Below are 72,089 nucleotides of genomic sequence, written 5' to 3' on the forward strand. Positions count from 1 at the left end.
GTCATTTCGCTGCTGGCAGACGCCATCTTCTCTCAGTTCCGATGAAATCAAATCTAGGCATTTGCTCATTAATTTTCCCAAACCGGTTGCATCAAACATTAGCCTTTCCAGGGGAGATTTGCCAAATCGGACTTAAAGTGCAGATATAATAACAAATTAAGAGCTCATCTCCCCCTATGACTATTTATCTCTGCAGCTTGGTCTTATCCCATAATGGCGGATCTCATTTAAATAATGCACCTCATCACCCTTCTCATAATCCGTCCAAAGTTTTTTTAAGTCTCTCCAGCGGCTAACAAGATCCTGCTTCTTTCTAATATCAATATTTGGAGGGTCTTTTATCTTCTTCCAAGCAATTCAACAAACAAAAGCTTTAATTATATAGTATTGTTATTTCCACACAGTTTATATTTTCCAATCTCACTTGCTGTAAATAATGTAAACAGTTCTTGGGGGGGAGGGGATTTGTCAGGTATTGTAATAAATCATAGTAAAAAAGGCTTTACCCCCCCTCCTTTTCCATTCCGTTCCAACATACCAACTTAGATGTTATTCTTAGATGTTATTCTTTCTTCCTCTCCATCACTCTTGGCTCCTCAGTGGCTGGCTTAATTGGCAGATTAATTTCCCCCTCCTCACTTGAAGCATGTCCAAAATTTAAATCCAATTTTTCATCTTAAGAAATGGAACTTGGTGCGCTCGCGGGGACAGCATCCAGGAGATCCGAAAACTTAAATCCAATTTTTCATCTTAAGAAATGGAACTTGGTGCGCTCGCACCGAACTCCCTTGGGGGCTTTCCATCCAGTGCCCCCACCCCCTCCTTCTTTCCGAACTTGGGGGTAGTTTATTGGGCATCCGCGGATGAGACTGCATCTTCCCTTACACCAGGAAGAATTTGGGGGGCTGATTACTCCCATCTCAGCCTCTAATTACCTCGTGGGAGCTGGAGCGATGGTATTGTCAGCCATCTTCCGTGGCGCCTCAAGCGGAAGTGTCACTGACTAATTCTTGCATCTCCTTGCCATTCCGCTCCCACCATACCGTTTCCCCCAACTAAGATTTCAATTCAGGCATCTGGCAGAGTGAGCTGGAGTCGCAGCAATAAATTTCTTGGCCTTTAAGGTTCCCTTGGAAGGAAGGCAAGAAAGACCACGGAGAAGATTTACAAAAAGAACTATTTCCGGAACCAAAAGACCGTTCGAAAGAAGGGATACCACCAACGGATGAGGAACAGGCACTAGGTGCAGTAGGAGGAGAACTAAAACAATAACATCATGGCCCTGCAACTTTTAACATGGAACTGTCGGGGTTTGAATTCCCCTCAGAAAAGGAAGTCAGTATTTCATATATTAAAAAAGGAACAATTGGACCTAATTTGTCTACAAGAAACACATATAACAAGATTACACAGGAAATTGTTGATAAATAAAAGACTTGGTCAGGAGTTTATTTCGTCGGACAAAGTTAAAAAGAGAGGGGTTGTGATTTATGCAAAAGACAATTTATCACCGAAATTTGTTTTTAAAGATGACCAAGGAAGATTTGTGGCAATTGAAATTCAAACACAAGGAGAACAATTTCTGATTGTAGGAGTCTACGCACCAAATGATGGGAAATCTGATTTTTTTAAGAAGTTGCACGAGACCCTGATGGACCATATGGATTATAACACGATTCTGATGGGAGATATGAATGGAGTGGTATCTACTTATATGGACAAGGCACAAAGACAGGTAGTCACCAAGGATGGTAGACTACCGAAAACCTTTTTTGACATGACAGACAACTTGGATTTAGTGGACATTTGGAGAATAAGAAATCCCACGGCTAAAGAGGGAACTTTCTTTTCTGAAGCCAAAATGACATGGACAAGAATTGACCAAATTTGGATAACTAGAGGAATGGCACCAAAGACAAGAAAGGTGGAAATCTGCCCGAAAATTTGCTCCGACCATAACGCTGTTAAGATGGAAATGAGACTAACACCAACTGGCTCCTTCAGATGGAAGATGAATGACACCCTATTTAGAGATGAAGAATTTCTTAAGAAGGCCCAAAAAACTCTGAGAGACTACTTTGAGATAAACCTCAGTACCAACGTGGAGAAAAGAGTAATCTGGGATGCAAGTAAAGCGGTTATGAGAGGGTTCTTAATACAACAGAATGCGATAAAGAAAAGAACTCAAAATGAGAAGAAGGATAAAATAATGGACAAAATAAATGAATGTGAAAAAAGACTGAGAGTAAATCCCAAATCTCAAGAGATTTTGAGAGAGTTAAAGCTATATCAAGTACAATATATGAAAATGATGAATCAGGAAATAGAATGGAAAATTAAACAAATGAGACAAAAGACATTTGAGTCGGCCAATAAATGTGGCAAATTGTTGGCATGGCAAATGAAAAAGAGACAAAAATTAAATACAATTACGAACTTAGAAGTGGAAGGAAGAAATATACAGAACCCAGCAGAGATCAGAAGTTGTTTCCAGAGGTACTTTAAACGATTATATACTCAAGGGCCATTGAAAGAAACAGATTTAGACCAATTTTTGAAGACAAATGGATTACAAAAAATATCTCAAGAAAATAGACTAATTTTGAATGACAGAATAACTGAACAGGAAATAGAAGGTGCCATTCAAAACATGCAACTGGGTAAATCTCCAGGACCAGATGGCTTGACCTCTAGATACTACAGATCTTTAAAAGAATGGTTAATTCAACCATTGAAAGAGGTCTGCAACGAAATAATGGAGGGGAAGAGAGCACCAGAGTCGTGGAAAGAAGCATATATTACACTTGTACCAAAAACAGAGACTGAAAAGACACAACTTAAGAACTACCACCCTATATCATTACTTAATGTGGATTACAAAATTTTTGCAGATATTTTGGCGAAGAGATTTAAAAAAGTGTTGATGGAAGAGATTCACAAAGACCAAGCGGGCTTTCTCCCAGGAAGACATTTGTCTGACAATTTGAGGAATATAATTGATATCTTGGAAAAATTAGAAGTGAATATAAACACTAAAGCAGTGTTGATATTTGTAGATGTGGAGAAAGCCTTTGACAACATTTCTTGGAATTTTATGAAGAAGAATCTACGGGGTATGGGGGTAGGCCAAGGTTTTGAGAATGGTATAAGTGCAATTTATTCAGAACAAAAGGCTAAACTAATTGTAAATAATGTTGTGACGGAAGAACTTAAAATTGAAAAAGGGACACGACAAGGTTGCCCAATTTCCCCACTTCTTTTTATTTCGGTCCTGGAGGTTTTGCTGAATATGATTAGAAGGGACCAGTTGGTCAAAGGTATACAGGTCGGAACTAAACAGTACAAATTGACAGCATTTGCAGATGACTTAGTATTGACGTTACAGGAGCCAGAATCTAGTACTAAATGGGTTTTAGAACTGATTCAAGAATTTGGTCAAGTGGCAGGATTTAAATTGAATAAGTCAAAAACCAAGGTCTTAGAGAAAAATTTAACACCGTTTGAAAGAGAGAGGTTTCAGAATGAGACAGGTTTAACAGTGGTTAAGAAAGTTAAATATTTGGGGATTAACATGACAGCAAAAAATGGGAACTTATTTAAAGATAACTATGAAAAATGTTGGTCTGAAGTGAAAAAAGATTTAGAAATTTGGTCAAATTTGAAGCTCTCACTGCTGGGCAGTATTGCTGCGATAAAAATGAATGTATTGCCTAGAATGTTGTTTTTGTTCCAAACTTTGCAGATTGTGGACAAAATGGATTGTTTCAAGAGGTGGCAGAAAGATATTTCTAAATTTGTCTGGCAGGGCAAGAAGCCTAGAATAAAATTTAAAATACTAACAGATGCAAAGGAAAGAGGTGGATTTGCCCTGCCAGACCTCAAACTTTACTATGAATCAGCAGCTTTTTGCTGGTTGAAAGAATGGCTACTTCTTGAAAACACTGACATTTTGGACTTGGAAGGTTTTAATAATGTATTTGGATGGCATGCATATCTATGGTATGATAAGGTCAAAGCACATAAAGCATTTAGAAACCACATTGTCAGGAAAGCGTTATTTAATGTTTGGTTAAGATATAAGGATTTGTTAGAAAACAAAACCCCAAGGTGGCTGTCACCAATGGAAGCGAAAGCCTTGAAAAAGGTCAATATGGAGGTCAAATGGCCAAAATATTGGGAAATTTTGGAACAAGACGGAGATAGACTGAAATTGCAGAGTTTTGAAAAACTAAAAAACAAAGTGCGAGACTGGCTTCATTATTATCAGATAATGGAGGCATTTAAATTGGACAGGAAAATTGGCTTCCAGGTGGAAAGATCCAAATTAGAAACAGAATTGTTAGAACCCAAAACTAAGAATTTGTCAAGAATGTATAACTTGCTGCTGAAATGGAATACTCAAGATGAAACGGTAAAATCGGCTATGATTAAATGGGCACAGGACGTTGGTCATAACATTATGTTTGCTGACTGGGAACAGTTGTGGACCACAGGTATGAAATTTACGGCATGTAATGCCTTAAGAGAGAATATTATGAAAATGATATACAGGTGGTACATAACCCCAGTCAAGCTTGTAAAAATCTATCACTTGCCCGATAACAAATGTTGGAAATGTAAAGAAACTGAAGGTACATTTTTTCACCTTTGGTGGACGTGCCCAAAGATTAAGGCTTTCTGGGAAATGATATATAATGAATTAAAAAAGGTATTTAAGTATACCTTCCCTAAGAAACCAGAGGCCTTTCTCCTGGGCATAGTCGGCCAGATGGTGTTAAAAAAGGATAGAACTTTCTTTATGTATGCAACAACAGCAGCAAGAATACTCATCGCAAAGTATTGGAAGACACAAGAACTTCCCACGCTGGAGGAATGGCAGATGAAATTTATGGACTATATGGAATTGGCGGAAATGACTGGTAGAATCCGAGACCAGGGAGAAGAGTCGATGGAGGAAGATTGGAAGAAATTTAAAGACTATCTTCAGAAACATTGCAAAATTAAAGAATGTTAGAATGATGTTGGACTGAAAATAAGCGGTTTCCAGCTGTACAGGTTAAAGTTAATGATAGATTAAGATTAAAGATTAGGATTAAAGTTGTTTAAAGAAATGGAAATTTGACATTAAGAGGGAAAATCTTAACGTTATATGATACTAAGATCAAAGATCAGGTTTAAAGAAGTTGAAGTTATATATTTCAATACTTTATTAAAGTTAAAGATTGGGATTTAAAAAGTGGAAAAGAAATTGCTGAATAAACAATTTGGATTGGAATACAAAAGAGGGAGGTATGAGTCCAGAAAACAAGTAACTAAAAAAATGGAAAAGGAAAAGAGATATTGTTTTTAATTGTTTTTTGTTATTTTATTGTTGAATCTTGTTTTTTTGTGTGTGTTTTTGTTATATGTATTGTGTATGTTTTTCTTTTCTTTCTTTGTTGTTTAAAATTTGAATAAAAATTATTTTTTTTTAAAAAAAAAAGGAAGGAAGGCAAGAAAGAAGAAGGGAAGTGCAATGAATTGTTTCGGCCTCCCTACCTCCTCCTCGAGCTCCAGGGACAGTTTGTGGGGGTAGCTCAGCAAGGCTGGCTTTGGAGACCCCACCACCCAGCTGCAAAGCAAACGCAGCCCACAGCGGGAGAGCAACAATGGCTGCTTGGCTCATCTGCACTCTTATCTGAGTCCCTTCCTGGGCCAAGCATCTCGCCCAGTTCTCAACACAGTGTCTTGCTGGGCACATCCCCCGTCCAACATCCCTGAGGGAGGGAGGGAAAATCACCCCGTTGTTTGCACACAAAAAGGCCAGCGTCTCTCAGGAGGCTGCTGTCGATACATTTTGCCCTCCAAGACACAGTACGTGCACCTCCAGCAGCCGTGGCTCTCCAGGGTCTCAGGAAGGGGGTGACCCCAGCCCTACCTCAAGATGAGGCCATTGGGGATTGAACCAGAGAACTTCTGCATGCAAAGCAGGTGCTCTACCCCCGGAGCTGTGGCCCTTCCTCTGTCAAGACTTGCAAGATGTGCTTTGAATACATGAAACTCCCCAAAAAACACTTTGGGGCCTCTCCAAACCAGGGACACACACACACACACACACACACACACACACAGTCAGGTGTCTTCTGCAATAGTAATAGCTCATTAGTGGTGGATTTGTTCTGGACAAAGTTCTCCCAAAGTTCCCATATTTTTGACACCTGGAGGGGCATCTCTTGTGTTATAGCTCAACAAAAGTGGGACAAAACAAACAAATAAGCAAATAGGAACATTTGTGGTATGCAATGTTGCAGGATTTCAGCAGGAAGTTATGGGACAGGCACTGATTGGAAAGGAAGCAGTTTGTACCTGCAAACGTTTCAGTGAGGACATAACGCACCAAGTATAGCAAGATTGCCCATAAGTACCCAGATGCCTCCACGAGGAGGACAGGTCATCACAAACACGCCCTCAAATGCAAAGCAAATCCTGGCATCCCCGCTGCCCAAGGCGGCTGCCAGCACAGCCAAGCCAGGGGTTCAGCTTCTCCAGGGACACCACCCGCAGAGAACAGTCTTCAGTCTAGGAGGCAGAAGTGAAACTGAGGATGGACGGGTGAGTGTCAGGGGGCACCCCCCCCCCCACAAAAAAGGAACAGTTCAGTAAGCAGGGCAGTTTATTATTAGTTTAGTGTACGTACTTAGATAACTGTGAATTGTCCCATTGTATAGTTCTCTGGGCAAAGCAGAATAAAAAGTTTATTCCAACCCCCCGAAAGGGTTCAGCTGAGTGGAAGGAGAATATTACCATATGTGGTGGACGTGTGATAAAGTGAAGCCATTTTGGGAGTCGATTTATAATGAACTTAAGAAGATAGTAAAATATACCTTCCCCAAAAAGCCAGAGGCTTTTCTACTTGGCTTGATGGGAAAGGAGATTACCTGTAAGATAAAAGATCAAAGATTATTCATGTATGCCACAGCTGCTGCAAGGACTTTGTTGGCCTAAAATTGGAAATCACAAGAAGTTCCTACCATTGCGGAGTGGCAGGCGAAGATGACAGACTATGCGGAGTTAGCCAAACTGACCGGAATGATTCGGGATCAGGACGATCAGAGATTCCAGGAAAATTGGAGTAAATTTATTGTATATTTAAAGGACAGCTGTATAAATCTAAAGACACTAGCAGGACTGAAGTAACTCCTACAATGTAGATGATAGAAGATGTGAAAAGATAAAATACGTGAATGGATTTGATAAGGGATACCAACTGAAGGGAGGGAGGGAAGTCACAAGCTCGGCAGAGCAAAAATGTTTATATGTTGATTAATGTATTGAAAGAAAGAATGTGTAAAGAAAATAATAAAAATTTATTGGGGGGGAAGGGTTCAGCTGAAACACAGAACAGTCAAAAATACCACAGCAAAATCCAAAATCCAGCAGAGAAAGTAAAACTGACTCCCAATCAAGCTTGTCATAGTCCCAAAAGCTCTGGGCAGTGTCAGTTTGGACAAAGTTACATTATGCCATTCCCTCATTTCTCCCTCTGCCCCACAAAAGAGTGCTACTTGCTACCTTGACCCTCTTTCAAGCTCCCCTCAGTCCACCTGCTTCCTCAAAATGTTGCTACTCTCCTGCAACAGACACCTTGACAGTGTTGGGATTTTTATATCTCACCAGCTGCGAGGAGCAGCACAATGGTTGTTGACATCATGTGATGTCTGTGAGCGTGAGACAGGAAGTCTCTGCTTGTTCTCATGTAACTGGAGAGTTACTTTCGCTTCTGAGTGAAGCGGGTGTTGAGTCGTACTTCTGTGCTTGCTGCTCAGGAGAGCAGACATGTTGGATGAGAGCTGTGTGTACAGTCTGTAAATAAAGTAGTGTGTAGACTGCTGACTGTTTCTTTCTTCTGTGATGGGATACCAGAAGACGAGTGTGCTACTCTCAGGATGGAGGGGTCGCTTATTACCCGTCTCTCTGGACTGAGGGCAATTTCCAGCCAGAGAGTGGCACCCTTCCTGGGGGCGTTTTTCCAACAGACAGTGTTGTGGAAATTACGGGGGGGGGGGGCACATCTTTCAAGTTGTTAAATGTTACAAATATTATGCATAAATATATCCTTTCGACTTGACAGCTCAGGGAAGTTACCTAGCTTTAACAATAATCTAAAATCAACTCCTTTGCCAGTTTCCTCCATTTCAATTCCGTAACAACAGTGTTGGCAAAAGTGAGCAGAGCATTTCATGGACTGTGAAGATGCACACACACACACACACACACACACACAGCCCTACGCTTCCTCCCGAGAGCTCTGGCTTCTGCACCCATTGTGCAAGGCACTTATAATAGAAAAAAGATGGGTGTGGAACTAGGGAAGCAGAGGACACTGGGATTCCCCAGCAGAGAGTGGCAATAAAGCAGGAGCCAGGAGAAACATTACTCAGGGAATGGGAGGTGGAGTTGCAGGAGACTTCCAAGACTCAACATTCCTGCCTCAGCCAATGCATAATCCCAGGAGCTGCCCCACTCAAGCAGTTCCTGTTGCTAGCAGAGGGCCAGTGTGGTGTAGTGGTTAAGAGCAGTATGTGTTTGGGGGCTGGATGTGGGTCCTAAAGATAATGTGTATTTCAAATGATTAAATATATTGAAATACAGAACTGGCTCTAAGTTCATTCACAAAACTTTTTGGTTTTTTGGCATTCTCAATATAGGGGGTTCCTTTGCTTTCTAAGTTCACATTTCCTGAGGCATGCTTTAGAAATGCCTGCAGGTGAGAGATCCAAAATGATAAAATACATCCTTTAATAAAATGCAGTCAGGATGCAAAGAAAGAAAGGGGGGGGGAAAAGAGCGGTGGACTGGTAATCTGATGAACGGGGTTTGTGTCTCCGCTCCTCCACATGCAGCTGCTGGGTGACCTTGGGCTACTCACACTTCTCTGAAGTCTCTCAGCCTCACTCACCTCACAGAGTGTTTGTTGTGGGGGAGGGAGGGAAAAGAGAATGTTAGCCGCTTTGAGACTCCTTCGGGTAGTGATAAAGCGGGATATCAAACCCAAACTCCTCGTCCTCTTCTTCTTCTTCTTCGTGCTCCTTATTTGCAAAGACGTTAATTACGCCTGCCCACCTAACAAACCTAGAGGGGAAATAGGCCCCCATTGTTGCCATTTTGCAGATGAGCAACTGAGCACGAGTCTAGGCAGACGGGCCCCAAGGACAGCGGTTGAATCTGCAGCCAGCCAACCCAGACCTCAGAGACTACCACTTTCTCTTTCAACCTTGCCAGGAGTCTCCTCTTCCCTCCCTGTCCTACAAGGGTGTAAGCAAAGCACTATCTCTTCCAGCCCACAGAGTGCAAACAAAGTAATACCTGTTTCAAAGTGTGTGCATGGTGCAAACAAGGAAGAAATGAACATGAACAAAGTGCAATTCCCACAGTCTCTTTTTGTCATGAGATCACCTCTTTGCACACGCAGACTGAGAGTTTGCTTTAAGGACCTTGATGCTAATTGCCAAGGCACAGATCTCATCCAGGAGACCTAAGCAGAGACAGCTCACACCAGTCAAAACATGATGCTACTGGAGACCGCTGCTTGATGGTGTTAGGCAATGAACCTCGGTTCACAGCCAAAAAGAGGTATAATCCGTGGGGGGGGGGAGGGGGCTAGTGGAGAAAGGAGAAGGGCTTTTAATTGTCTTTGGAAACCTTCATAACAGCAGGATGCAATGTGGGCTAGAACTCCACTGCTTGAAGCTGACGATTAACTCCTTGGTAGTTACAGAAAGTATCTTTTCTGGCATCAAAGCTTTCCAAGAGGAATTAGGCTGGGGGGTGAGAGACACCTACAAGCCCATGTCACTCTGACCGATGACCTTTGGTGCACAACACTCCAACACAAAGAGCACTGGTCCCAAGTAGCTTGTTATGTACTGAGTTGAATAGGATCCAAACTGTAGCAGTCTGATTGGTCCTAGAACAATAGGATCCAAAAGGCAGCAGTCTGATTGGTCCTAGAACAATAGGATTCAGAATGCAGCAGTCTGATTGGTCCTAGAACAATGCAGCAGTATGATTGGTTGGCAGGAACCACCCAATCCTGCTCCAGATAGAAGTGAATCCACAACCTGATTGGCTTACAGTAGAATTCCAGAATTAGCCAATCATGTGCAGCCCATTGTGTAAATAATGTATATAAAGCAGATACTGTGAGGGGACATTCATTCATTCCTCCTCACCACTATGAGCTGAATAAAGAGCATGAAATCACTTTGCGACTCTGAGTATATTTCACTGGCGACGAGGGTGGGATCCCGCTGAGCTGACTGCCACACACAGCACCGCAGCACCGCCAACTGCCGCACCGCTGCCTCGCACCGTGTATCCAGGCTTCAGCTCCGGGGCACAAGGAACTCAGAATGGCAGCCAACAGCAGCTTCTCGCCATTCAACCCAGCATCTGGAGACTGGGAAGCGTACGCCTCCCGTTTCACCTTCCTCCTAGAAGCCAAAGGGGTCACCGACGAAGAAGACGCCAAGAAGAGGGCGATATTCTTCAGCGTCTGCGGAGAGGAGACGTTTGAAATCGCCCGGGCTCTCCTTGCGCCTGAAGACGTCGCTACTGTTCCATACAAAACAATAATGGAACAGCTGAAGGGGCACTTTTCGCCACAGCCCTCAGTGGTGGCTCGTCGAAATGCCTTCTACGCAAAGCGGCAAGCCCCTGGGGAAACCATAACTGGGTTTGTGACCTCTCTCCGCCAAGCCGCCCGGTTCTGCAACTTCTCAGAGCTGGAGAACATGCTTCGTGACCGCCTCGTCGGTGGCCTGAAGGATGAGAAGCTGCAACGACGCCTCTACGCTAAGAAGGACCTAACGTTCCAGGTCGCTCTGGAGGAGGCCCTGGCAACAGAAGCTGCCGAGAGGTCGACCCAAGAGGCACGGCCGAGCCTGCCGTCCCAACCGAGGGTCCACCATGAAGACCTCACCGACGACTCAGGATCCGACAGGGAGGAGGTGCACCGAGTACAGCAGCGCACTCAAGCAGCGCACAGACCACAGCTGCCTCGACGAGAAGGAGGGAACTGCGCAAGCTGCGGGGAGAGTCACGAGAGGAGGACCTGCCGTTTCCGCAACGCAGAGTGCAGGCAGTGCAGAAAATCGGGACACATCGCCCGGGTGTGTCGGGCTCGGCCCACCCGACACCAGGCATCAGATGACCAATCCAAGAGCCCCAGGTCCCGGGGCCCAACGCACCAAGGCAACTCGACGGAGCTCACGGACTTCCAGGTATACCAGTTGCCCCACCCCAACGTAGAGAAAATTTATGTAGAGGTACAGATAGAGGGGGCCCCATGCCGCATGGAGCTTGACACGGGTTCAACTCTATCCATAATCTCGGCAAGGACCTTAAGGAAACTGTGTCCCACTGGGGGTCCCAAACTCAGGCCGGCCCCATTCACCCTCCGGGACTTCCAGAAACGTAAGGTCCCCACAATGGGGGTGGGGACCTTCAGGGTGCAATACCGAGGGCGGACGCGGCAACTGGACTTGCTTGTGGTCAAGGGCCCCTACATTAGCTTACTGGGATTGGCATGGTTTGGACCACTGGGGCTAGCTGTCACCGGGGTGAACCACACTAGCTTACAAGTGGACGTGGACGCCATATGCAAGGAATTTCCAGGGGTTTTCGATGGGAAATTGGGACAGTATACGGGCCCCCCCATTGCGCTACAGCTTGACCCCGCAGTACGACCGGTCAGGCTCAAGGCCCGCCGGGTCCCGTTCGCCTTGAAACCCCGTATAGACGAGGAATTGGACCGACTCGTAGAGCAAGGAGTGCTGGAGCCGGTGCCTAATGCTCCCTGGGAAACCCCAATCGTCACACCCGTCAAGCCTAATGGTTCGGTCCGCATCTGCGCAGACTACAAATGTACCATAAACAAGGCCCTCACGGCCCACGCATACCCAGTGCCAGTGGTCAGCCATGTCCTTGCCACCCTGGCTGGGTCGAAAATTTTTGGCAAGCTGGACTTGGCCCAAGCATATCAACAGCTGCCAGTAGATGAGGCCACAGCAGAGGCACAGACGATTGTGACGCACAGAGGAGCGTTCAGGGTAAAGCGGCTGCAATTCGGTGTCAGCGTGGCACCAGGCATATTCCAGAATATAATGGACTCTCTCCTTAAAGGGATTCCTGGCGTCACCCCCTTCTTCGATGATGTGTTGATTGCCGGCCCCACACCAGAGGAGTTTGAGGACCGCCTCCGCACCGTTCTGCACCGTTTCCAGACGGCGGGTCTCAAGGTGAAGCGGGAAAAATGTCTACTAGGAGTGCCTCAGGTGGACTTTCTGGGATTTATGGTGGACGCAGAAGGGGTCCACCCGACTGGGGACAAGGTACGGGCCATTTGTGATGCCCCAGCGCCCAAGAGCAAGACTGAACTTCAGGCCTTCTTGGGACTATTGAACTTTTACCATTCCTTCCTTCCCCACAAGGCGGCGGTAGCGGAGCCCCTACACAGACTCCTGGACAAGCGGGCCCCTTGGGTGTGGGGCCAGCGCCAGGAGGCCGCATTCCAGGCAGTCAAGGACTTGCTTGTCTCAAACTCGGTCTTGGCACACTTCGACGAGAGGCTGCCGGTGGTGCTAGCATGCGACGCCTCACCCTATGGCATTGGAGCTGTCCTGGGGCACCAACTCCCGGATGGAAGAGAGGTACCGGTGGCGTACTTTTCCCAGACACTCAACACAACCGAGCGGAACTACTCGCAAATCGACAAGGAGGGTCTGGCAATCGTAAAGGGAGTAAAAAAATTCCATGATTTCTTGTACGGGCGGCCCTTCACCGTGGTGACTGACCACAAGCCGTTGCTTGGCTTGTTTGCCCCCGAAAAGCAGACCCCCCAAGTGCTGTCTCCTCGCGTCCTCAGGTGGTCAATTTTCCTTGCCAGCTACCAGTATGCACTGATTCACCGACCTGGGAAGGCGATGGGCCATGCGGACGCCCTCAGCAGGCTACCACTACCGGAAACAGGCCCTGACCCAGCACCTGCACAAGAGGTTATGAGCCTGGAGCTGCTTCCCGACCGCCCCATTCAGGCACAAGAAGTTGCACACCATTCCAAGAAAGATAGGGTCATCTCCCGGGTCCTGGACTGGGTGTGGAGGGGATGGCCCAGCAGCAGCCCCGGGCCAGAATTCGCCGGCTACACAACCCGCAAACATGAACTGTCGGCCCACAAGGGGTGCCTGTTATGGGGAAGCAGAGTCGTTGTTCCCCAGCCCCTCTGCAAAAGGGTCCTCACAGCCCTACACGAGACACATCCAGGGGTAGTAAGAATGAAGGCCCTTGCCAGGAGTTATGTGTGGTGGCCGGGGATCGATGGAGAGATAGAGGCCTGGGTCAAACACTGCCAGGCCTGCCAAGAATCCCGCCCAGATCCCCCAAGGGCCCCAGTCCAGTCCTGGGAGTCCGCCCGAGCACCATGGTCACGCCTGCATGTGGATTTCGCTGGCCCCTTTCAGGGGAAAACATTCTTCATAGTGGTGGACTCCTACACCAAATGGCTGGAAGTCGCACTGGTACCGTCCACTTCCACGTCCGCAGCCATCCGGGTACTACGCAGGCTGTTTGCAACCCACGGGCTCCCTGACACTCTCGTCTCAGACAACGGGACTGCATTTACGTCAGGAGAATTCCAAACCTTCACAGCGCAGAACGCCATCCGCCACATCCGTTCGGCGCCGTTCCACCCTGCCACCAATGGCCAAGCAGAACGCATGGTGCGGACCACCAAGGACACCCTTCGCCGCATGACGCAAGGGGACTGGGAGTACCGCCTTGCCACATTCCTTCTAGCACAGCACAGCACCCCCAGCTCAACGACTGGCCGGAGCCCCGCTGAACTACTAATGGGTCGGCGCCTTGCAATCAGATTGGACCGCCTTCACCCCGATAGAGCTCAGGATGAGGTAGTGGTGGGGGAAGGCAGGAACCCCCGGACCTTCGAGGCCCAGGACCCAGTGTACGCAAAGAATTTTGGGGCAGGCCCAGCATGGGTACCCGCCACAATCACCAGGGTCACTGGCCCCGTGTCGTACGAGGTGCTAACGGATGGGGGGCAATGCTGGCGCCGCCACTGCGACCAGATACGGCGACGATTCCCGGGAGAAAACCAGGAGGAGGACAGGTCAGAGGAGTCCCAAGGGAACAGCGGGGCAGTGAGGCCCATAGAGCAGGAGGGGCCAGCAGGAGAGGCAGAATCAGTAAATACAGAGAGGACCCGTGAGGCCGAAAGGACACCGGAACCAGAACCACGACTGAGCGAGCCGGTTGCACCAGACCAAACAGCCGCATCACAGCCAGCATCCTTGGAACACGAGCCAGAACCCGGAGCCCGGACCAGGGAACACCCCAGGCCACAACGCACACGTAGGCCGCCGGCATACCTTGAGGACTATGAATGCGACCTCCCGGGCAGGACTGGAACTTAGAGGGGAGGGGTGTTATGTACTGAGTTGAATAGGATCCAAACTGTAGCAGTCTGATTGGTCCTAGAACAATAGGATCCAAAAGGCAGCAGTCTGATTGGTCCTAGAACAATAGGATTCAGAATGCAGCAGTCTGATTGGTCCTAGAACAATGCAGCAGTATGATTGGTTGGCAGGAACCACCCAATCCTGCTCCAGATAGAAGTGAATCCACAACCTGATTGGCTTACAGTAGAATTCCAGAATTAGCCAATCATGTGCAGCCCATTGTGTAAATAATGTATATAAAGCAGATACTGTGAGGGGACATTCATTCATTCCTCCTCACCACTATGAGCTGAATAAAGAGCATGAAATCACTTTGCGACTCTGAGTATATTTCATAGCTATTTAGAGGTGCAAATTGTTTCAAGGTCTGGGTAACGTGCCTGGCTTGTGTAACAAGGGTGCTACAGAGTTCAGGGAGTACAGAGGAAATGGGTGCCTTGAACTGCAAGTGAAACAGGCCAAGGACACAAGAAGAGCCCTGCTTGTTCAGGCCAAAGGGGCCCATGCATTCTGGCATCCGGCTCTCACAGTGGACAACCAGGTGCATCTATTGGTAAACCAGCAAGCAGGATTCAATCACAGCAGCCCTCTGTCCCTTCTTGTGATTTCCAGCAACTGGCATTCAGAAGCATTCCTGCCTCCAACTGTGGAGACAGGGCAGAGCCATCGTGGCACGTAGATGTCAATAGCCCTCCTATCCATGAATCAAGAACTCCACAAGATTTGAAAATCTCAAGCCAAATTCTTCCATGCAAGTCACCAGGAGGGTTTTGAACACACCAGTTTTGCCTCCAAAGGAGGGCGGGGTCTGTGTGTGTTGGAAGACGTGCAGCCTCCGCCAGAGGCAGGTTTAGGGGAGCGGGACCAGTTCAGTTGCGCTGGGCGCAGAGCACCGTTGGGGACACTGCAACTATGTTGAGGAGGCAGAGGGGTGCTGAATTTGGGCGTTGCACAGGTCACCCATTGCCTCTGCTCCCAAACCAAGGAGAGCCCTGTGGAGCTTGGGGCTGCCAACTGCTTTCACTGCTCTTGCTTCTACACCATTGAGAGCAGCCAGAAAAAGGGGGAAAGGCAGAGGAGAGGCAGAGGCTTTCCCAAGCACCTGATCTCCAAGCCGCAGAAATGTCTGCAGGTGCTCAGCCTGCTGTTTGCAGAGTGTGTGTGTGTGTGTGTGTGAGAGAGAGAGAGAGAGAGAGAGAGGGAGAGAGAGAGCTATATTCCATGCCAAGGATCATTAGGAATAAGAGTGAAAATAAAACTGCCAGTACCATACTGCCAGTATGCACCTGGAATACTGGTTTCCTCATCTTAAAAAAGGACAGTGTAGAGTTGGGGTGTATGGCATGTTAGGGGAGGGGCAGTACCTCAGGTGGGGGGAACACATGATGCTCCTTCTGAGGTAGTTCATCCCCCTTTGGTCCCCACCCTGCACTCAGCTCTCAACTGTGGCTCCCAGAAGCTGTCAGCATGAGACAGGAGCCACAAGCCCAGCAGCAATGGCTTCGACTGGCTGGCTAAATCAGGTGAGGGGAGCTAATGGGTTTCAAACCCTCAGTGAGTTAGGAACTTCCCCTGCATGCGAAGACAAGGTTCTCACGCATTGAACAGATGAGACCAAGAGCGGGTCAAGAAGGCAGTTTCTGTCTGCGCTGCAGAGGAAAGTGAGGGGTAGGTGGGGCTTGTCCACCTGAGAAGGGAGCCCATCTAGAAGAAAGAAAACTGGTCTTAAACATCCGCTGCCTTGCAAGATATCTTTGGGAGGAAAAAAGGCTAAGGAGCAAACCCGACACAAATGTGGAGTGTGGCGCCTTGCACACCTCCTTCCGGCAACTCCTGCAGCCAAGCTGGTGCCAAACGTCTTGCTCTGCTCTCCTTTGGAAGCAGGCTGAGGGTATCATCTGGGCAGCCCAGAACCTCCAGACACACTGCCTGGGTTTGCATCCCAGGGAGGTCACTTTGGTGCTGCTAAAAAGAAGCAGCTTGCCTTCTCGAGACAGATGGATGCCAACCACAAGGTGGAAAAGGTGCAGAAAAGGGCAACTCAAATGATAGATTGGATGGAGTGACTTGCCTATGAAGAAAGGTTGTAACTTTGGAGACTTTTTAGTTTATAGAGAAAAGGCAAGCCAGAAGCGTCATGACAGAAGCTTGTAAAATTACACATGGTGTGGAGGAATTCCAGTGAAGTTGAATATTGGAAGATATTGGAAGAAAAGAAAAGAAAAGTTAAACTATGGAACTCCCTGCCACGGGAGGCAGTGATGGCCACCCACTTGGATGGCTTGAAAAGAGGACCGGGCAAATTCATGGAGGAGGAAGAGAGGGCTGTCAATGGCTTCTAGCCAGGATGGCTCTGCTCAGCCTCCAAAGTTTCCCATCCTAGGCATCTGACTGGCTGCTCTGAGAACAGGATGGTGGACTCAATGGACCACTGGCCTGATCCAGCAGCCTCTTCTTGTGCTGTTATGATCACTCAAAATGAAACATGTCCACAAGTCTCTCTGAGAGGCTGCTATGGATGCAGCCACTGCAGCGGGGGGGGGGGGGGAGTTGCAGAGGGCACAATTATTTGGTGAAGATTGGATGTGTCCCCTTGACAATTGGGAAGGGACAAAGCTGGGCCAGGAGATGACAATCAAAACCTTTCACAAATTGAAGGGGTTAATAAGAGGTTAACACCCTTCAGATGTCACAGTGACTGACCTATCCCCTCCCCCAACCACCACCAAGATCATCAGGAAAACAAGATGTTGTTTAATTGCCTGCCTAGATGTCAGTTCAGCACAACAGGCTTGCAACTTTCTCCTTCTCCTTCTCCTTCTCAGTCCCAAGAACTGGGTGTGCAGGACATTTAACCCTACCTAAAAGAAAGCAAAAAATGCAAAGAACTAACTTTGCTCCTTGCACAGCCTTGCCAATGGATGTTATCTGACTACAACTCCCATCGCTGCGGACCTCTAGCCATGTTGGCTGGGGCTAATGAGAGGAATCTGTCAATTTCAGTTTCTTGTTTTTCTAATATTAAATTCAGCTTTCCACATTTCCACAAGTAAAAAATAAGAAATCCTCATGAAAATTCATCAGCATTTAATTGTGAATTTCACCTAACAAACACTATTTTTAGATGCACCTTTGATGAACTTAAAACATTCCTGCAATCAGTTTCCCCAAACAGAATGCATTTCTATATCTAATTTTACTAATGCATGCCTTTTTAGGCACACTTCCTCCTAATGTATGCATTCTTGTACACACTGGATGGAGAACTGCATTACTTAATTCAGAGAAGTACAAATTTTGAAAGATAATTGTGCTTCAACTCACTTAGAATCACAGATTTGTAGGGTTAGAAGGGACCCCAAGGGTCATCTAGTCCAACCCCCTGCAATGCAGGAATCTCAGCTAAAGAATCCATGACTGATGCCCATCCAACTTCTGCTTAAAAACCTCCAAGGAGAGTCCACACCTTCTGAGGAAATCTGTTCCACTGTTGGATAGCTCTTACCGTCAGAAAATTCTTCCCTAATGTTTAGGCAGAATCTCCTTTCTTGTAACTTGAATCTGATAGTTTGGTCCCTGCCCTCTGGAGCAGCTTGCTCTATCTTCCATGTGACAGCACTTCAGATATCTGAATATGGCCACTTCAGTCTCCTCTTCTCCAGACTAAACATCACCAAATCCCTCAAACATTCATTTTAAGTCTGGGTCTCAAGAACCGTTATCATTGGTCGCCCTCCTCTGCCCCCGTTCCAGCTTCTCAATATCCTTCTGAAGGATACTGTTATTGGTTCAAATTGTGTGAACTGGGTACTTTTTCATCAAAATGCAGACAAAACTTATTCTCTCCCTTATAGTTAATTGGAGTGGAGATTCCCCCTATTACTTGGCATTCCAAGGGAAATGGGTGGTTTCATCTAGGTTTAGCTCAACTAGATTCAAAAACCATCCACATAAGTTAAGCACAAACTCCACAGTGGAAAGGCTGTCCCCACCTGCCCCAGCCAACCTCTGCCACAAATCTATAGGCAAATCAACAAAATGAGCCCATCCAGATGGAGCTGTAAATGTATCATAACTTTCAGTTTTAGTATCAGATAATATTGCTGCTGAAACATTGCATTGTTGTTCCTGTATACACATTGCTATAAGAAGCAGGGGTATATTATTATTACTGTTTTTTCATTGTTCTGGTGTATTTTGCTATTTTGCTGGGAAAGCTATGGTTTTCCCAGTAGTGACGTATGGAAGTGAGAGCTGGACCCTGATGTTGGGCAAGATGGAGGGCACAAGGAGAAGGGGACAACAGAGGACGAGATGGTTGGACAGTGTTCTCGAAGCTACGAACATGAGTTTGACCAAACTGCGGGAGGCAGAGGAAGACAGGAGTGCCTAGCGTGCTCTGGTCCATGGGGTCACGAAGAGTCGGACACGACTAAACAACTAAACAACAACAAATTTTGCTATTATTATTACTGGTTTAAAAAAAATTTCTGGTGTATTTTGCTATATATTCACAATAATTAAATAAATAAATAGACCACAAACCTGTCATGAGTCAACAGTGTGATGCAGCAGCAGCAAAAAGAAAAAAAGGGGGGGGAGGACAGGCGTACCTTGGTTGTCGAATGCCTTGGTACTCATCCGTTTTGGCTCCCGAACACTGCAAACCCGGAAGTGTGTGTTCCGGCTTTCGAATGTTCTTTGGAAGCCGAACGTCTGACGTGGCTTCTGCGGCTTCTGATTGAGTGCAGGATGCTCTTGCAGCCAATCAGAAGTCACGCCTTGGTTGTCAAACATTTTCAGAAGTTGAATGGACTCCCGGAACAGATTCCGTTCAACAACCAAGGTACGACTGTAATGCAATGCTATGTTGCGTCAACAGAAGTCTAGTGTCCCGATCATTGGACGTCATAGTATTGCTCTATTCTGCCTTGGACAGATCCCACCTGGAGTCTTGTGTCCAGTTCTGGGTGCCACAATTTAAGAAGGATGTTGACAAGTTGAAATGTGTGCAGGGGAGGGTGACCAAGATCAACGGTCTCAAAACCAGTGCTATTTTTCCAGAAAAAGAGGTGTCGCAACTCACCCTGAACGCCTCTATTGTTCTCTTATAATGGCAATGGTGCCCACCTGAGAGGTGCAGGAACTAAGTTCTGGTGAGTTCCGGGGGGGGGGAGCTCTGTTCACAATCAAGACTTATGATGAAAGCTTGAAGGATTTGGGGATGTTTAGCCTGGAGAAGAAAAGACTAAGAGGTGATGGGATAGCCGTCTTCAAATATATGAAGGATTGTCACTTGGCAAATGAAGCAATCTGCTTTTCTGCTGCTCTGATGGGTGGGACCCGAACCAATGGATTCAACTTTTTTAAAAATGGGATTCCAACAAAACACTAGGAAGAACTTTCTAACAGTAAGAACTGTCCAACAGTGGAATAGACTACCTGGGAAGGTGGTGGTGGGCTTTCCTTCTTTGAAGGTTTTTAAGCAGAGGTTGGCCATCTGTCCTGGATGCTTTAGCTGAGATTCCTGCTTTGCAGGGGGTTGGAGGTCCCTTCCAACTCTACAATTCTATGATTCTATGAAGATAATTACAGCTGAGTCCAAGAGCAGCCATGGCCCTCCTTTGCAGACCATCCCACTACAGACTCTCCAATGAGCTTTCAAAGTATTTATCAGACACAGGAGAGCCCCAGGGAAGAAGGCTTCCATCAGGAAACTAGCCACAGATCTTGGAAGCAAACAAAGTTCCAAAACTGGTCATTGTACATTCATGATGGTATCAGTAGAGATGTAAAAATTCCAGAAATTTTGATGCCATGAGAAAAAAATGTTCCCCTCCCCCTGTTTTTTTCCAGAAAAAATAGAAATTTTGGGGAAATTGAAAAAATGTTCAGTGTGGAGTAGTTTTACAAATTGCATGAAATGCAATGTATGTAAAAGTATTATGCTTGCAATGAAACAGGTAACCACCCCGCTTTCCCTCAAAAGCAACAAAAAAAGCAAGAAACCATCAACATAAAAAATAATCAGATTTGCCCCTTAGCACCAACAGCAAATGAAGTTAAGGTCCACCTCAATATTTAAGCTCCATAGAAGGTCTACCCTTTGAGTAGTGCTTAAAAAAGAAAAGAAACAGAAGACACAACATATACATGCAGTTTCTTCTGTCTCATTTTCTGAACTACTGCTATCATTTCCATTTCTTCTTCCTCATTGTCATTTTTCTCATGGACTTCTAAAAAACAGCTTTCAATTTTTTTGCATGCCAGGCCCAGAAGTGTTGCACTAAGGCTCAAACTCTGTTTGAAAGGAAAAGGAGTGTGTGTGGGGGGGGTTAAATTGAATTTGTTATTATATATTATAAACTGCATGATAGTAAGACAGCTTCTAAACAGTTAACAAAAATATACAACAGAACATTAAAATGATTGATAAAACACAGTTAAAAGCAGGTATTTAAGAGTATTCAAAAGAAGATTAAAGTCAGCAGTGGTTAAAAGAAAGTAAATCGCATGCAGCTTCTATGTGTTCAGATGGGCTGTTTACAACAGCCCTAACGAAAATGTTTTGAGCAGTTGCCGGAAAGAGTACAGTGAGAGCACCTGCCTCCTGGTGTCAGTGGGGGGGAATTGAAAAATTGGGGGGGGGGGACGGGACCAGGCTTTTTTCTGTTTTTTCCCAAAGCCGTTTTTTTCAAGAAAAATTGAAAAAAAATGTGTGGAATATTCAAACTATATCAAACTATTTTTTAAAAAAAATTCCGGGGGGAAAGAGTTTTGGGGAAAAACAGAAAAAAACCTGGGTTTTTTCCCCCGATTTTTCTGGGGTGTTTTCCAGGCCTTCCCATCTCTAGGTATCAGGGTGGTTATAGGTTATCCCACTTTCAAGACAGTTTGCCCCTGCAAAAGTTTCAGGGAGCACAACTGGTGCAGGCCCCATAACTTCCTGCTGAAATCCTATAACATTTCATACCAGAAATGTGAGGGCTATTGTGTGGAGCGGTGGGCTGGGGCATCTTTTCATTCAGCATCTGTTGCACAAGAGTTGCTCCTTCAGATAGTAATAGCACAATAACACTGCAGAACAACTAATAAGCAGAATGATATTTGGACAGTCTGGTGCAACTCCACCACGAACGCGCTCTTATTGTGTCAGTGAAATGCTGCAAAATAGAACCCACACACCAGTCTGGAGGGAGAGCCCAGACACTGCAATTGTCCAATCTATCGGCAGGAGGCGGGGAGTGGGGTGGAGGGGGTCTTTGCTTCTACCACCAAGGCACTTTCCTGCCCTCTCCAATTATTTCAGAGTCACTTTTGCAAAACATTTTCCATCTCCCACAGTTTGAACACAACACCACTCCCCGCCCCCGTGTCGTCTCATCAATTCACAGCACTGATCACTTGCACAGTACTAATATCTTCAAATGTTTTATCTTTTTTTTTATTACAGTGGACACTCGGGTTGCAAACGTGATCTGTGCGGGAAGCACATTCACAACCCGCAGCATCCACAACCCGCAGCACCGTGTCTGCGCACGCACGGGTCGCAATTCGGCACTTCTGCACATGCGCAAAGCGCAATTTAGGGCTTCTGCACAAGTGCTGAAACCCAGAAATAACCTGTTCCGGTACTTCCAGGTTCGGCGCGGTGCGCAACCTGAAGCGTCTGCAACCCGAGGTATGACTGTATTATTATCATTAGCATTAGCATTAGCATTAGCATTTATATCCCAGCTTTCCCCCCCAAGGAGCTCAAAGTGCTGTACATGGTTTTCTCCCCTTCCTCATTCAATTCCCACGACAACCCTGTGAGGTGGGTTAGGCTGAGAGAGGCAGTGAATGGACCAAGGTCACACCCAGTGAGCTTCATGGCAGCCAGGTGGGGATTTGAACCCTGGTCTCTCCCAGGTCTTAGTCTGACACTCTTAATGACTACACCACACTGGTTCTTCCTTGTAGCCAGCCTCAGATTTCTCCATCCACACCCTGCTGGCCATTCAAATACAAATCACAAGACCTCAGCCCAGATCAAGCCACAGCACCCATCCCGTCAGAGTCCCATTGCTTGGAGCCACCCTCAAGCCTCCCATCACCCGGAGAAATCCATCTCTATATAATTTATTAAATTATAGGTTGTCACTGGAAGAGGACAGAAGAGCCCAAACCCAGGAAAAACCCCAGGAGCAATCTATTCCACCTCCCTGCCCAGAGGTGAGGGCCTAAGGCACGCCCCCTATCAGTGACCCCGGGGGGGGGGGGGGGAGTTCCTAGTTGATGTGCATCAGCAGGACTCCCCCTACTGGTGGTTAACCCTTCCCGGACTTCAAGCGGATGGGCTGAAGCCGGATATAGTCGGTTAGGACCAATGCCTAAGCCAATACCGTTCATCACCTGTAACCAATAAAGTTGTGGCCTTATTTAGCCCATTAACCTTAATAATTGTGTCATGTGTCTTTATTTCCACTGGGGGGGGCAGGAACTCACCACGCAAGCAGGACATTTGCGGGGGGGGGGGGGGTGTTAGCAGTTCTCTCCCACTGTTGAGCCCCAGGCAACTAGTATTCACTCTGGAGGTGCCATCATGACTAGTAGCCACTGTTCACCTTACACCCCACGCATTTGCCTAACCCTCCTTTTACTGTTATATCACATTTATATTCTACCTTGGCCTCCCCTCTATTTTATCCTCAAAACTACCGGTATGCTGTGAGGTACACACTGGTGTTAAGTTCGTCATCATTTCAGGACAGACTGCTAAGAGAATTTTGCTCCCAATCTACTGTTAACTTTTTCCTAGTCTGACACTCTAACCATTGAGCTCTGCACGTGCTCAAAGCAGGCCTCGCTTCAGCCAGCTCCAGCCACAGTTCAACCTTCCTCCTCACCACCCACCCCCACCCCCGGGACCAAACAAAGCAACCGCTGGAAACATGTCCAAGTCGGGGAGATGTAGGTCGTGGGAAGCCATTTCCTCTCAGGGTTCATCCCCCACCCCGCAAAAAGCAACAACCCCCCCCTCACCTCCAGCTCTTTGAAGAAGATGCAGCTGCGTGCCCACTCCACGATGGCGAAGAGGGTCTGATCTGCCATCTTACACATGAGGCCAAAGGCGCTGAGCTTGTTGTGGAGGCCCTTGCTCTGCTCCTCCTGCAGGCAGGACAGGATGCAGGCCTTGACTTGCGCCTCGTCGGGCTCCTGTTCCAGCAACTTCAGGATCACGTCGGGCATGTCGGCCCCAGTGGCTGGGGAGCCGCCGCTGGCATAGACCTCTGGGTAGGGGTACGGCGGGGCTGCCTCATTTGGATGCATCACGTATGGGTCCAGGAACTCGGACTTGATGGCCCAGCTGGCGAAGGGCGGGTAGTGGTAACCCGAGAGCGGCCTGTGACCCGAGGGCACCAGCATGGCCAGCGCGGGCGTCCCGTAGGAGCTGCACTCATAGTCGATGGGCGTCATGGCGGTGGAGCTGCTTATCCCGCTGCCACCGCTGCCGCTGCTGGAGCTGCTGCTGCTGGGCGGGGGTAGCCCCTTTGCCACCTCAGGCTGGTGGTGTTGGCTCAGGCCGTGCAGCGAGGCCGACAGCCCGCCGGACTCCTCCACCGCCTGCACCGGGGATACGCTGGGCGGCTGGGCCGCCGTCTCCAGTTTGAAGCTGTTGGCGTGGATCAGCGCCTTCTTCTGCTGTTTCATGGCTCGGTCCTGCTTGTACATGGGCCTGAACCTGTTCCAGCCACCCCGCATGCGGTTGGCACGCACGGCTGGAGGGAGGAGGGAGGGAGGAGAAGAAGGGGCAAAGGGAGAGAAAGCGGGGAAAAGGCGTCAGACAAAATCTGGCCAGGAAGGCCCAGTGTTATGTATTGAAGTTCTCACCCTGGCCAACAGGGGTATTGTGTATATAGTTTTCACTCAGGTCCACGTAAGTTAATTTAGGCGCGAAACCCTGGGCTGTTGTGGTTACAATGTTGACAGCCGGCTGCCTATAAAAGCAGGCCGGCTGAGCTGTTTGCTGTTCAGTTCAGTTCCAGCTTACTTATAAAGAACTACTTGGAGAAATCTCTGTGTTGTCTGCTATGTCCACCCACTATTTAATACTGGCGACGGAGATGGGATCAGATGGACATCAGAGCACAGCCACATTTGGACACTCACTGAGCAAAATCACTGAACAGAACCCAATTCAGAGCTGACCATACTGGCTAGAGCACTGTGTTCCATCCATCGCCCACCACGTCGGCATCGGAACCATGGCTTCACTCGTGCCTCTACTGCCATTTGCCCCAGCCTCTGAATCATGGGACTCCTATCTTGCTCGGTTCGGCTGCTGCCTCCAAGCAAACGAGCTAACGGAAGGGTCAGAGGAGCGTAAGTGGGGCCTATTCCTCAGCCTCTGCGAGCCCGAGGTGTTTGAGACGGCCCGAGTTTTGGTCGTGCCACTAGCAGTCCAGGCAGCGCCATGGGACATGATAAAAGAGAAGCTAAAAAACCACTACGCCCCGAAGCCATCCAAAATTGCTGTCATAGTGGCATAGTGATTAGTTTACTAGGACCTGGGAGAGACCTGGGTTCAAATCCTCCCACTCGGCCTCGAAGCTCCCTGGGTGTGCCATTAGAGGCCAGCCCATAGAAACCAACTCCTAGGGGTCGAGGTCCCTTTGCCCACCCCCTAACAAAATTTTCGAGGGGGACAGTTCCCCCCCCCCCGGTTGATGGGCATTGCTACTCAAGTGATGTGATGTGTGTGCAGGAAGGGGCTTACCTGCCCTCCCACAATATTTCATACAAGTTAGCCCCCTGGACCAGTCACTGCTTGTCACCCTAGCCTACCTCACAGGGTTGTCGTTGGGATTAGATTGCACCACTCTGGATGCTACATGGATGTCACATTGAGCTTCTCCAAGGAAAAGAGGAGATATAAATGCAAGTAATGAATGAAAAAATAGCATCCAACCAGGGAGTTGTGTTGGAATGTGTGCCCCTCCTTCTCTTTCGTTCCCTTTTTCATGCACCCATTTGCTCCACGCAGAATAATAGAAGAACATAAGAACGTGGGGCAGTTGCCTTTTGCCAAGTCAGAGACTCCTGGTCTATAGAGCTCGGAATTGTCTACACTGACTGGCAGCATCTCCTCACGAGTCTTCTCCCAGCCCTGCTTCCTGGAGATGTCCCTGGGGACTAAGCCTGGGACCTTCTGAACTATAGCCCTTCTCCCCCCTTCACGGCGACCCCTGGTGGATAAAGCCACGTGAAGGCCAGTCGCAAGGCATCAAAGGGTATGGGCACTCTGCATGCACTCAAAGGCACTGCAATGGCATTGCTAGAGAGTGTTGCGATGGGATTCAATCGGGAAGGGAGAACCCTGTACCTCTGCCACCTTAAGCTCCTTGGAGAACGAGGTGGGATATAAATGCAAACAAATAAATATTTTGGACTACAACTCCCATCAACCACCATCAGCTGGGGCTGATGGGAATTGTAGCTCAGAAACCTCCAGGATGAGGCCCAAGGTTTCATCACACCTGCTCCGCCAAGGCACAGAACAGAAGAATCTGGCGGACACTGGTGGGGGTTCTAGCTAAGGGTCCATCTAACCCACCGGTATTGTCTGCTGTGCTGGCAGCAGCTCTCCGGCCAAGGGTCCTTTTAAGGGGGGGGGTGCCAGGGATTGAACCTGGAGCCTTTGGCATGCAAAGTGGGGGCACTTCAGCACCGAGCAGATCTCTCCCCCCCCCCATGGCGCCTGCTATCAGAGGGGTTCCAGCCAGCCAGGTTCTGCACAATGGGCGTGCCCAAGGGACTCCAGTGAGTCGGGACCGTGGCCGAGACACTCGGTACTGCTCAGGATAGGAGGCTATTTCCTTGCAATGGTAGAAAAAGCTGAGCACCTGCCGGAATAAATGTCCGGACTGCTGGGATTTAAACAAAAAATCTTAATATTATTTTTATTCCTTTCCCCTGGCATCTTTGGAAAGGGAAGTGTCTGCTAGGGTTAGAACTTTTTTACAACCTCATGTTCCTGTAGCTTAGTTAGTACATATGTCAGGAGTGCTCTGATATGTCAGGAGTGCTCTGATGGTGTTTCCTGCTTGGCAGGGGGTTGGACTCGATGGCCCTTGTGGTCTCTTCCAACTCTATGATTCTATGATTCTATGATTCTATGAACTTTTGCCTAAAAACAAAGGAATGAACTGTCATTTCCAAACCTTTTGAAAAAAGGTCACCCTGAAATCAATACATCAATTTTTGTATATGTAACTGTATAATGTATTATGCATAGCATGTATACAGGAAAAATAGAGCTTGCAAATTTTCTAATACATGTACAATGTTTCATACATGGTTCATCACTTCTATTGCTGAGAATAAATTGAGGATCTTGTGCGACATTGTAATGATTATGATTATGATTATATTTATACCCTGCCCATCCAGCTGGGTTTCTCCAACCACAATTGCATATTGCCACAGAAAGAAATATTAAAAATTAAGAAGTTTAGTTGTTTGCCCACAAATCTTTCCCTATAGACCAATATTTGGATTCTTCTTGAACATTCGCCACAGTTTTAGGAAGTTCCAGGCAGCTGTAAAAGTTATAAACAGTTCCATGAAGTTTTTAAAAGTGCTGATAGTTATGAGTAGTAACTTTACATATACAGCGTTTCCAACTTTTCATTTCAGGGCAACCTTTTTCCATAACTGAGAATAATTAGTCCCTTTTTCAGTGTTTTTAAGCAAAAGTGCATCCCATTATGATACAGGAAATTGGTATACCCCTAGTGCCCAAACAAACACACAGACACGCCTTCTTGGCACTGCCTGCTTTCATCCACATGCCGTGGGATATGTGTAGAGGGTGCTTCTGAGCATGTACAAAGTATCTCCCGCACACATACACGAAAACCCTATCTCCACTGGCTTATCACACAGCTCACCCATAAGCATGTCTGAGTCTGTATGTGCAACTGGAGATGGTGAAGGGACAATCACCCTTAACAAAATTTGAAAATTACAATGGGTAGAGCAGGAAAAGGATTAGATTTTAATTATACTCTATATTGCTTAATGTAGGTTATCAATGGATCTATGGAACCCCTCAAAAAGATATGGGAACTATATATTTGCACACAAATATGGGGATATTTTTTGGGAAGGACGGGAATAAAATTTGGGAATCACAGTTCTTAAAATCTGCTTCCAGATTTCTTTGGGAAAACTCCTTGAAATTATTTCACAGATGGTATTGCACTCCTTTCCAAATGTCAAAAGTATTTCCTTCTTTATCAGCTACTAGTTGGAGGGACTGCAATAAACTTCGTACATATTATCATTTACTGCAATTTGGTGCAAGATTTTTGGAATTTATTCTTGACATGAATGATAAATATTGCTAAAGAAACTATTGTTCGTTGCCCAAAATTACTGTTACTGAATATTTTTGATGATACAAATGTAAATATATTGTCAAAAGAATTGGTCTTATATATGACCTTGGCAGCATGAATAAGACAGTTTGAGCATATAATGCCAACTGTGGCTCAACTGGCTGCCACTTAGTTTTCAGGCCCAATTCAGTGCTGGTTTTGACCTATAAAGCCTTAAGTGGCTCAGGAGCACCACTCCTCAAGGACCGCTTCTATCCATAAGCTCTGAGGCCCTTTTTCATGTGGCCCCTCCACGAGAGATCCAGAGGGCGGCAAGATGAGAAGCGGCCTTTCCTGTGGTGGCTCCCCAATTGTGGGATACTCTCCCCATGGGGGGCTAGCCTGGTGCCATCTCTACATATCTTTAAGTGCCAGGCAAAAACATTCCTCTTCAGCCAGGCCTTTGGCTAATTTTATTATGTTTTTAGATATGCCTTAAGCCACCCAAAGTGGCTGGGGAAACCAAACCAGATGGGTGGGGTATAATTATTATCATCATCATCTGTGGCCTTTTAAACTGTGGGGGGACATTGTTTTTTAATTGTTACTAAGGGATGTATTTTTTGTGATTTTATATTGTACACTGCCCTGTGATCCTCGGATGAAGGGCAGTCTAGAAATGTAATTAATTAATTAATTAATTAATTAATTAATATAAATAATAATAATTGCAACTCAGTGGAACACAGCCCAAAATCTTACACTGGACACTTTGTACCACACACTCTGGAATACAGCTTTAATGGAGAGAAGCACACATATCTGAGATTTTGAAGACGAGTAGAACCTCCGGACACTTTATATGATTTGGCATTCCTTTATGACATAGGCAACAGAACCATCATTTTCAAGACAACCCTCATCGCAAGCCTGGCAACTATGGAACTAGCCTTAATGATCTGATAAAATTGGTAGTCTTTACTTGGGCTTTGTTGGGAGGAAGCCAAAGGGTCGTCTAGCCCTACCCCCGCAGTGCAGGAATCACAACTACGGAACCCCTGACAGGTGGCTCTCCAACCTCTGCTTCAAAGCCTCCGAGGAAGGAGAGACCATCACCTCCCGCGGGAGACCCTTCCACTGTCGAACAGCTTTGGCTGTCAGAAATTTCTTCCTGATGCTGAGTCTGAATGAATCTCCTTTCTTGTCACTTGAAACCATGGGTTCGGGTCCTACCCTCCAGAGCAGGAGAAAACAAGCATGGTCCATTTTCCATGCGACAGCCCTTTATGTATTTGAAGATGGCTCTCATATGATCTCTCTGTGTGTTTATTTTTATCTTGTTTTTATTATTTGAAACCCCAATTGGTTCCCGGAGACACGTGTCCTTCCAGACCTAGACTACTATGCTGTGGAGCAGCCTCCTGCGGGACCAGCGCCCAGCCTCGCCTCCTCCTTTCCACCCCATGGAGGAATTTGCTTTCACTTTATGTCGTTCAAAGCCGCCGCCCCATCCTGCTCTCCAGGCTGCCACGCCACTGCAAGCTACAGGCAGCCCTCAGCTCTCCAAGGCAGGAAGGTCCCCACGAACAAGACAGCAACCCGCAGCGGCAGCGGCAGCGGAAACAGAGCTGGAAAGTCGGGTTTTAAACTGGGAGTACCAGCATATAGTGTGCATTGAATCGGTACTGCGGCTTTTTAATTGCTAGACTCTAAATGGGAAATATACCAATCTTCAGCTCACTCAGTGGAAACAGAGCTGGAAAGTCGGGTTTTAAAGCAATATAAAAATAAATGCGGGTTTTTTTCAGGAATTCTCCAGCAAAGCGCACCGAGCATCAGGAATTGGGCCTGGGCAATGAGACGTGGGGAGGGACTCCTGTCAGATTTAATTATCGCCCTATTGCTAGCCCTTTCTCAAAGAGTCAGCATTATGACGCAGGTGGGGCGGCGGGCACGAAACGCTCTTTGGACATAAGAGCGTCAGAAGAGGCTGCACAGGCATTTTGCCTCAAGAACATAAGAGGAGCCCAAGCGGGGAGGGGGGGCACCCAGCCCCGCATCCTGTTCTCACAGTGGCCACCCAGATACCCCCATGGGAAACATGCAAGCAGGATCTGAGCACGTCTGAAAGCATTGCTGCCATTGATAGCCTTATCATCCTGCATGAATTCGTCCAATCCTCTTTTAAAGCCTTCCAGGTTGGTTACCATCACTGGCTCCTGAGGAACCACAAGAATACTGTCATCATTATCCGACTTTCCCAATGATAACGGCCTTAGGGGACCTCCACTCAAATGGAACACTGAATTAATAGTAATAAGGATATTGTGGCTTGCAACTAAGCTTGACAGCATACACAGAAAAAGCACTCAGCTCCTTTACATTTTACATGGTCTCACTTCCAAGAGTCCTTGCAGGGTAAGGTCCCTGCCCTTCTTCTAGAGACCCACACGGGACACATGGAAACCCAGCAGAAGGAGAAGGGGGGGGGTTACTAGGGGACGGGGTGGGTAGAGGGGAAAGAGGCTAAAGATATAAAGGAAGCAGATCTAGAAGATCTCAAAAAGTCTCTTTTAAACCACCTGGCACTGTTGTTTGGGTGGACGCTGTGTGTGGAGGCGCGCTCTTTTCAAAAACGCATGTCCTGGCCAGGGAAGGTTTTGCATTCTAGGCAAGAAATGCATGTATACCTATATATTTTGCTTCCCCGCCCCCTCAGAGGTAGAAAAGCAACGGGGGTTAAGAGGGGGAACGAGGAAGAAAATGGCTGGTAGGAGTCAAGTCACCAGTCCTTCCACCCACTCCCGCCCACGTCAAGTCTCACGTCCCCACATCTTGTTTGGGCTGGATCAGAAGCCCTCCTGGCCGCGGTTAGCTCAGAGGCAGCAGCATCCAGGACATAGGCTGGATGTCAGGATCTCTCCCCCACCCACTTGGCAGAAGGCACTTTCCCGTCAGCACCTACCTTCTGTGTTGCAAAGACTCACCCCCTCCCGCCCGCCCAAGACTATGCCAACTGGAGTCACCTTCGAGTTTCATGCCCACCACAAGGCACTTCTGGAACCGGCAATAGGGACAGCTCTTGCGTTGTGTCTTGTCGATCTTGCAATTCTGGCTCTCCATACACGTGTAGTGCTTGTTATTCTGCACCGTTCTCTTGAAGAAGCCCTGAGGATAAGAAGAAGAAGAAGAAGAGGAGGAGGAGGAGTTTGGATTTGATATCCCGCTTTATCACAATCTCCTTTTCCCATCCTCCCCCACAACAAACACTCTGTGAGGTGAGTGGGGCTGAGAGACTTCAGAGAAGTGTGACTAGCCCAAGGTCACCCAGCAGCTGCATGTGGAGGAGCGGAGACGCGAACCGGGTTCCCCAGATTACGAATCTACCGCTCTTAACCACTACACCACACTGGCTCTCTCCCAACCAAGGCCAAATGATGGCTCTCTCCCAACCAAGGGGCAGAACTGCCCCTTTCGCAAAGAGATGGGCAATTGCCAGCCCTTGGCCTGATTTCATGCAACCGTTGGCTTAATTCATCCAGGGGGAAACTTAAGAGGTCGGGGGCCAGCGCTGTCCGGAGACACTTCCGGGTCACGTGGCCAGTGTGACGAAGCTGCTCTGGCAAGCCAGCACCAGCGCAGCACACAGAAACGCCGTTTACCTTCCCGCTATAAAGCGGTACCTATTTATCTACTTGCCCTTAGTAGTGCTTTCGAACTGCTAGGTGGGCAGGAGCTGGGACCGAAAGACGGGAGCTCACCCCGCCGCGGGGATTCGAACTGCCGACCATGCGATCGGCAAGCCCTAGGCACTGAGGTTTTACCCACAGCGCCACCTTATATTGTGATTATTTTAAATAAAGCACATTTCCGCAAGTCATTTTGTCTTGTGAACTTCTGCACGCCGCCGATGACGTCACAACCCCAGGCAATTAAATAAAAAGATCTTCAACTCAGAACAGGGTGGGCGGCTCAGCTCCAGGGATGAATCCCTAGAAGAGGTGGCTTCACCCTGGGGAAAGGGAGCCTCAAGAGCGCGCCTCTTCTCAGAATGCAAGATGGGCACGGTTCCTCAGTTGGCTCCACTGCCCAGGCCCCCTCGCTTCAGCCCCGGCACCTGTCTGCAGATACCCCATGCCCTGTCATATTCTGCCTCCTGGAATCTAACCTTCAGCCAGGATGCTAAACTGCAAGAACCATGGGGGGGGGGGGGCAGTGCCGGCTTACCACACAATTGTTAATTCTGAATTTCAGATTGTTGTAAGCCGCCCTGGGACCTACTGGTGAAGAGTGAGCAATACATTTAATAATTCTAATTATAATTCTGAAATGTAAGTGAAGGAATACACTTTTTCCAGCGAGAGACTGAGACAGGGTGGCAGATGTTTCTTAAGACTAGTGTTTCTCACAGGACCTAACTGGCAACCCACCCACCCCCGCGAAGCGCTTAGGGCATTATCAGTCCCCCAGGGAAAGCGCATCTCCCTTTCGCTGGTGGTGAGGGTGGGGGTGGCCGGGCCTTCAAGCTGGAGCTGCCAATTCCCCCCCCACACACACACACACATGATGGGGGGCACCTCCGGAAGTTTGAAGAGACTCCATGGACCTTGCCCTTCCTTTGTGGGAGCCTCACGACAAATGTGACAGACATACCCCGAGACGCATCCTGGTAAACTGAGGCTTCCGTCTTTGGGCCTCTCCCTCCCCCACCTTCCTTGATCCTACCATTAAGGTGGGAATCTCAAAAGCACCGTCTCAAAACAAGCAAGCAAGCAAAAACACCTTTAGAGACAGCAAGGGAGGACGGGGGAACTGGAAAGAAACTAAACCGAACTGAACGAAGAAAAACAGAATAATGTCTTCCCTCACCCGGCAAATAAATAAATCCACAAAGCAGAAAAATGACCAAGAACAGACATTTTAATTTTATTATTATTATTAATAATAATAATACCCCGCCCATCTGGCTGAGTTTCCCCAGCCACTCTGGGCGGCTCCCAATGGAGTGTTAAAAACAATACAGCATTAAATATTAAAAACTTCCCTAAACAGGGCTGCCTTCAGATGTCTTTTAAAAATAAGATAGCTGCTGACATCTGATGGGAGGGCGTTCCACAGGGCGCGCGCCACTACCGAGAAGGCCCTCTGCCTGGTTCCCTGTAACCTCACTTTAAAGGGATGCCCTTGCTGGGTGTCATCATTTGGGGGGGGGGTGGAGGGCAATATTCGCCTCACTCCCCCCCCCCAATTTCTCCCTAACCCTTCTCGCACCCACCGCTTGCAAAGCGGCCCTTCCCAGCAGGGGCCCCCGCCGAGCACCGTCCTCTGGCGGCCTCCGGAGACCCTGTTTGGCGCAAACCCGTTCCTGGAGAGAAGGACGGAGCGGGCCAGCCGGGTCTGGTCCTGAGCACCACTAGGTCTTTTGCACAGAAGGGCCGAGTGCAGCGCTCCGGGGCTCCATTTGGTTCACCCCCTCGACTCCAGGGAAAGAGGCGCGCAGGGTCCTCGGGCGTTTTTCGCGCAGCCATATATTTTCCCGCGCCTAAAAATATACAAGGCACTTTCTTGGAAAATAATTGCCATCACATCCACACCCCGACGTGCACATGCTGCTCACCGGAAAGCGTCCCCAGATCCCCAACCGCCAAACGCTCCCCTAGGTTCAGTTTTTTAATAATATTAACTGCTAAGACTTGCGGTTCCCCAAAAGACGAATCTCCTTCATTGAATCACCTTTTGAGAACTCCAGACCGGGATGCATTTTCCCGGACACATTTCCTGATCGAGTCGCCCGCAAACCAGTCGATTTCGTTTATTCCGGAAGCATTTTATTCATTCTCAGATAAGATTTCCAAAGAATTCCTACCGCGCATTTTTCGAAAAGAGTTTTAGGGACGAAAAGGCCGCGCAGGGGAAGCATTTGCCCCCCGGCCCCCACCCCCTCCCCGGAACAGACTTAGGGAACCTATCGCTCCTGAATGGGAGTGACATCAAATCGGCGTTACATGCGATTTTGGGTGCCGGATCACGGACTCCTTAAAACTCGCCATCCGTAAAATCGGGGTTCGAAGAGAAGTGATAAACATTCGCAGTCCTCCTGTGGCCTCTAAAATATCACAAATGATCGAAAACAAAAACCCCAAAGGAACTGAGGCCGTATTGTGGGTTCTACAGGGCGAGCGTTGTGGGGCTGCGCTACAGAGATGGGCCCGAGAAAATTAAGATGAGTGACGGCTTCTACAGGTCGAAATATGTACCGGGATTTTCAACAGAATATGGGAAAGGTTCTGGGGTTAATGAAATACTGTTCTGAAACGCTGGGTAATCCAGAGTTCGATGTGGATGGCTTGGTGCTTAAGAAAAATATATTTAACAATAATTTTGGAGCTATTTTAATCAATATAATGATTTGCATTTATGTTGCTAATATTAGTAGCATGGCTTAATTTTAATGATTATTTTTAATAATACTGAAGCAGTTATCACTATTTCATATAACCATGAAGCAGTGATAGCGATAATAATTCAAATTTTGTTTGCATCCTAATTATTTCCTTTTCAATCCTGTACTCACCGTTTTGCCCTGCAAATATTTGTAAACCCCATCCCTAGCCGAGAGATGAACCTCTTTTAAATACGCACGTCCAGCGTCATGTATTAAAATACGCCACCATAATTTTCTGCACTGACGGTTTTGCTCTGGGGTGTTTTAGGGCGCTGCAGTTAAGAAGCCCAGGGCGATAGCCAATTTTCAATGCGGCATTTATTATGATAATCCCATCCGGGGGTCATTATTCAGTCGGCGGGTGGAGCGGAGTTCATTGGGGAAGGGGGAGCCTGCATTTTTTTTAAAGAAGGGCATCCGACCCCACAAGCCCACGCTGCTGCCCTGAAACATTTTTGGGGGTCCAAATTTGGGGATCCCTGATCTCAAACCTCTTCCCTCTCTCCTTCCTAAGAAGAAGACCACTAAGCCCCTTTCTCGACTGCGGAAGGCAGTCCCGAGCGGGTCGCTGTCCCTCGACGGCCGGCCCTTACCTTGCAACTCTCGCAGGTGAGCAGTCCGTAATGGTAACCGGATACCTTGTCCTCGCAGACTGGGCAAAGCTCGTCCAGATCATCGTCGTAGGAGCAATCCATCATCTCCTCTGAAAGTAGGAGAGCCGGGCAGCGTCTGAGCCTTAATCGGCGGTGATGGTGGCGGCGGGTCCGGGACCTAAGGGCGGACTGGCAGCGGCACCGACCGACCGACCGATGGGCAGGGGAGGGCAGCCGCCTTTATAACTGGGCGGGGAGGCTGCGCTAGCCCAGTCTCTTCCACCGCCTCTTGAGGTGGGGGGTGGGGGGGTGGGCGGGAGTAAGAAGCGCCCAGCCGAGGAAGGAGGGCGCTGGGGAGTGGAGAGTTAGGGCTCCATTTTACCCATGGGGTGGGGCGTCGGGAGTCAGAACCCCCACCCACCCGATGGGGGCAGTGCTTCCCCCCCCCCCCCGCGGCCATTTGAGCAGATCTCCGCTTGCCCCACCTCCTGGCGCAGCCCGAAGACGAAACGTCCCATCCTCATCAGCCCAGCTGGAGACTGGCTTCCATGCACTTGAGGCCCCGACGGGGCGCACTGGCTACTCAGGAGCAACAGTGGAGGCGAAAGGGCTACATTGGCTCCCAGTACCTTTCCAAGCACAATTCAAAGTGCTGGTGCTGACCCTTAAAGCCCTAAACGGCCTCCGTCCAGTATATCTGAAGGAGTGTCTCAACCCCCATCGTTCTGCCTGGACACTGAGGTCCAGCGTCGAGGGTCTTCTGTTGGTTCCCTCCCTGGTTTCCCACCCCCCCCACCCCACATTGGAGCGACCGAAACTCTGTGCTCCTCGGGAAAACATGGGGCGGGGGCATGGGGGGGGGGGTATTCAGCGGCCTTCTCCTCTTGGGGGGGAAAGTCTCCCTCCGGGTTTGTTTTCTCTCACCCTGGATGGTTGGGTGGGTGCACGCGTGTGTGACGTCGACCGGGCCTCCCCAGTGGCGCGCTTCGCTCCTCACGGTCAGCCCGGGGAACTGGCCAGCAGCCCAAAGCGCGCAGACTGAGGCGCCGCGGAGATTCAGCCGGGCCGGTTCGCCTCGGCCAGGAGACTTCCTGGATTTCAGGGGAGTCCGGGACCGAGCAAAAGAGTGGGGGAGGGAGGAGGGAAAATTACCCCCCCCCTTCCAAAATGTGTTTCGGATTGTTTTCGGGGAAAAACCAAACAAGACTCGGAAGCATCTTTTCTTTGCCTGTGTCGAAAGAGAACACGCGTCAGCCGGAGAACTTCATGCCGCTACCGCCGGTGAAAAGAAAACGGGGGTGGCAGTTTTTATTTGATTTCCCCGCGCCCAGCCTCATGTGCCGTTTTTATTTTCTTCCACCCACTCAGCAAATCACGCTCCAAATTATTAGAGATTTGGGTAATTCGGAAGGCGGGGAGAAATATCAATCTTACTGTTATACCATAACATTATATACTTTAAATATAATATATTACAATTCATAGCATGTTAATATAAATTAGAATGTATGATAATTATGTAATAATATATTGAGGGCAGAAGACATAAATATTAGAGTTGTTATACAATATTGTGTTATATAATTTATAGCACACTCTGTAAGATATAGTAATGTTAATACGATAAAATATTATAAAATATTTATATTATTATTAATTCAGGGGGTACATTAATATTATTTTTGTTATACTATGATTGTACACTATACATTTTATATAATATTAAAATTTATACTTTGTAACATATTATAAACGGTAATTATGATAAAATATTGTAATGTATTAATTTTTTTATTGTGTAATAATAATATTGTAAGCCACCAGCGCGTTATGCTCTCGGGCAGCAGCCGCAGCACACACGTATCGCTAATAGATACATTAAACATGATCATCATAACATAAAGAAGCGTCGGAAGACGGAGGAACGCGCCAAACCAATGTCCCATAGCAAGCCTGAAAAGGGATTTCGAACCACCTTCAAACGAAGGGATGAGCAATTTAAAAGAACGTGCTCCTAGTATTTTGTCTTTTTTTAACGCGGTGATGGGGAAATCCACATGACAAAAGAGAGTGGCCAACGCAGCCCCTCTTTCTGCAGCGGTTCTCCCTTTCGCACAAGAGTATTTCCCCCAACCAGGTCTCCTCTGGGTGCTGCTGATGCGCTACAGGGCGCAGAGGCGAAGGACCGACATGGTTCAGTGGCAGAGCATCCGCCTCGCGCTCAGGACGTCCTCGAGTGTATCCCGCTCAGCATCTCCAAGCAGGGCTGAGAGAGACTCTCCTGGCCTGAAATCCTTGGAGAGCCTCTGAGGCCCTGAGCAAGGCGGACCCAGGGGTTTGGTTCGGGTTCTGCAGGCCTTCAGCATCCCCGGAAACATCTACCAACAGACAGAAGCGCTCCAGCCTGGCTTCGCTCTTCCCCTGCGCTCTTCCTCAACGTGCGCGCCACTCTCCGGCAGGGCCAGCGAGCGCGATGTTGCTGCGCCTCCATTCTTACCTTGCCAAAACTGCCCTTTTTCATGCATGTACCAAGTGGTCCCGTGATGATGATGAATGGATTGCAGCAAATCTCGACGAATGCTTCAATAGACTACTGGATTATTTCGTGGGTTGTCTCAGAGAGGCTGAGCTGAAACACGTTTTTATACACGAGTTCAACTTGCTTCAGACAGTTGAAAAGGCAAAATGTAATGCACTTGCAAAAGGAATCGAAAGCGAACAAAACAGTAGGTTTCCTCGCATTGACCGTGCTTCCTCGGGCTGATGGGAGTCAGAGTCCCACCAGGCCGAAAGGACCAAGAGATCCTTGTCAGAGGCCGGGAAGGACCCCCTGAAGGCGCTCGGTGCAGCCTCCCCCCGCCCCCGCCCCCACGCACACAGGGCTGGGGCTCTCATCAGGACATCTAGAAAGCCGCCTAGGGCGCAGACGTCAGGGGGCCCCGTAGAGAACTCTGAGAGGCGCAGTTTTATTCAGATTAGTTTTTGTTGTATCTTATACATTCCTAGTCATAGTTTACTTTTATTTTATACTTTGAAGAAGGCAATCAGTTTTCAAGAAGTACATACATTGGAATTCTTTTTTATGTATAAATGAAATAGATAGACCGTGGAGTTGCTTGGTAGTTATGTAACACACACACACACACACACACACACACAAGAAGTGAAAATACACTTCATTTTAAATTTTACAGCTACAGCTTAATCTTCTATAGAAAATGTATTCATCTTTTTAGTGAGTTACAGCTGATAGAAAACAACCAGATGGACCTCAGCACCACAACCAAAAGGCAGAAAAAGCTAAAGACCAAGCAAAGCAAGAGTTCTTCCTGAAATACCTTTGTACACAATTGAAAAACAAAAACGGGCCCTGAGGGAGCTGAATGCAGTGCTCCTCCTACAAATGATTATAACCCATGGGTAGGCAAACTAAGGCCCAGGGGCCGGATCCGGCCCAATCACCTTCTAAATCCAGCCCGTGGACAGTATGGGAACCAGCGTGTTTTTACATGAGTTGAATGTGTGCTTTTATTTAAAGTGCATCTCTGGGTTATTTGTGGGGCATAGGCATTCATTCATCCCCCCCCAAAAATATAGTCCGGCCCCCCATAAGGTCTGGGGGACAGTGGACCGGCCCCCTGCTGAAAAAAGTTTGCTGACCCCTGAATAACCTCTACGGCAGGAGAAAAATCAGAGGAAAGAGAGGAAATGGTGTCACAGAAGGCCATCCCCCAAGGCTTAGGCAAGTTGGAAGAAGGTGAACCTTTGGTGTGCCCCACAAATTGTGTGCCCCACCGTACTTAACTCTGGTAAAATTGGCTAAAATTTACAAATTAAAATCAAATACCTGTTGGAGATGCAAAAAAGAAATAGGAACAATGTTTCACATGTGGTGGGAATGCCGACCTATTAAACAATTCTGGAATGAAATTTATGAAGAACTCAAAAAGATGTTTAAAAACCGGAGGCATTCCTTTTAGGTTTAATCACAAACGATATTCCCGACAATCAAAGGAAAGTATTCCTTTATGCAACAACGGCTGCCAGGATGCTTATAGCAAAAAACTGGAAAGGGAGAAAAATTCCATCAGTGAAAGAATGACAAATTAAATTTTGTGAATACATAAATCTGGCAAGACTCAAAGCATTCATAAGGGGACAATCGGACCAGAAATTATTAAAAGAATGGGGATGTGCTAAAGAGTATATAAAAAAACATTGTTCTGGAGTAAGTATATCGGTATGTAATGAATGATGCTTTACAGGGTTAAAGAAAAAGAAAAATGGTGTAAAAAAAAAAGTACAAAGATGGAAGTAATCTAATTAGACACAACAATACAGTAAGAGTAAATTTTTTGAGGTCTTAGAACAAAGGAAGGAAGTCAATATATGTATATGTATGTAATGACTAGATTATAATGACGATATGGTTTTTTCTGTAGATGTGTGCCTTTTTGTTTTTGTTTTGTTTTGTTTCCTCTGCTTTTTTTTTCTTTTTTTTTTTTGTATGTTCCATTTTTTTTTGTTTGTATAGTATTATTTTGGATTCAATGTTTGTAATTTTTGTTATGATTCTGCATTGAAAATAAAAAATTAAAAAAAATTGTGTGCCCCACCCTCACCCCAAGTGCCTCCTCAGTGTCCAGGTTGCTGCACCGGAAAACCAACCCCCTTTCCCACTGCCTGCCCTGGTTGGTGATTGGCCCATTTTAGGGAATGCTGCACCCTTCCACTTTAACAAATTGTTAAACTGTGGAACTCTCTCCCACAGAAGACACTAACTTGGAATTGTTTTAAATGAGGATCAGACAAATTAATGGAAGAGGAGAGGGCTATCAATAGCTACCAATCCTGATGGCTGTGCTCTGCTTTCATAGTTTGAAGTTGTTATGCTTCCAAATGCCAGTTGCTGGAAACAACAGGAGCGGAGAGGGCTCTTGTGCTTGAGTCCTGCTTCCTGGTTTCTCAGAGGTAACTGTTTATCCACTGTGAGAAATGGATGTTGGAATAGATGGGCCTGTTGGTGAGGACCAGGTCCAAGATGGGTGATCCCCTTGTTGCTTCTTCCACCTTCTGGGAAATGAAATTGTCAGCAAGGCAATGGGTGAATTTGTTGGACCTTACACTCTAGGCAAAGTGTATCTTGATTTTGACAAAGTCCTCCATGATATTCTTGCAAGGAAGCTGGTAAAATGTGGGTTGAACAAAGAAACTGTTTGGTGGATTTGTAGCTGGTTAACTGACTGAACACAAAGAGTGCTAACTAATGGTTCCTTGTAATCCTGGAGATAAGTGACAAGTGGGGTGTCGCAAGGTTCTGTCCTGGGCCTGTTGTCATTCAATGTCTTTATAAACAACTTAGGTGAAGGAAGTAAATTTGCAGATGACACCAAAACGGGAAAGGTAGCTAATGCTTCAGAAGGCAGAACCAGAATTCAAAATGACCTTATAACAGATGGGAGAACTGGGCCCAAACTAACAAAACAAATTTCAATATGGACAAATGTCAGGTTCTTCAGTTAGGCAGGAAGGACCAGCTTCACAAATATAAGATAGGGGGACACCTGGCTTACTAGCAATACATGTGAAAAGGATCTAGGGGTCTTGGTGAACCACAAGCTGAACATGAGTGAACAGTGTGATGCAGCAGCAGAAATAAAAAAGCTAATGCTATTCTAGGCTGCACCAACAGAAGTCAAGTGTCCAGATCAAGGGAAGTCATAGTCCCACTCTATTCTGCTTTGGTCAGACCACATCTTGTGGGAATGTTCAGGGATGCAGGAGAGGATATATTGTTTGGTTATAGCCTTTCCAACTTGTGTTAACAAGTTCACAGTTTAGCAGAGTAACTTTCCCCTTTTTAAACACACAGCGGATGCATTTGTTTTTTTTAATAAGATATTTATTAGGTTTTTTGAAATATTACAGTAAAAATGAAAAAAAAGAGAAAAATACAAAATAAAAACAATTAAAAACACACATATTTCCAGTTACTTATTTTCCTTTAGCTTGTTTCCCGGACCTCTTCGTACCTCCCTTTTTTGTATTCCACTTCAATTTATTGGTTCAGCAAATCCTTACCATTAGATTTTAACCCATTTATAACCCTTTTTTTTCATATTCTCTTAAAGCATTACAGCTAGAAACCACTTAGTTACTATCCAACATCATTCTATCATTCATTAATTTTACAATATTTCTGTAAGTAGTCTTTAAATTTCTTCCAATCTTCTTCCACCGACTCTTCTCCCTGGTCTCGGATTCTGCCAGTCATTTCTGCCAATTCCATATAGTCCATCACCTTCATCTGCCATTCTTCCAAAGTGGGTAGATCTTGTGTCTGTTAGGATATTTCCGTTCCACCTTAAAAGGGAGCAGGCTTTGTGAGTCACAGAGTCTGCGTATTTCCTGTTCACAGGATGTTTATGTTTTCTGTTGCTTTCGTTTTCTCTCTCTGTGTCGTAGACACTAAAGCAGGCAGTCATGTTTTTCTGTGTTCTGATCAACGCTGAATAAAACTTGTAAATAATGCTCTCCTTAGTGCGACTTTTGCTGTGCATTATCTGCTGATAGAGTGTGCATGAGCTCTGGAATGTGGCAAGATATTTTCTAGAAACTCATGTCGCTAATTGCTGATACTGCGTGCCTACGGGAGATCGATGGATCGTCCGGCAGACGGCGTGGGGGCCATGATGGACTTTATCTCCCTGGCAGTATCCCAACAACAGGTTATGGGCCCAGATTCACGGCACTTACAGGAGAGTAAGACTGTGACAGACTGCGTTGAGGTATGTGGGAAAAGCGAAAGTGAGGCTTTTCTGTTTGCTGCGGCAAGGGCTTCAGATGTCCGGCTGGCCTAATTGGTCTGGGAGTCGAGCCAAACAGGCCTCATGATTTATGAGCTGCTGAGATAAGACGTTTCTGAAGTGAATAAGACTCACGGCTCAAGTAAAAGGCTGAGATGGATCTTTTACAATCCTCGGAAGCTGCTCCGTCTCCACCAAAGCTAAATGGCCACAACTATCAGACCTGGGCAAGGTACTGTGAGGGCCAGATGAGAAAGCTTGGAGTGTGGAATACCGTTTCTGAGGACCCCCCAGCCCCTGTGACAGATGAATGGACGGCACAGGACTCAAGAGCCATGGGGATAATTTTGCTCTCAGTAGCTCCTGAAGAGTTAATCACCCTGGCTGGCAAGGCCAGTGCCCGTGAGATGTGGGACGGGCTTAGAGCCTGTCATCTCCGACAAGAGGTTGGGTCTGTGTTGCTTTATTTCAGAAAGCTGCACAGGAAGCGTTTGGAGCCAGGGGAAGACCTTAGAGCCCACGTTTTACATTTGCAGCATCTCAGACAGGAATTGACTCAGAGAGGTTTCAATATGCCTGAGTCACTGTTTGCAGTTCTCATCCTGGACTCCCTGGATGAAAGCTACCATGCCGTGGCAAGTCAGCTGGCGACCCTCCCTGCGCAAGACCTCACTGCTACAAAGGTCTTGGCGACTTTGCAAAACGAATACGATAGAAGGAATGCAGCTGAGTCGGCTTGTGCGCTGCAGGGGGAGCTGACTGTCACGTCATCCCAGGCAGCATTCCAGCCTCCAGGGGGAGCCAAGGAGTCGGCAGCTGAGAGCTCTGTTTCTCATGGGAGCCAAGGTCATCGCCTTTGCAGAGGCCGGAAGGGCAAAGGTAAACAGAGGCAGACGCCTGCAGATGGCCAGAAGCAGAGGGAGGGTGAAGAGCCCATGCCAGTGGAAAACAAGGCTTTGTTTGCTGGCACAGCTTCACCAAAGGCTAAAGGCAAGTCTGATGGCCAGGAGCAGGGGGGCAAGCTGCAAAAGCCCACGCCAGTGGAAAACAAGGTTTTGTTTGCTGGCACAGCTTCACCAAAGGCTAAAGGCAAGTCTGATGGCCAGGAGCAGGGGGGCAAGCTGCAAAAGCCCACGCCGGTGGAAAACAAGGTTTTGCTTGCTGCAAAGGCTGCTCCAAAGGCCAAAGCCAGGTTTGTTATTGATTCAGGCTGTACCCGCCATGTCTCAAAGGACCGCCACCTATTTATCTCCTTCAAACCTCAAGAAGGTGAGATCCACCTGGCTGACGGAAAGACGTTACGAATTGCAGGAGAAGGGACTGTGAAACTGGCAAGTCCGCACACGACCATCAAAGATGTACTGTTTGTTCCAGGTGCTGCAGACAATTTGCTCAGTGTCCCACAGCTGACTGGGCGTGGTTTTGAGGTTTACCTTCAAGAGGAGCGTCTGTGTCATCAGAAAAGGCAAAGAGGACATTTTGCATGCAAAGTTTATGGATGTCTTGTTCTGTATAACTTATGATGACAATGGTGCTGTTGTGTCTAATGTCGATTCTTGTTGTGTTGCACAAACTAACAAAGTTCTTCATGCAGGATGCATTCACGATGCACACAGAAGGTTTTGTCACCTCTCTTGGAAGGCACTGGCCAAGATGCCAGAGATGGTTGAGGGTTTGAACATCAAACCCTGTAAGTTTCACATGAAATGTGTATCTTGTGCAGAGAACAAGGTGAAGGTTGCTCCAAAAGGCAAGGAGTCTAGCAGGCAGGCTTCCAAACCCTACCAGCTAGTGCACGCAGACCTGGTTGGTCCACTTGCGGCCTCTTTGGGTGGAGCAAGGTACTTCATGGTTCTAATTGACTCTTTTTCCAGGTACATTCATGTGTTTATGCTCGAGCAGAAATCGCAAACGTTTCCTAGGTTCAAGGCATTCTGTGCTTGGTTGGAGAATGTTCACGGTAAACGTATTGGCTGTCTCTTTACTGATCGAGGGGGGAGAGTTCACTTCTCAGCAGTTTGAGGCTTCCCTGACTGAGAAGGGAATTCAGCATGACTTGTCAACGCCTAGATCGCCATGGATGAATGGACTTGCGGAGTGAGCAAATCAAACGTTGCTGCAAGGACTGAAAACCTTGTTGCATGATGCCAATCTCCCTGAGAAGTTTTGGGGGGAGTCTTTGAACTCGTTTGTTTACACTTATAATCGCAGATTGTCATCACCTATTGGTTGTACCCCCTATGAGAAGATGTTTGGTAAGAAACCCAACATCAAGCACATGAGAATCTTTGGTTCTGACATGTGGGTACACACCCCACAGAGCAACAAGCTTGGGAAGCGTGGGGCACATGGTTTGTTCATGGGGTACGAAAAAGGTGCATACAGGGTGTGGATGACTGACTCTAAGTCCATTAAGTTCACAAAGAGTGTTGAGTACAATCCTAAGTGGGGGGAAAATGTGGGAATTTTCCAGAGTTACCCAGAGGAGGATGAAGGTGATGTCAAAGAAGCAGCTAAAGCTGAGGAAGCTGCTGAGGATGATGATGACAATGATGATCAGAGTTCGGATTCCAGTTCAGTTCAGCTGCTGCTGATGTCAGTGACAGTGATGACACAGCAGACTACAAGAGCACAAAGGCCTCAGTCAGACCATCTGATGCGTCTGACAATGAACTGGAAGAACCACTGTTCACCATTGGTCACTTCTCTCCTAAGAAGGAGGAGATGAGTCCAGAAGATTTGCGTCTAGTACGCAGATCTGAAAGGGCGACGAAGGGCAGACCTCCAAAGAGATTTGCTGATGAGTTTGCTAAGACAGCAACTGCTGTTCTTAGTAGCTCAGAGAAGGTATGGGAACCTTCAAGCTTCAAAGAGGTTCAGGAGTTAACCTCTAAAGATGCTGAGCCTTGGCTTAATGCCATGAAGGCTGAAGTTGATTCCTTGAATAGGAACCAAACTTGGAAGTTGGTACCGGTTGTCCCAGGAATGAGACTGGTTGGCAGCAAATGGGTCTTCAAGGCCAAGACAGACCAGAATGGCAAGGTTGTCAGACACAAAGCCACATTGGTTGCCAGAGGTTTTTCACAGGTACCAGGACAGGATTACCACGAGACCTACTCACCCACAGTCAAATATGAGAGCATTCGGCTGATGCTCAAGATTGCTGCGGAGGAGAAACTGCATGTTTCCCACCACGACATTAATACAGCTTTTTTGTACGGGATTTTGAACGAGGAGCTGTTCATGCTTCCACCTGATGGGATGGAGATACAGAAGGGAATGGTCTGTAAACTGCGGAAATCCTTATATGGTCTCAAGCAGAGTGCCAGGTGTTGGAACACAAAACTCACTGAGACGTTGCTTTCTCTAGGTTTTCACCAGGGCAAAGCTGATCCATGTGTGTTTGTCAAGGAGGAGGGGCAAAACAAACTGTATTGTTTATGTTTTGTTGATGATCTTCTGATGTTTTGGAAGAATCAGGCTTTTTACCAAAGCACCCTAGCTCAGCTGAAGGAGCACTTTGACATGAAGGATCTTGGTGAGGTATCCAACTATCTTTCTCTGCAGGTCGAGAGGGACCAAGCAGGTAGTTTTCTGGTACACCAAACACAGAAAATTGCTGATGTATTAACCAGGTTGAATTTGGTTGATGCAAACCCAGCAGACACACCGATGGTGACAGGTTACCAGGTAGATAGTACTGCTGAAGCGTTTTCTGACACAACGCTGTACAGATGCATTCTAGGCAAGTTGAATTTCATTGCTAGATGCTCAAGACCTGACATAGCTGTAAGCTGTAACCTGCTTAGCAGACATGCCAACAATCCTACTGTTCAGGATTGGAAAGCTCTGAAGCGCATAGCCCGCTATTTGAAAGGGACTTTGCACTACAGGCTGAGGTTCACCAGTCAGAAGACTGGAGGTCTTGAAATCTTTTCAGATGCAAGTTTTGGAAGTGACACCACGGATGTTACAAGCACTTCTGGAGTATGCTACATGTACAACCACTGCCTGTTTGACTGGTTGTGCAAAAAGCAGACGACAGTGAGTCTAAGTTCCTGTGAAGCAGAACTCAATGCTCTGTCATTTTCACTCATGGATTGTGAATGGCTGATGCAACTATTTAAGGACATCAGAGTTTCTGTGAGATGTCCTGTACAAGTGTATCAAGACAATAGATCGTGTTTGGCTTTGCTGAACTCGGAGAGTTGCAAGCAAAGAACCAAGTACTTGCAGATTAAGCTACATCGTGCAAGGGAGTGTATTCAGAAAGGACTCATTCAGGTGTCCTACATGGCAGGAAATGAAATACCTGCTGATCTGTTGTCTAAGGTTGTTAACAGAGAACAACTTAAGGTTTACGTACAAAGGTTGCAATTGGGTTGAACCACAGGTACTACAGGTTACACGGAAAGGGGGAGGATGTTAGGATATTTCCGTTCCACCTTAAAAGGGAGCAGGCTGTGAGTCACAGAGTCTGCGTATTTCCTGTTCACAGGATGTTTATGTTTTCTGTTGCTTTTGTTTCTCTCTCTGTGTCGTAGACACTAAAGCAGGCAGTCATGTTTTTCTGTGTTCTGATCAACGCTGAATAAAACTTGTAAATAATGCTCTCCTTAGTGCGACTTTTGCTGTGCATTATCTGCTGATAGAGTGTGCATGAGCTCTGGAATGTGGCAAGATATTTTCTAGAAACTCATGTCGCTAATTGCTGATACTGCGTGCCTACGGGAGATCGATGGATCGTCCGGCAGACGGCTTGGGGGCCATGATGGACTTTATCTCCCTGGCAGTATCCCAACAGTGTCTTCCAATACTTTGCAATGAGTATTCTTGCTGCTGTTGTAGCATACATAAAAAAAGTTCTGTCCTTCTTTAGCACCAATTGGCCGACAATGCCCAGAAGAAAGGCCTCTGGTTTCTTCAAGAAGGTATATTAAATACCTTTTTCAGTTCATTATATATCATTTCCCAGAAAGCCTTAATCCTTGGGCACGTCCACCAAAGGTGAAAGAATGTACCTTCAGTTTCTTTACATTTCCAGCATTTATTATCGGGCAAATAATAGATTTTTGCAAGCTTGACAGCGGATGCATTTGGTCAGGCTCGCTAAAGCCTCTATAATAACTGTTCTGGTATTTTCCCCTTATTCACTCATAAAAGTAAAGACACGACACAGTCTTCTATAAAAGAATAAAAAGAGTTTACTCACATTCTGTTCACAATCAGATCCCAGAAAGCAGACTTATCTTAGAAAAGTAACATACACCTGGAAACTATCTCATAAGCAGATGTTGCTTCTTCGATGCATATAGTCAAAAAGAGAGAGATGGCTGCCCTGCCCTGTGCTTTTGTCATTACCTGCACAGGTGAGGCCACACCCACCTCTAGTCACATGCAAAGGAAGTCTGTCCCAGCCCAGAAGGAAACAGGAAGTTTACCTGCTGGCTGGACAAACATTCCTCCCCATGTGTAAACATGTTCACTCTAGGAATGTTGTACTTGACTGCTCTTGTGTTTCACATCCCACACATCAGGAATACTGTGTCCAATTATGGGCACCACAGTTTAAGAAGGATGTTGATAAGCTGAAAGGTGTACAGAGGATGGCAACCAGGATGATCAAGGGTCTGGAAACCTAGCCTTATAAGGAACACTTGAAGGAGCTGGGTCTGTGTAGCCTGGGAAAGAGGAGAGTGAGCAGAGATATGATAGCCATCTTCACATATCTCAAGGGCTGTCACATGGAAGAGGGAGCAAGCTTGTTTTCTCCTACTATGGAGAGTAGGACTCAAACCAGTGGCTTCAAGTGACAAGAGAGGAGATTCCGACTAAACAAACAGAAAAACTTTCTGACAGTAAGAACTGTTTGACAGTGGAATGGTCTCCCTTGGGAGGTTGTGGACTCTCCTTTCTTGGAGGTTTCTAAGTAGAGGCTGGATGTCACCACTGAGGGCGGCACTCACTGTGGGGCCTGCAACGCACCCAAGCCACACATGTCTCCTGGGAGAGACACGGTGGCTTGGACGCGCGCAGGCTCCGCACTGCCCCAAATGGTCCACCCGCCACCTCCCCCTCAGCTGTAGGGCGGCTGAGTGGGAGGAGACAGGAACACTCCTTGGAGGCCCCACAGAGTGTCCTACCCTGCCTTGCCCTGGTTTGCCCCGCCCCACGGGTAGCTGGCCCTGTCTCTGGGCAAAGGGCGCGAGTGCTGCCCCAGGCACCCAATCGGCTTGCTCCGCCGCTGAATGGGGTAACTGTGCCCCTGAAGTGCATAGCCTGGGAGTCATTTGGACTCATAGCTGTCCATGGAGGCGCAGGTCAATTCTGTATCCAGGGCAGCTGTCTACCAGATCCACCCTACCTGCCCGTGGACTGTCTCGCCAGAGTGGTGCATGCTCTGGTTATCTCCCGCTTGGACTACTACAACAAGCTCTATGTAGGGCTACCTTTGGAGGTGACCTGAAACTACAACTAATCCTGAGTACGGCAGCTAGACTGATGACTGGGAGTGGCCGTCGAGACCATTTAACACCAATCCTGAGAGATCTGCATTGGCTCCCAGTACGTTTCTGAGCACAATTCAAAGTGTTGGTGCTGACCTTTAAAGCCCTAATCCATGGGTAGGCAAACTAAGGTCTGGGGGCCGGATCCAGCCCAATCAATTTCTAAGTCTGGCCCGTGGACAGTCCAGGAATCACCATGTTTTTACATGAGTAGAATGTGTGCTTTTATTTAAAATGCATCTCTGGGTTATTTGTGGGGCATAGGAATTTGTTCATTTCTTTTCTTCAAAATATAGTCCAGCCCCCCACAAGTTCTGAGGGACAGTGGACCAGCTCCCTGCTGAAAAAGTTTGCTGACCCCTGCCCTAAACAGCCTCAGCCCAGTGTACCTGAAGGAGCGTCTCCACCCCGACTGAGGTCCAGCTCTGAGGGCCTTCTGGTGGTTCCCTCACTGTGAGAAGTGAGCAACAGGGAATCAGGCAGAGGGCCTTCTCGGTGGTGGTGCCCGCCATGTGGAACACCCTCCCTTCAGATGTCAAGGAAATAGAGAACTACACAACTATTAGTAGACATCTGAAGGCAGCCCTGTATTGGGAAGTTTTTAATGTTTGGTGTTTTATTAAGTTTTTATGTCTTGGAAACCACCCAGAGTGGCTGGGGCAACCCAGTCAGATGGGCAGGGTACAAACAACAACAACAACAACTATTATTATTATTATTATTATTATTATTATTATTATTATCTCTCCCCCTCCTTGCTTTATATTTTTATTGCAAAAGTGGCACTATTGTTTATCCACAAAGAAACCTCCTTCTTTCACACGTAAGTTCCAGAACAGAGCTTGTGGTCTAAGGGGGGGGGGGGGGCTGCATATGGACTCATGTTAAGTCCAGGTTGGAGCTGAGATGGATCCTGCAAAAACTGTCCTGAATTGTAGCTTAGCGTCCACCCTGCCCACTGGGGAAGAGAGTAGCACTGGCCCTCCTTGTGTGGGGAGCAAGCAGACAGGCAGCTCAGCCTCTTCCCCCACCCCTGCCCCCCTTCCCACTTCCCACCTCCTGGTCTGACAGGCACAGATTTGCTGGAGTTGTGAAGGCAACACCAAGAAAAAGAGGATCTGTGCAGGAAGCAGGAAGCCAATGCAGAAACCTAGGCCCAGTTCAGTACCTTACTGGGGTTTCAATCTTCCAAGCGACCAATGCACAGAGAGTACAGGATGGACAGTTCAGCTGGGATCGTTTCAGGAGTGGAGGAGTTGCAGCTGTTGCAAATGGCCTTGGCATGGCCTGCTTTAAATCACTTACTTGGGAAATCCTTCTTGCTCTGCGTTGTCTGTTGAGCTGGAGAAGCCAAGGGCCCTCACGTGAGTCTCCAGGAGCAGAAACAGCCAGATCCTTGGGCTTAGGTTTCAATCTGGAAAGGATTGACTGGGGTTCCCCTCACCCTCACAACGTGGGCACCCCCGTGTCAGGAGTCCCAGCCGCTACTGGACCTTCATCCAATTCACTTCCCGCCTCCAAATGGTGGCCAAGGTGGACACAGATTAGTTGCCTCCTTGGCTTTCTCCATGGCCACGTGACCATGTTAAAAAAAGAAAAGAAATTGTGATATGAAATGCGGCTCTTAAACCAGCATCAGAATGTGGCAGCAAGGAAGATAAACTGGGACCTTTGCCATAAATAAAGAAGGAGGGGAAAGGAAGTTGCTAAAGGATGCTTGTGGGGGCTTTCATGGCCAGAGAAGAAGCTCATTAAAAAAAATGAGGGAGGAAGAGGAACTCAGCCTGATTTATTGCTCAGCCCTGCTGTGCCTTAGCAAGGTCTCCCCCGGGGCAGAGAGATGCCCTGCCAAGCCAGGCACTCTGCTGAGATGGAGGCTGGTGCCATGAGAACCTAAGAAGAGCCTGCAGGATCAGGCCAAAGGAGCCCGTTTAGCCCAGTGGCCAACCACATGCTTCAATGGGAAGCCCTCAATCACAACCTGAACGCAGGAGCCCTCTCCCCTCCTGCGGCTTCAGAAGCACCTCTGCCTCCAACTGTGGACGCAGAGCACAGCCATTGTGGCCAAGAGCCTCCCATAGCCCTCTCCGCCTGTGGGAGGGAGTTCCCTAGTTTAACTGTGCACTGTGGTCTGGCTTCTTCTGCACTGGTTAAACCACAGCAGCTGGCCCACAGCGGACCATCACGGTTCCTTTTCACAGACACAAACTGCCTTCTTATGGTTTTTTTTGCTTTTGATACGGCTCTTTTTACAAATATGTATGAAAGGTACTTGGCATTCCGGGTTGATTTGTAGGGGCCAGTTTGGACGCTGTGAAGGTTCCACCAGGTGAGGGTGACTCGGATGGCTAGTTTAAGACATGCTGAGGCCCTAAGCTATGTTAAGTTTAAAAGGCCCGACAGAATCACCAAATAAATAATAAACTTTTATATTTGCATATGTATGCGAGGTTGCAACTAAAAACTAACAGAAGCTAAACCCAAAAGCTACACGGCTTAGGTGTGCCTAAAAGACCACATGACCTCAAAAGAACCTGCCCAGGCTCTGAGGTCTTCAGGACCTTCTCTTGGCCCCCACAACCTTTGGTGGGGATGCAGGAGAGGGCCTTCGCAGTGCTGGCTCCTCCCAGGCAACTTTGGAATTCCCTCCCTGGAGAAGCCAGGATGGCTCCTTCCTTGCTGTCTTTCTGCTGGCAGACTGTTTCATTCCAACAGACCTTTGGCTGACTGTTTTTAAGGAAAGGACTGGTGCTGTGCTTTCTTAAGTGTATTATCTGTATGTTTTTAACACACACAAATATATGGCCCACATGGTCCCTTCCAACTCTACAATTCTATGAAGATATAGATAGATATATATATATATAACATATATAAATGTTTATCAGTGTGTTTTTTAATTATTGTTTTCTATGTTTTCAGCCATTCTTATTTAAATAATAATAATAATTTTATTATTTATACCCTGCCCATCTGGCAAAACATAATAAAGCATTAAAAACTTCCCTGTACAGAGCTGCCTTCAGATGTCTTCTAAAAGTTGCATAGTTAGGTTTTGCTAAGTTTTCCTGAAAGTTTGCCAGAGAGACCTCTGAGAGAGCCACTCACTCTGAGCCCTGACAGTGGAAGGGTGTAGCCATAGGAAACCTCCACACCTGGCTGGTCTCTTCCTCTGCTCTTTTTGGCCTCTCTTCACTCTTACTTCTTCATCTCATCACCAAGCCAGAAAGGTGAGAACTGCAATCACGGAGCCAGGAATTCTAACAAGAAGAACCTGCATGTCTGAGCTCCATTGCTCAGACTCCCATCTTAAGCGGGATTTAAGTATGTCTTTGTAACTGAATTGCCATGTTAAGCCTGAACAAAGCTGCTGTATCTGTTACTCTTCAACAAGTATCCTGAGTGAGTAAATGTTATTTTTATCTTTTACAAGACTGCTTGTGTGATTATTGTTTTAAGTGGGAGAAAAGGAGGAAATACCAGGAAAATCCAGCCTGCTTTAAAGCATCCTGGATTACTTAAAGTAAAAGGCTAAAACTGGCCTATAATATCTAGGCTTTTAAGCTGCAAAGAGATGCACTCTGCTGAACTCACAAACATGAGGAAGGAAGGATAAGATCTAATAAATACACATTCCTACCATACGGTACATGGAAAGGCAGGATATAAATTTAACAAATAATCAATGTGGCTGATCAAACCTGTGGCCTTCTGAATGTGGATCGTGTGCCCTGTTGAGCTGTGGCTCTAGCTTACCTGTCCTGGGCCGCTGTCCTGGGCCCACTTGCTTGGGAATAAGCATCCTTGAAGTATCTGGGGCTCATTTCTGAGTAGACATATGAGATAGCACTTCAAGCAACATTAAGGAGACACAGCCCACCGAGAAGAAAGGTTTGTTTTCCCAAAAATATATACAATGAGCTAAAGAAGATATATGTTTAGATATACGTTTTTGAAAAAGCCAGAGGCATTCTTGTTAGGAATGGTAGGAGAAGATATAGTTAAGAACGATCAGAAACTGTTTTTATATGCAACAACAGCTACGAGGCTACTGCTAGCCCAGGTTTGGAAACAGCAGCAATTACCAACAGTAGAAGAATGGCGACAGAAGGTAATGGAATATGCAGAAATAGCCAAACTAACGGGAAAATCGACAACAGGGCGAGGAAACATTTCAAAAAGAATGGGAAAAAATTATGTTGTATATAGGAAAGATAAGATGAAATAGTAAAACCAGTAGAATTGGAAACAAACCTCATAACGGGAAAGATTAAGAACAGTGATGGATAATGAAAATAAGAAGAAGCAAAATGTATAAGGAAACTAATATAACTAACAGTAGTAGTAAATGAATACAGACGGACAACAAGAATTGTATAAACATGAGGACTTATTTGTTTATGGATACACTATGGACAAATATGGAAAACGAATCACAATATATAAAATGGAAGAAAATAATGCAATAAAATTGCATGTGATATAAAAAACCAGAAGAAGGAAGGAGGGAAGTCAGCTCTGAAGAGCAAGTATAAATGTAAAATGTAATACAATATGTTTATGTGGAGTATCTAATTGAAAAACTAATAAAGATTATTTGGGGAAAAAGAGAGAGAAGAAAGGTTGGTTTTAGGGTGGTGGCTTACACATTGCCAAAGAGAGAGAGAGAATCATAGGGTTGGAAGGGTCCCTGAGGATCATCTAGTCCAACCCCCTGCAATGTAGGAATATGCAGCTGCCCCTTTTGGGGATCAAATCTGCAACCTTGGTGTTATCGGCACCAGAAGGAAGGAGAAAGAGGTCTGCATAAAATTTGCTTATGTCAATTGATAGCATAAATGCAAATTTAGAAATAATGACTGCAATTTCAACAGAAGTATAATAAATATCATGGAAGGGGGTTGCCTGTGTGCCTGCCTGCTCAGTTTGTTGATCAGCAGCTGCAAAAGCTCTGCAAAAGTGCCTTCTGATCATTCTTTATTAGGACTTGGAGTCAGTGGCCCTTCAGAATAGAGGGCTGTCCTTCAAAACAGAGCTCTCTCCTCTGTAAAGTAGGACACATGGCTACCCTCATTAGTTTTGATGAATGTTGTTAACTGAGTTTTGTTAAGAGATTGGATTTACATTATTTATGAAAACCCTAAGGAAGAGTCAAAGACATGAATGTTTTGGGTTAATAAATCTTTCCACCTTTAAAAAAACAAATATTTTTATTACATTGTCAAAACTTAATGAACAAACAACAAAATATAACACGGAGGTTCCCCCATGAAGGTTGAACACAGTTACAAGGAATAATAGAGGTGCATTCAGACATGGTGAAGCTTAGTCAGCAGAGCATGAGACTCTTAATCTCAGGGTTGTGGGTTCAAGCGCATGAAGGGCAAAAAATTCCCGCATTGCAGGGGGTTGGACTAGATGATCCTTGTGGTCCCTCTGTTCCAACTCTACAATTCTATGATCATGTCACATGGAAGATTTGAACAGTTTCACTCCAGCAGGTCTCTCTGAAGGTTTCCATGTGTTTGTAGAAGTCTTTGGGGTTAGGGGTGATGTTGGCATTTTGGGAAATATTTTTTTAATGTAAGAGAACAATTAAAACAACAGGTGAAAATTGAAAGATGAAAAAACAAAACAATTTTTAAAAGCTTTTGCAATGTGTTTATGTCAGAATTAAATATTTCTGAATCTTTAACTAGCCCATTGCACAGCTTCTTACAAACTTTTTTGATGAACTGTTGTGGGAGTTGGGTATGTTCAACTTGAAGAGGAGACTGAGAGGGGATATGGTAGTCATAATCAAATATCTGAGGAGCTTTCCCTTATTGGATGGAGCAAGCTTATTTTCTGGTGCTCCAGAGGGCGGGAGCCGAACCAATAGCTTCAAATGACAAGAAAAGAGATTATTACTAATCACTAGGAAGAACTTTCTGTCAGTAAGAGTCGCTCGGCAGTGGAACAGACCACCTGGGAAAGTGGGGGATTTTTCCTTCATTGCAGGATTTTAAGCAGAGCTTGGATATCAGTTTGTCAGGGATTCTTTCGTTGCGATTCTTGAATGGCAAGGGGTTGAAGTAGATGACCTGGGGGTGGGGGGAGGAGGTCCTTATAGAACCCTGAAATAGGCATGTAGAATAAGTAAAGTTACCGTACATAAGTCATAGAGTCCAAGTCATAAAAGGGGAAAGGGAGAATAAATGTTGTCTTCTTCGCATAAGGGGTCTCTGGGTTTTATCCTTCCTATGTAGGGTTGTCAGTCTGCATAGAAGAAACATTGGGTGGGTATCTGTAGGATTACTGCCTGGGTCCGGCACATTTCCTCTGCGCATAAATCTTCCAGGCAGCAGCAGAGCGAGCAGCGAGTGCTTTCCGTGTGAGAGAAAGGAAAAGTCCGCACGCTGTTTCTTCTATCTAAACAGCCTTTATTTACATCAGCAGGTAAAACAAACAACTCCACCGGAGGAGTTCGGAGACATTGCGTGTGTCTCTCTCGCTTCCCGGTCAAAAGTGAAAGTGTCTCACACAGACAAAGAAACTGCAGCTTCCATTTATGTAGGAAGCTCCTCCCCAGGTGTAGGACATACAGAAGGTTAACCCTATAACTACCACAGTATCCTTTCTCTTTGACAGCATGGAATCAACACATCGTTTTCCTGCTAGCCCAGCAGTCCAGATACAGACATGCCCTGAGTCAATTGACAGATTTATACACTTAAGATACTATTTGCTTGTTATTAATTTCGTAAGATTGATACACTGCTTGATTGTGGTTGTTTTTTTAAAGAAGCCCAAAACAAAACCTCAAAGCAGTTTAAAAAAATAGTAAAACAATACAATTATCAATAAGAAGAATTACCGTAACAAGAGTAATTTGAGACTTTTGAAAAGTAAAAATAACAATAGACTCAAACAGATGAGAACTTGCAGCAACTTTCTAAACATCTGGGTAGGCTTGTCCAAACAGGAATGTTTTTAGCAGGTGCCTTAAAAAGTAGACTGGAGGTGCCTGCCTGATATCAATAGGCAGAGAGTTCCAAAGTGTAGGTGCTGCCACACTAAAATACCAATTTCGTACAAGTGTGGAATGCATATTATGTCATGCCTGTAACAGTGCCAGTTCTGCCAATTGAAGGCATTGAGTGGGCATTTATGGGGCAAGGCAAAAACATTTCTGTCCATGACATATGTATTTCAGTGTAGTGCCACCTGTGTCCCTAGAATCCCACATGCCCTCCCAGTGTTTGGGACCGAGAGAACTTGGCACATGAGAATGAGGGCTCTGTACCCCTCTGAGGCCTCCACTCCGCTCTGCCAGATTCCCCATGCAAGCCTTGCACTCGTTAAGTCACATGCAGCATAAACGGTGCTATTCTCCAGGGTGTTATGACCAGCAGTTACAAGCAAAATGGTGACAGAAAGTCTTGGTGCCTATTAAAAAGGATGTTAAACCGGCTGCTCCCTCCCACTATCCTGCCGTTGCTCACACAGCTCTCCAATCCACTGCTGAGGAAGGACAGCCATGGAATGTGCACAAGCTTTGTGGGGGCAGGACCTGGGAGAGCACTGGGGAGCCTGGAAGTGAATGTGTCTAGGAGAAGATTAGAGAGCAAATCAGGAATGGGGAACCCATAGCATTAGAGGCTGCAACTCCCACCAGCCCTGGCCAGCCTGCAGCTGGAGCCCACCAACATCTGGTATGCACTAGAGAGAGAAGCAGCGCTTTGCATGGTGTGCGTGTGAATTGTGGAACTGCAGGAAGAAATGTCTCAAGAGGAGGCTCTGCTGATAAAAGAGCTGTGAATGATGGGGTGAGTGGTCAGGGAAGGAGGGGGGAATACAGTCCCCCGGGGAGTCAAAACTTCACCTCCAGGATGTCATTGGTGCCAGTGTGGTGTGAGAGCCAGTGTGGTGTAGTGATTAAGAGCGGTGGACTCGTAATCTGGTGAACGGGGTTCGTGTCTCTGCTCCTCCACATGCAGCTGCTGGGTGACCTTGGGCTAGTCACACTTCTTTGAAGTCTCTCAGCCCCACTCACCTCACAGAGTGTTTGTTGTGGGGGAGGAAGGGGAAGGAGAATGTTAACTGCTTTGAGACTCCTTCGGGTAATGATAAAGCGGGATATCAAATCCAAACTCCTCCTCCTCCTCCTCCTCCTCCTCTCTTCTTCTTCTTCTTCTTCTTCTTCTTCTTCTTCTTCTTCTTCTTCTTCTTCGCACTGCAGCCTTTCTGATGGCGGGGTGGTGGTGCAGGCAGGAATGGACGGAGGCACAAAGACACCCCAGGGGACCTTCCCTCTACCCCAACACCAGCAGCCCAGGAAACGAATTTGTCACTAAGCAACCAATATGTAGCATCCATGTTCCTGGGTGACAGTTCAAGGTTCAAACAGTAACACCATCTGGGGAAGCAGCTTCTCTCTTTCCTCCGTGAGACTACAGACACAGGAGGGGGGGTCAGTCATGATTTTCCTTCTGCACAAAATGTAGAGCAGCACTTGACTGCCCTCAACAACCCTTTTGGACTGTGGTGCCATTACTGTACCCCTGAGACACCCCACCCACCCAAAAAATCCCTGTGTCCTGGCTTGGTGGGCCCTGTTGGGATACTGCCAGGGAGACGGAGGCATCAGGCAGGCCCCCAGTTGTCTCCGGACAATCACTGGTCTCCCGTGGGACAGCATCAGTCAATTAGCGACACGAGCCTCAGAGACATCCTAAGGCCCGTGCACACCCTTTCAGCAGAGTCTCCACAACGAAAGGATGCAGAGAGAAGAGCATATTTACAGCTTTATTCAACGTAGTTCAGAACAATGGAAAAACATGACTGCTTGCCTCCGTGTCCAGGAAAACAGCCGGAACAAAAGCTATATACAAAACGGAAGCTCCCAGCAGAAGCTGGACGCAAACAGGCATGTGACACACAAGAACCTGTTCCGTTAAGGTGAAAAGGAACTATCCTAACAGCCCCAACAGCAGTTGATGATTTTGTCAAGATTTTGTGAACTTGCTTCTCCTGCAGGATTTTATTTGGGAACTTTGGGGCTGCAGCTCCCCATTTTACAAGAATTGAAGATACGAACACTCTGGCCTGGAGTTTTTGTGTGTGTTTTACTGCTTTGCTTTGCATCTCCATGCTGGCTGGGATGCAGGGTGCCTCTGAGCATGTGCAGAGTGCTGCAGCCAGTTCCCACCAGAGCAGAGCTGAGATGTTTTTGCACACCAGCCAGAAAGCCTACCCTGCCTGGAGGCTTCTCACTTGCTGCCCCGCTGAGAAGAGCGCAGAAAAGGGAAAGTGTTGCTTCCGGCTGCACCGCAGGCCATTATCAGCTGAATGCCAGATGTTCAGAGCTGGTGCCAATGTTGTGGCAAATAAATCTTGAGCAGGTTCAAGGCCTTGGCTGGGTGGGCAGGGCTGCCTCTGCTGCTCAGCAGAGCATAGAAGCAGGGCTGCTCCTGGGCAAAGTGGCTACTTCCTTGGGCAGGCCGCTAAGTGGCAGGCTATTTGGGGCAAGAAGGGGCTTTGCAGGGAGGGGGGCATCAACATCCTTGGGTGCTTTCTCCTCTTCCCAAGGACTTGGCTGGTGATGAAGTTATAGTGAAAAAGTCCCCTCTGCCCGCAGGGGTTGGGCTCTTCTGTTCATGCCTACTGGGACTAAGGGGGGAAATATTAGGTTGGGGGGCTCAAGCCTGTCCCTGGGAGCCACATCCTCCACCTGGAGAGTGGCTCCTAATGTTGCGAGGAGCTGCTTTTGATTGGTTGCTTGAGTGTTGGGAGAATGACAGTCTGCCCATGCTCAAAGACTAAGCTCCATAGGTTCCAAATCTGAATGCCATGGTTCTGGGATTTGCTTATTTATTTTAATGCCTAAGCAGGGAAATGGGTAAAAGGTGGATCCAGCTGATTTTAAACGGATCCTCATGAATTCATATGATTTTTTCATTCAAATTAAATAAAACTGCCATGATACTGTAGACCATGTCTTAGTCTTAGGCAGCATAAAAAAAATCATGCATCTACTGTTTCGTGGGGCCACAATGGCGCAAAAACATGGTTAAAAAACACGGATCCTCGTGGATCCTCATGATTTTTGCACTAGATCAGCCCGAAGTCACCATCAGATCAAACATCATGGCCAGGGGCACAGCCTGCACACACACACACACACAAAGCCTCAGATCCACGGCTTCCTGGCCATACTGTGGCCCAAAAATGTAGTTTCAAAGCACGGATCCTCATGGATCCTCATGCTTTTTGCATTGGGCCAACCCTAAAGGTAAAGGTAAAGGTACCCCTGCCCGTACGGGCCAGTTGTGTCCGACTCTAGGGTTGTGTGCCCATCTCACTTAAGAGGCCGGGGGCCAGCGCTGTCTGGAGACACTTCCGGGTCACGTGGCCAGCGTGACGAAGCTGCTCTGGTGAGCCAGCACCAGCGCAGCACACGGAAACGCCGTTTACCTTCCCGCTGTAAAGCAGTACCTATTTATCTACTTGCACTTAAGAGTGCTTTCGAACTGCTAGGTGGGCAGGAGCTGGGACCGAAAGATGGGAGCTCACCCCGCCGCGGGGATTCGAACCGCCGACCATGCGATCGGCAAGCCCTAGGCGCTGAGGTTTTACCCACAGCGCCACCCACGTCCCCCCAACCCTAACTCACCGTCAAATTGCACATCATAGCCAGGGGCACAGCCTGCACCACAAAAAACTCGGATCCACGGCTTACTGGCCACTCCATGGCCCTTTACTCAAATATCTTTTACATAACCCCAGATCTGACCACAAAAATCATGGATCTACTGCTTCGTGGCCCTGGCCAGATGCTACCCTGGATATATTGGCCATTTTTTAGGTGGGTGTGCTGGGATGGAGGAAACGGAGTCAGCTGAATCTCAATCCATTAAAGATGGGGGTCCAATGGCTGGGCCGGAATGATTTTGGTTTGGTTTGCCAGCTCCCAGCTCTTGATGGTGCGCAATAGTCACCTGTACCTGCCATCAGGAGTCTGGGTGTGATGCTGGACACTTCTGTCTCTATGGAGGCACTGGTCACAAATGTAGCCAAAGTGGCATTTTAAAATCTATGCCAGGTTAGGCAATTAGTACCGTACCTGTCCCTTTCCAACCTAGCCACGGTGATCCATGCAGCCGTCACCTGCAGACTAGACTACTTTAACTTGCTGTACACCTGAGCCAGGTAGGGCGGGGTATAAATGCATTAAACAAACAAACAAACAAATACGCAGGTTGTCAGGGAACTGGAGTCAGAGAGGGAGGAGGAGATGAGAAGTTATCGGGAGACAGCCCCTTTGATTCGCAGCTTTTTGTCTTCCGAAGAGAGAGAAGATGAAGGGGGGGTCAGAGGGGAATGAATCTGAGAGGGAGGAGGTACTTCTGAGGGCAAGTACCTCTCGTCACAGAGGAAGGAGGGGGGTTGGGCTTAGACGGTGGCTATGCTGGCCCCCAAAGCGGAAGGAAGTTAGTCGGGACAACTTCCCACCATGATCGGATCGCTTTTTTGAACTGCTTGTAAATATGCCAAGAAGCAATAAAGATTTGTAAAATATGGCTGGAGTCCTGGACGCTTATCTCCCCTGAGCGCTCACAACTCAATCTGCTGACACAGGGCTACCCTTGAGATTGCTACAGAAAATCCAAATGGTCTAAAATGGAGATGCATGAGTTCTTACTGGGACTTTGTGGAGAGCCCACATTCAGTTGGTTGCTCATCAGCTGGATTGGCTTCAGGTGGAGTATCAAATCAGGTTCAAGGTTTTGGTGCTAACCTTTAAAGCCCTAAACAGCTGTGACCTTTCTTATCTGTGGGAATTATCTTCCAATACACCCCCCAAAGAGCGTGACGCTCATCTAACAGCAACCTACTGGTGGTCCCTGGGCCAAAACATATCCAGCTGTCCTCAACCAGAGCCAGAGCCTTTTTGGTGGAACACTTTGTCTAATGAGACCAGGGCTCAGCGCAATCTATCTCAGTTCTCTCACTTGCTGGATCATCACCTTGTCGTGGTGAGTGGGCTTGCACATTCCTATGACCTAGGTGAGGGGAGAGACTCCATCAGACAAGGCCTCCTTCCATCTGCCTTGCCCCACCCTCCAGCCCTAGGAGTCCTCATAAGGGAGCTGGTCCTGGAGAAAGAACTGTGAGGGGAGAGACTCCATCAGGCAAGACCTCCTTCCACCTGCCTTGCTCTACCCTCTGCTTCTCAATGTGTATTGTATTGTTTTATGTACTGCGCCTTGCCGTTGTCTTATTGATTATAGTTTAGATATTATTGTAACTGTTGAGTGGATTTCTGTTTAACTCTTATATATTGATATTATTATTTTATACTATTCTAATTGATTGTTGAATGTTACTTTTTGATGTGGGCTGCCTATTTTAAAGTTATGTTTTATTATCACATTTTTGTATTACATTAGATTACATTATAAGATGTACATTTTTTGTTTCTTCAGCTTGTAAACCGCCTTGAGTATTGTAAGATAGAAAGGCGGTATACAAATTAAAAATGATGATGATGTCCCTTGTGAGCGAAGCCGTCGGGAATCTCGTACTCCCAGCATGGTCACCCAAGGCAGTAAGGTCAAAGGGGAGGAGCTAGACAAAGAATGATCCAAGAAGTCCTCAACGGCAGAACAGGTGGATGATAATGTCAGGGAACTGACATCGGAGCCAGAGGCGGAGGCCAGGCTCCCAAGCGATGCTGGAGAAGGGCCCAGCAGGGAGAGAGGCAGCTCATCAGCTGGGGAAGGAAATCAGCGTAACACCAGGGATAAAGGGGGGCAGATGGGGGAATCGGCGAGGGGGCTCCAGGACTCCTCGCCGGAGACCAGCGGGGAGAGCACGGGTCCTCCACTACCCACACCCTCCCTGCGCAGAAGACTTCCGTGCAGGGAGAGTAGGAGGAGACTTGGCGTCAAACAGCTTTTATGCTGGAAAAGGTTTAAGAAATGCCCACTGATGGATTCTGCTAGCGACTGAAACAGCCACGAAGTGAAGGGCTGTCCAGACAGAAAAGGTTTAACAAGGCAACCTAGCCAGGAGTGGCGGCAACTTACGCACGAGCAACCCCTATATTTATTACAGCAATCCGTCAGTCACTGACGTTGCTTGTGCGCAGCGACAGGCAGGCAGCATAATGAGCCAAACCGGAGAAGCCGGCGCCACGGAGGGAGCAGCTGGAGTGTAAAATCTGGTGGAGAGGAACCGAGATTTGGAGCAGCATGTGGCTCTTCTGACAGCGCGGTTGGAAGAAAGTCGGGCTCACGATGCACAGGTCAGACCCACCCCCATAGCAAGAAAGGTACCGGGACTGGTACACAAGTTTGGGGGGAAGCCCCAGGACTACAACGCGTTCCGAACGGAAATAGAGTACGCTTTGGAACTGCAGCATAAGGATTTTGCGGACGATGGGGAGAGGGTGGCCTATATTGTCGGGCATCTGCAGGATGGGGCCAGGGAATGGATCAGGCCCCTAATGGCAACGCAAAATGCCGCCTTGAAAGACCTGAGGAAATTCTTCCAGGCGATGGATGCGATGTATTCCAGTTATGTGCAGCAAAGTGTGACTCGGCGGGAACTGATGGGGTGCAAACAGGGGAACCAGTCAGTTAGAGACTACTGGTCGCGCTTTGCAATGTTAGTCCACCGGCTCGGGTGGGAATTGGACTCTGAACCCATTCAGATGTTGTTTGAGGAGGGGTTGTCCCCAACGGTGAAGGACGAGCTTTCCCGCGTGCCACGCCCGCAGTCGATGGATCAGCTGACCAAGGCTGTGCTTGCGATTGGCGTAAGACAGGAAGCGCGGGCTCAGGAGAAGCGCGAAGGGAGAGGGGAACGTTGCCATGACTACCGCATTCCTGAAATACCGAGGCAGCCTTCCCCGCTGGCGGAGCCAATGGGAATAGATGGCGCGCGGGCGCGGGCGGGAGGTTTCAAACTCCAGTGAAGGTCGCAAGAGGGAGGGAAAGGATTGGAAAACCACCAAGAAGTGTTTCCTCTGCCAGTGGCCAGGACATTTTGCCAGGGTCTGCCCTCAAAGAAAGGCCTGGCAAGGGATGGTGGGAGCTGCTGGAGGTGAGGAGGAAGGGGAAAGGGGGCAGGAGCAGGGAAACGCCAACGCTTGGCTGCCACTCTGCGGGCACAGCAGCCAGGCCAGCAACCAATAGAAGTGCCCCAGCCTTACCCCCCCCGCCCCAGGGTGGCTATAGCCATAGAAGTGGTGCTAGAACTCCAGAATGGGCACCCAGTCAAGGTGAAGGGGCTGTTGGATTCAGGCAGTTCCTGCAATTTCTTCAGCAAGGACTTCGCCCTAGAGCACCAGCTCCACCTGCTGCCCCTGGATTTTCCCTTGCAAGTGACCACCATTGATGGCAGGGAGCTTCTGGGAGGGGAAGTGACGCACCAGACCCCACCAATGAGAATGAGGGTTTCCAGGCACACGGAGACCATTGCCTTTCACGTAGCCACACTGGCAGGACCCCCAATAATATTAGGGATGAGCTGGCTGGCACTACATGATCCAGTAGTGGCATGGCATCAGCGGACGGTCACCTTTGGGTCAGCTTACTGCTTGGAACACTGTCTAGGGGGGGAAACCCCAAGGATGACCGTGGCCAGGGTGGCTGGGATAGCTGTGGAGCCGAAAGGGGAGGTGCCACCACAATATGCTGACCTGCAGGAGGTCTTCAGCGAGAAGGAGGCGGATAGACTACCCCCCCATAGGCCCTTTGACTGCCAAATCAACTTGCTCCCAGGGGCGCAGCTGCCGGTGGGTAAACTGTATGCCATGTCGGACAGGGAGATGAAGGAGTTGCGGGAATTTATTGACAAGAACCTGAAAAGAGGTTTCATAAGAGAATCAAAGGCGGTGGGGGGCAGTCCGGTGTTCTTTGTGGACAAAAAAGAGACTAATCAACCCAGGCTCATTGTGGACTACCGGGCCGTCAATTTGGTGTCAGAACCCGTGACCTTCCCAATGCCCAGGATTGACGACATTTTAACACGGGTGAGGCAGGGGAAAATTTTTACCAAGCTGGACCTCAGGGGAGCATACAATTTGATTAGGATGAGGGAGGGGGACGAATGGAAGACCACAATGTTCACACCCCTGGGGGCCTTTGAGTACTTAGTTATGCCATTTGGATTACAGTCGGGCTCCGCCTGTTTTCAAGCTTTCATGCACCACGTGTTGGGGTCCCTGCTGTACAAGAACTGCGTAGCCTTCTTGGACGACGTCTTAATCTATTCGGACAATGAGAAGCAACATGTCAGAGACGTCAGGGAAGTGCTAAAGAGACTGCAGAAGCACCAGTTGTGGGTCAAGCTGGAAAAATGTCAGTTTCACGCCAGAGAAGTCGAGTTTCTGGGGTACAAGTTGTCAGACAAAGGCCTAGCTATGGACCCAAGCAAGGTGCAGGCGGTGCTGGAATGGAAGGCCCCCAAAACCCGGAAGGACGGGCAGAGGTTCCTAGGGTTCAGCAACTTCTACAGGAAGTTCATCAAGAACTTCGCCCACTTGACAGCGCCCATCACAGATTGTCTCAGTAGCAAGAAGAAGTTCGTCTGGACAGAAAGTGCCCAGCAATCCTTTGAAAGACTGAAGAAGGCGTTCGCTTCGGAAGAGCAGCTCCTACACGTTGATCTGGAGAAACCCATGAGGCTAGAGACCGATGCGTCCGACAGAGCCATTGGGGCGGTTCTTTTGCAGCCAGGGAGGAGCAAGCAGGAATGGAAGCCGTGTGCCTTTTTCTCGAGGAAGCTGAGCAAGTCGGAGCAAAACTATACGGTGTATGACCGCGAACTGCTTGCGATCTATGCGGCGTTTCGCCGATGGAGACATCTGCTAATAGGGGCGCAGCACAAGATCCAGGTTTGTACTGATCACAAGAACTTGGAATACTGGAGGACCGCACGAGTACTCAACCAGAGACAGATTCGATGGGCACAGGAGTTCTCCAAGTTTTCCTTCGAGATCCGATACGTGCCAGGAGAGGAAAACGTAAGAGCAGATGCTCTCTCCCAGAAGCCGGAGTACATGGAAGGAGAGGGACCGCCGGAGATACGACACGTGATCCCCGAGGACCGATGGGTGTGGGGGGGAGCCTTGGTTGGGAAACGAGAACTGGCCGGGCTTACTAGAAATGACGTGTTCGCTCAAACTAAAATCCGGGAACTCCAAGATGGAAGAGAAAACCATGGGGGGTTTGAGGAAAAGGAAGGGGTGCTGTACTATAAGGGGGCACTGTATGTACCGGGGGAGACCCTACGGGGGAAGGTACTCAAACAACTCCACAACAACCCCACAGCTGGGCACTTTGGACAGCACAAAACCATGCTGCTCGTCACCAGGCAGTTCTGGTGGCCAAGGGTGAGGGAGGATGTACGGGAATATGTACGGGGGTGCGACCGCTGCCAAAGGGCAAGGGGGGAGAGGGCTGCCCCCGCAGGGTTACTGGAACCCTTACCCATGCCGGGAAGACCCTGGGAGGTGGTGTCCATTGATTTTATGACAGATTTGCCCAAGTCCAGGGGGAAGACAGCAGTCATGGTAGTAGTCGATCTACTGACGAAGAGGAGACAGCCAAGTTGTTTGTGGATCACATCTTCAGGTTGCATGGGACTCCCTCGAGGGTCATCTCCGACCGCGGGAAACAATTTACTTCCTGGTTCTGGAGGAAGCTCATGAGCTTGCTGCAGGTAGAGGTGAGCTTCTCGACAGCGAGACATCCGAAAACCAACGGGCAAGCAGAAAGAGCGAACAGTATACTCCAGCAATACCTACGCTGCTACGTCAGCGAGAGGCAGAACGATTGGGTAGAGAAATTTTGGCATCCCTGAAGTCTGCTGGGATCGCTTCTCTTTCCCAGATTTTTCCGATGAGCTTGTGAAGTTGTTGTGTAAGTTCAATTCCACCCACTTTGAAGATTTCAGCAGGTATCCCATCAGGTCCACTGGCTTTGTTGTTTTTCACTTGGTTAATAGCTGTGCACAACTCTCCCAGATTTGGAGATACTGCAAGCTCATCTCTAACTTGTTTTTGCGGAATTTGTGAGAGGACCTCAGCAGCTACGGGGGAGTTGTGGTTAAGGAGATGTTGGTAGTGTTCTTTCCAGCACAGTGCAATAGCGTCTTTATCTTTTAGAAGTGTGGTACAATCTGCTGAGCATAGGGAACATATGCCATGATTTATTGGCTCATAGATGGTCTTTGTGGCTTTAAAGAAACTCTGTGCATCATGAGTGTCGGCTAAGTGCTGGATCTCTTGAGCTTTTTTTATCCACCAGGTGTTTTTTAGTTCTCTGGTTCTTCTTTGAACCTCAGCCTTAGCATCGGCATAGGTTTTTTTCTTAGTGGCACAGTTTCTATCTCTTTGCCAGATCTGAAATGCCTTCCTTTTCTTGTCAATCATGCGTTCAATCTCACTGTCGTTCTCATAAAACCAGTCCTGGTGTTTCTTGGTTTGGTATCCAATCGTTTGTTCACAGGCTGCAATAATGGATGTTTTTAGCTTGGTCCAGTGTTCCTTGGTGTTATCAGGGAATTCTGAAAGCAGGTGATCCTTAAGAGCCGTTTGAAAGCAATCCCGCTTAATGGGAACTTGAAGGGCTTGAGTGTTCTTTTTGTGCCTTGGTTTCCTTCCTTGAAGCCTGCGTTGAGTTATAATCTTGATAGTGTGAGATAAGATGGCACCCGGCACGCTTCCCCTGTGCCTTTGGACGCTTGTGCCGATAGAAGACGTGATATATATATATATATATATATATATATATATATATAATATTTATTAAAGTTTCACAGGAAAAATAAAAAATAAAAAAAAACACATTGGTAAAGAAAAAGTTAACAATGAAAAGAAAAAATACAAAGTAAAAAGAAAAAACAATTTAAAACAATGTCATCTTTTCCTCACTTCTTTTACGTTTACTTATTTCCCGGACCTCCTCTTACCTCCCTCTTCTGTATTCTAATTAAATATGTTAATCCAACAATTCCTTTCCCTCCTTTTTAATCCTAATCTTTAATCTTGATATAATATAACTTTAGATTTTACCTTTTACATATTAAAAACCAATTTTTCCATTTTTTGTGCCTGTACAGCTAGAAACCACTTAACTTCAATCCAACATCATTCTAGCATTCATTAATTTTGCAATATTTCTGTAAATAGTCTTTGAATTTCTTCCAATCTTCTTCCACCGACTCTTCTCCCTGGTCACGGATTCTGCCAGTCATTTTCGCCAATTCCATGTAGTCCATCATTTTCATCTGCCATTCCTCCAGTGTGGGTAGATCTTGTGTCTTCCAATACTTTGCAATGAGTATTCTTGCTGCTGTTGTAGCATACATAAAGAAAGTTCTATCCTTTTTTAACACCGATTGGCTGACTATGCCCAGGAGAAAGGCCTCTGGTTTCTTCAAGAAGGTATATTTAAATACCTTTTTTAGTTCATTATATATCATCTCCCAGAAAGCCTTAATCTTTGGGCACGGAAGATGTGAGCTCTTTGAAGCTCTTAGGAGAGTTCTTGGCAGCGGTAGAAAATGTTGCCTTGTGTGTGTGGATAATAAATCAAACTGAACACAGGCTTCTTGCTAATCTCTAACAGCCTTTAATGAGAAGAAAAACATCATAAATCAGTCCCAGCGAGAGAGCAGACATTCTTCTCGCCTCTCAGCCAAAAAACGAAAGGAAACTCACACACAAAGAAAGATTCCCGTATGTGAACCAAACCACGCCTCAGAATGTGAGACGTCACACAGAACTGTTTAACCCTGTAAGTTCTGATTCTCCTCACACACCCTCTCGTCTTGCATCCTGAGGGAAAATGTGAGTATAACTCACCCCAAACACAACCCTTCACAGAACTCCCCATGTCGCTGGAAGGTCAAGGGTTTGGTAAACCCATCAGCTAGGTTCTCCCGGCTCGAAGAATACTTGAGCCGTATCCAACCTGCTTGGACACTCTGACATACATTCTGGAAACGTATGTCCAAATGCTTGGTTCTGGACTTGAACTGTCCAGATTCTGCCAACCTAAGACAAGGTTGATTGTCTCCCCAAACAGTTGTGGGCAAGCAACAATCCCCACAGATCTCTTGGATCAAGCACCGGTAGAAGTCCAACTCCCTGCACAAATCCGACAACGCACTGAACTCAGCCTCAGTGGAAGAAAGTGCAATAAGACTTTGCTTCCGGGACTTCCACCCAACCAGGGATTCCCCGAACTTTACCACCAGCCCAGACACAGACTTCCTGTCCCCAAGAGATGCCCAATCGCTGTCACTCCAGCACGTAAGCCGTGCGTCACCTTCAGCTGACAACGTGAGGCAAAACTCTTTGGTATCCTGCAAATACCTCAACACTCTCTTGATGCCTTGCCAGGCATTCACAATGGGCTTTGTAGCCTCCCTGCTGAGCAGATTCACAGCAAACGCTATGTCTGGTCTGCTCCACTGAGAGAGATACAACAGACTCCCTAGTGCTGACTGAAACACCTCAGGGTTTTGGAACTCAGAACGCTCCCCAAGCTGACTGTCCTTCACGAAGTTGGTCTCCATGGGCGTTCTGACCCCTGCACAGTCAGACATCCGGAACTTCTCAAGCAACTGCTCAATCTTGCCTTTCTGACTGAGCAAAAAACTCCCGTTCTCAGACCTGTCTATCCTAACGCCTAGACAAACTTGAACGAGACCAAGGGTTTTGAGCTTAAACTTCTTACCAAGCTCTTTGGCAAAACCTTGCACCTGTCTACCTGTCTGTGCCACGTATAGAATAATATCTACAAACACCAGAATCGCTTCCTGTGTCTCTCCTGACCCCTTCAGGTACAGGCAACTGTCTGCAAGACTCTTCTGGAAACCCAAACTTTCCAGAGCTTCATTCAGGCACATGTTCCAGTTTCTGGCTGACTGTTTCAAACCATAAATTGACTTGTGCAGCTTCCACACAACACCTGGCTCATTGCCCTCAAACCCTGGAGGAGGTAACATGTACAGATCCTCCTTCAAATCCGAGTTCAAATAAGCCACATCCACATCAAAGTGGTGCACTTGGTGCCCTCTTTGAGCAGCTACTGCTAAAAGCACGCACAGAGTCTCACTCCGGGAAGTAGGAGCATACACTTCGGTGTAATGCAGCCCCCTTCTCTGCGTGAACACTCTGGCTACAAGCCTCGCCTTGTACTGTGGTTCTCCAGACACTGTGGGCTTAATCCTGTAAACCCAATGACAGCTCACAGCCTGCTTGCCCTCTGGCAGCTTCGTGGTGGAGAACACACCTAAGGACCTCATTGAGTTCAACTCCTTTCCCATTGCCTCTTGCCACTTCCTGGCTTCTTCTTCAGGCAACTGTTGAACCTCCTCAAAACTTTCTGGTTCGCACTGCGCTAAACCAACCCACACGCTGGTGACCTCAAACCTCTCAGGTGGTACCCCCTTTGTAGTGCATGTGGAACGTCTGAGCACTGTCTCAAGTGCTCCCTCTGACCCACTGGGGCCAGCTAGTGTGTCTCTGACATCAGAAGACTCCCCCTCTGACTTACTGCGTCTTCTGGCCTTCTGCACTTTACTAACGGGAGACGAAGGCTCACTTTTGGGCTCTCTTTTAACAACCTGTGGAGATGCCCCTCCCTGTTCTTGACCCTGGTCAGAGACCTGGTCCTCATCAACAGGTTCAACTTCTAACTCTCATTCCTCAGCAGAATCAGACAGACACTCTGAGAGAACGTCAGGATTCGCATGGATCCTTGACCAACCACTCTGCTCACAGAACTCAGCACTTCTGCTGACTAGAATCCTGGACTGATCGCCTTCTGGATAGGCAAACCTCCACCCTTTTGTCCCAGGCTCGTGCCCACAAAAGATCATTTTCCGGGACCTCGGGTCACCTTTCTTGCGTTGAGCCTTTGGCACAAGCACCCAAGCTTCGCAACCAAACACACGGAAGAACTGCACCTTGGGCTTCTTCCGGTGCAGCAGAAAATAGGGTGTGTCTCCTACAACAGAGCTATAGGACCTGTTCAAAGTGAAGCTGGCAGCTTTCCAAGCTTCGGCCCAAAAGCTCTGAGGCAAACCAGAGTCAAACAGTAGAGCGTCAGCTGCCTCAGCTAGTGTTTTGTTCCTGTGCTCCGCTATGCCATTCTCCTGAGGAGAAAAAGCAACCGTCAACCTGTGACTTATCCCCGTCTGGCGGAAGAAACTCTGCAGAGCAGACCCGGTGAACTCTCCACCTCGGTCGCTCTGAAAGCTCTGCACCTTGGTGGAAAACTGTAGTTCCACCGCCGCAACCCAGTCTTTGATCAGTTGTGCCGCCTCGCTTTTCCGTTTCAGCGAGAAGATCCAGCCGTTCCTCGAAAAATCATCTGTCAGCGTGAGCGCATACCTGGCTCCGCCCAGACTTGGCACTGGCATGGGTCCACAAAGGTCTGTATGCACTAGCTCAAAAGGCCTTGTGGTTACCCTCTCCGATCTGGGATAACTGCACCTTTTTATCTTTGCTCTTTTGCATGCCCTACAATCCAAAAATCTATCACACGCTTTCATCTTGCAACCCTCAGTGCATTCCGGTAACTTCTGGATATATTTCCAACAGCTATGCGACATTCTCCTGTGCCACAAGTGAGCACACGAATCATGTGTGGGAACGTTAGCACACCGCGCCTGTGCTGTCTCAGCGTCCCCCTTACCCTCCAGAGGTGTCTCCAGAACAAAGAGGTTGTTCTGACATGCAACATTGACCAGTTGTTTCCCACCCCTGGAAATAGAACAGACATCATTTTCAAAGCAAACCTTATAACCCTCCTTTACAAGAGCAGATACAGATAAAAGACAACACTTCATTCCTGGCACAACGTAGACTTCCAGCTCTGCCTGTAAAAAAGAAACAAACACATTGCCAATAGTAGTTAATTGTCTCTGTGAGCCATCAGCAAGACTGACTGTTTTCCCAGTTGAAACAGCCCTGCAGTTCCACATTTCGCCACCAGGTGGTGATGGCATCAGGTGATGGCTGGCTCCTGAGTCGATGACCCAACGCAGCATGCTGCCCTCACTGGAGTTGTCCCTCAGCATTGCCATAGAGGCAGCTAGGTGATAAGAAGAACCGTCCTTCTCACTTCCTCTGTCACATTCCCACGCTGGCCTCCTCTCCTAGACTGGCTGCCATGGAAACCTGGCTGGCTGCCACGAGTACTTGGCTGACTGCCATGGGAAGTGACCTTGGAGACATCCTGCCCGGCCTCTCTAGCTCTCCTCGGACAGGATCGACGCAAATGGTCAACAGACCCGCAGACAAAACAACGACGAGTGGAAAAAGCCTGAACTGTGCCTTCTGGCTTGGCCCCCCCTCTGTTGCCAGCAGGGCACCCTGCGCCAGCTCGGCCCTCTCTGAGACGGCGTTCCTCCTCGTCACACAAACGACTGGTGGAAAACTTTGCAAACTTGCCTTTGGTCTTCTCTGCCCCCCCAACCTTGCCAGCAGCTCTCCTTGAGGCTGTACTGCATCTGGGGATGTGGCTTTTGGCTTCCGCTCTGGTTTCTCGGCAAACCCTCTCCAGCTCCTGCCAAACAGCCTGGGCACTGTCAAGACCCTCCACCAAAGGTAGCTGTGAGCCCTCCAAACTGAGCACGATAGCTTCTAGGGCTTCCTGGTCTTTCCTCTGTGAGGCTTGGGCAGCTGCAACAACCGCTGCTGCAGCTCCGGCTGCAGCTTGCTGTGGGGGCCCTTAGATCGCCTCCCACAGACCCTTGGCTACCAGCCAGGCCTTCAGCTTCCTTGACCACTCCTCCCAGTTGCTTCCATTCAGCTTTGCAAAAGGGACTGAGTATGACTCCTGGCCATCTGCCATCTTCTCCCCCGGGGCTGAGCCTACTTACGTAAACAGCAGCTCCTCTCGGCACCCGGTCCTGAAGATGAAATCCTCCCAGCAAGCCTCCCTGCCTCAAACGTTAGGCAGGGGCTCCAGCTGGCTTCTCCCACAAACACAGGCACGACGTGGCAACAGCTTCCAAAGCTTGGCTAGCTTCCATAACCTGTGAGATAAGATGGCGCCTGGCACACTTCCCCTGTGCCTTTGGACGCTTGTGCCGATAGAAGACGTGAGCTCTTTGAAGCTCTTAGGAGAGTTCTTGGCAGCGGTAGAAAATGTTGCCTTGTGTGTGTGGATAATAAATCAAACTGAACACAGGCTTCTTGCTAATCTCTAACAGCCTTTAATGAGAAGAAAAACATCATAAATCAGTCCCAGCGAGAGAGCAGACATTCTTCTCGCCTCTCAGCCAAAAAACGAAAGGAAACTCACACACAAAGAAAGATTCCCGTATGTGAACCAAACCACGCCTCAGAATGTGAGACGTCACACAGAACTGTTTAACCCTGTAAGTTCTGATTCTCCTCACAATAGCCATCGTGGAGCGTATTTGTCAGTGATCTGTCCAGCAGTCGTTGGTGCTCGTCATAGCTCTGGTAAGGAGCACATCATGTCGATCTTTAGCACGGACAATAACATAGTCTAAGAGGTGCCAGTGGTTTGACCGAAGATGCCTCCATGAAGTTTTTAATTTATTTTTCTGTCGAAAGAGTGTGTTGGTAATAACAAGGTTGTGCGCTGCACATATAGTCAAAAGTAAGATTCCGTTCTGGTTGCTGTTGCCAACTCCTTCTTTCCCAATAGTCCCAGGCCACAGATCGAAATCTCGCCCAACTCTTGCATTAAAATCACCCAGGAGGGTAATTTTATCTTCCTTAGGCATCTCTGATAGGACGGTATCCAGCTGAGAGTAAAAATTTTCTTTAATGTCTTCATCGGCATGCAGTGTTGGTGCATAAGCGCTTATAATAGTAACCTGTTGGTT

The 72,089-nt window shown here is 47.6% G+C and overlaps 1 protein-coding gene across 1 annotated transcript; it reads right to left on the bottom strand.

Annotated features, from left to right (window-relative positions):
- Window positions 1-6,447: 6,447 nt before the first annotated feature.
- Window positions 6,448-35,146, bottom strand: LOC308467689 (steroidogenic factor 1-like; the record flags this gene model as incomplete). Its single annotated transcript, XM_080989406.1, has 4 exons — window positions 34,913-35,146; window positions 30,901-31,042; window positions 23,538-24,274; window positions 6,448-6,558 (listed from the first exon to the last, which is right to left on the bottom strand). The coding sequence occupies exons 1-4, from the start codon at window positions 35,015-35,017 to the stop codon at window positions 6,448-6,450; spliced, it is 1,095 nt and encodes a 364-aa protein (XP_080845532.1). The 5' UTR covers window positions 35,018-35,146.
- Window positions 35,147-72,089: the final 36,943 nt, after the last annotated feature.

This window comes from Podarcis pityusensis, assembly GCF_964106645.2.
Source record: "Podarcis pityusensis genome assembly, chromosome: W".
Taxonomy (NCBI): Eukaryota; Metazoa; Chordata; class Lepidosauria; order Squamata; family Lacertidae; genus Podarcis; species Podarcis pityusensis.